Source organism: Pleurodeles waltl, chromosome 11 (assembly GCF_031143425.1).
Source record: "Pleurodeles waltl isolate 20211129_DDA chromosome 11, aPleWal1.hap1.20221129, whole genome shotgun sequence".
NCBI classification, from domain to species: domain Eukaryota; kingdom Metazoa; phylum Chordata; class Amphibia; order Caudata; family Salamandridae; genus Pleurodeles; species Pleurodeles waltl.
In genome coordinates, this window is record NC_090450.1 from 573,454,540 (window position 1) to 573,526,301 (window position 71,762).

At 49.1% G+C, this 71,762-nt stretch overlaps 1 protein-coding gene across 2 annotated transcripts; it reads left to right on the forward strand.

The window, feature by feature from the left end:
• Positions 1–12,940: 12,940 nt before the first annotated feature.
• C11H8orf58 (chromosome 11 C8orf58 homolog) lies at positions 12,941–29,275 on the forward strand. 2 transcript variants are annotated; one of them, XM_069214046.1, is made up of 7 exons: positions 12,941–13,493; positions 19,457–20,205; positions 25,434–25,598; positions 26,198–26,357; positions 27,018–27,130; positions 28,004–28,119; positions 28,485–29,275. In XM_069214046.1, the coding sequence occupies exons 1-7, from the start codon at positions 13,445–13,447 to the stop codon at positions 28,588–28,590; spliced, it is 1,458 nt and encodes a 485-aa protein (XP_069070147.1). In that variant the 5' UTR covers positions 12,941–13,444; the 3' UTR covers positions 28,591–29,275. The 2 variants fall into 2 exon arrangements, with proteins under 2 accessions (XP_069070147.1, XP_069070148.1); XM_069214047.1 differs by having other exon boundaries at positions 12,953–13,493; positions 28,488–29,275.
• The last annotated feature ends 42,487 nt before the right edge of the window (positions 29,276–71,762 follow it).

Here is a 71,762-nt window from a genome sequence, read left to right on the forward strand (position 1 = left end):
TTCCATGATCCCAGTAGTCTGTAGCACAGACCCTGGTACTGCCAAACTGCCCTTCCTGGGGTTTCACTGCAGCTGCTGCTGCTGCCAACCCCTCAGACAGGCATCTGCCCTCCTGGGGTCCAGCCAGGCCTGGCCCAGGATGGCAGAACAAAGAACTTCCTCTGAGAGAGGGTGTGACACCCTCTCCCTTTGGAAAATGGTGTGAAGGCAGGGGAGGAGTAGCCTCCCCCAGCCTCTGGAAATGCTTTCTTGGGCACAGATGTGCCCAATTCTGCATAAGCCAGCCTACACCGGTTCAGGGGACCCCTTAGCCCTGCTCTGGCGCGAAACTGGACAAAGGAAAGGGGAGTGACCACTCCCCTGACCTGCACCTCCCCTGGGAGGTGTCCAGAGCTCCTCCAGTGTGCTCCAAACCTCTGCCATCTTGGAAACAGAGGTGCTGCTGGCACACTGGACTGCTCTGAGTGGCCAGTGCCACCAGGTGACGTCAGAGACTCCTTCTGATAGGCTCCTTCAGGTGTTAGTAGCCTATCCTCTCTCCTAGGTAGCCAAACCCTCTTTTCTGGCTATTTAGGGTCTCTGTCTCTGGGGAAACTTTAGATAACGAATGCAAGAGCTCATCCGAGTTCCTCTGCATCTCTCTCTTCACCTTCTGCCAAGGAATCGACTGCTGACCGCGCTGGAAGCCTGCAAACCTGCAACATAGTAGCAAAGACGACTACTGCAACTCTGTAACGCTGATCCTGCCGCCTTCTCGACTGTTTTCCTGGTGGTGCATGCTGTGGGGGTAGTCTGCCTCCTCTCTGCACTAGAAGCTCCGAAGAAATCTCCCGTGGGTCGACGGAATCTTCCCCCTGCAACCGCAGGCACCAAAAAGCTGCATTACCGGTCCCTTGGGTCTCCTCTCAGCACGACGAGCGAGGTCCCTCGAATCCAGCAACTCTGTCCAAGTGACTCCCACAGTCCAGTGACTCTTCAGTCGAAGTTTGGTGGAGGTAAGTCCTTGCCTCACATCGCTAGACTGCATTGCTGGGAACCGCGACTTTTGCAGCTACTCCGGCCCCTGTGCACTTTCGGCGGAAATCCTTTGTGCACAGCCAAGCCTGGGTCCACGACACTCTAACCTGCATTGCACAACTTTCTAAGTTGGTCTCCGGCGACGTGGGACTCCTTTGTGTAACTTCGGGTGAGCACCGTTTCACGCATCCTCGTAGTGCCTGTTTCTGGCACTTCTCTGGGTGCTACCTGCTGCTAAGAGGGCTCCTTGTCTTGCTCGACGTCCCCTCTACCACCTGGTCCACTTTGAGACCTCCTGTTCCCTCCTGGGCCACAGCAGCATCCAAAAACGCTAACCGCACGATTTGCAGCTAGCAAGGCTTGTTGGCGTTCTTTTGGCGGAAAAACACTTCTGCTCGACTCTACAAGGCGAGAGGGATCCGTCCTCCAAAGGGGAAGTCTCTAGCCCTTTGCGTTCCTGCAGAAACCGCAGCTTCTTCTGTCAAGTAGAAGCTTCTTTGCACCCGCAGCTGGCATTTCCTGGGCATCTGCCCATCTCCGACTTGCTTGTGACTTTTGGATTTGGTCCCCTTGTTCCACAGGTACCCCAGATTGGAAATCCAGCGTTGTTGCATTGTTGGTTTGTGTCTTTCCTGCATTATTCCTCTAACACGACTTCTTTGTCCTTAGGGGAACTTTAGTGCACTTTGCACTCACTTTTCAGGGTCTTGGGGAGGGTTATTTTTCTAACTCTCACTATTTTCTAATAGTCCCAGCGACCCTCTATAAGGTCACATAGGTTTGGGGTCCATTTGTGGTTCGCATTCCACTTTTGGAGTATATGGTTTGTGTTGCCCCTATCCCTATGTTCCCCATTGCATCCTATTGTAACTATACATTGTTTGCACCGTTTTCTAAGACTATACTGCATATTTTTGCTATTGTGTATATATATCTTGTGTATATTTCCTATCCTCTCACTGAGGGTACACTCTAAGATACTTTGGCATATTGTCATAAAAATAAAGTACCTTTATTTTTAGTATAACTGTGTATTGTGTTTTCTTATGATATTGTGCATATGACACTAAGTGGTACTGTAGTAGCTTCACACGTCTCCTAGTTCAGCCTAAGCTGCTCTGCTAAGCTACCATTATCTATCAGCCTAAGCTGCTAGACACCCTATACACTAATAAGGGATAACTGGGCCTGGTGCAAGGTGCAAGTACCCCTTGGTACTCACTACAAGCCAGTCCAGCCTACTACATTGGTTGTGCAGTGGTGGGATAAGTGCTTTGAGACTACTTACCACTCTTGTCATTGTACTTTTCATAAGAGAAAAATATACAATACAAGTTCAGTGTATATACACATAGCCAAAAAGTTTTGCATTTCCTCTTTTCACTCTTTTCTAAGTGCTGAAAAGTACTTCTAACTTTCTAAAAAGTTCTAAAAAGTTTTTAAAGTTTTTTTCTCTGTCTTTCTAAAAGCTCTGACAAACTTTTTTCTCTTTTTCTATCACTTTAACTCTCTCTAAAAATGTCTGGCACAGGCCAAAATGTTGATCTGTCCAAACTTGCATATGATCACCTTAGCTGGAAAGGAGCAAGGAGCCTCTGCATAGAGAGGTTTGAGTGTAGGGAAGAATCCTTCCTTGGAATTGTTACTTAACATGCTTAGAGAACAAGATAAGGCAAGAAGTGCCCCATCTGTTGAAAAAGTAGCTAATGGTTCCCAATCTGATCCAGGGACTCCCCCAGGAAAAGATTCAGGAAAGAAACTTCCTAGCCTGCCCATTACTAGACAGTCTAGCATAGTTGGTAATGATGGAGAGCCACACCATACAAATAGTGTTGTCTCACATCATAGCAAAAGCATTTATTCACACCACAGTGGTACTGATGTTTCTGTTAGCCAAGCTGTTAGGGTGCCCTCTGTAAGGGACAGGTCTCCTTCTGTCCATTCTCACCATACTTCTGTTTCAAGGCATGTCCCTCCCACCCACCCTGATGACAGATTGTTAGAAAGGGAGCTCAATAGATTGAGAGTGGAACAAACCAGACTGAAGCTCAAGAAGCAACAGCTGGATTTGGATAGACAGACCTTAGAAGTAGAGAAGGAGTGACAGAAACTGGGTTTAGAAACCCATGGTGGCAGCAGCAGTATTCCCCATAGTCATCCTGCGAAAGAGCATGATTCCAGGAATCTGCACAAGATAGTTCCCCCTTATAAAGAGGGGGGTGACATTAACAAGTGGTTTGCTGCACTTGAGAGGGCCTGTGTTGTACAGGATGTCCCTCAAAGGCAGTGGGCTGCTATCCTATGGCTATCATTTAGTGGAAAAGGTAGGGATAGGCTCCTTACTGTGAAAGAAAATGAAGCTAATAATTTTACAGTTCTTAAGAATGCACTCCTGGATGGTTATGGCTTAACCACTGAACAATACAGGATAAAGTTCAGAGAGACCAAAAAGGAGTCTTCACAAGACTGGGTTGATTTCATTGACCATTCAGTGAAGGCCTTGGAGGGGTGGTTACATGGCAGTAAAGTTACTCATTATGACAGCCTGTATAACTTGATCCTGAGAGAGCATATTCTTAATAATTGTGTGTCTGATTTGTTGCACCAGTACTTGGTGGACTCTGATCTGACCTCTCCCCAAGAATTGGGAAAGAAGGCAGACAAATGGGTCAGAACAAGGGTGAACAGAAAAGTTCATACAGGGGGTGACAAAGAGAACACTAAGAAGAAAGATGGTGAAAAGTCTCAAGATAAGCATGGGGATAAGGATAAAACCAAAGATCCCACTTCAAATCTTAAACACTCTTCAGGGGGTGGGGATAAAACAAATTATTCCTCTTCTTCTCAGCCTACACAATTTAAAAAGCCTTGGTGCTTTGTGTGTAAAAATAGAGGCCATAGGCCAGGGGATAAGTCCTATCCAGGTAAACCCCCTGAGCCTACCACCACTAATACATCAAGCTCTAGTGCCCCTACCAGTAGTGGTACTAGTGGTGGGACTGCTGGCAACAGTCAAGCAAAGGGTGTAGTTGGGTTCACTTATGGGTCCATCATAGAAACTGGGGTAGTCAGTCCCAAGACAGTTTCTGTCACACCTAGTGGCATTGGCCTTGCCACACTGGCTGCTTGTCCCCTTACAATGGATAAGTACAGGCAGACAGTTTCAATAAATGGTGTTGAGGCCTTGGCCTACAGGGACACAGGTGCCAGTATCACTTTGGTGACTGAAAACCTAGTGCACCCTGATCAACACATCATTGGACAACAGTATACGATTATTGATGTCCATAACTCCACTAAGTTTCTTCCCTTAGCTATAATTCAGTTTAGTTGGGGTGGAGTTACTGGCCCTAAGCAGGTGGTGGTATCACCTAGCTTACCTGTAGACTGTCTCTTAGGTAATGACCTAGAGGCCTCAGGTTGGGCTGATGTAGAGTTTTATGCCCATGCAGCCATGCTGGGCATCCCTGAGGAATTGTTCCCTCTCATTTCTACTGAAATGAAAAAGCAAAGGAGAGAAGGCCTGAAAACTCAGGATCCCTCTCCATCAACAGGTAAAAAGGGTATCACAGTATCCCCTAACCACCCTACCATTCAGGATACCATTCCTGTGGTGGGAGAAACCTCTCCTGGGGTGGCACCTGTTCCAAGGGAATCATCAGTTGGCAAAACTGTACTCCCTGAGGTAGAAGTACCTCTCTGTGGGATAACTAACATTGGTGAGAAAAAGAGCACCATTTTAGTTAACATGGAGCATCCCTCCAACCCTCCCAGAGAAACTTTAGTGCAGAAACCCTGCACTGCCTCACAACACTTAGGACAGCATCCCTGCCCTAGTGTGGAGCTCATAGGACAGCATCCCTGCCCTGCTCCAACTCAAGAGAAACAGCATCCCTGTTCTCTCTTCCAGCCATATGGACAAAGTTTTTGCCCAGCTATGGATTTTCTGAGACAGCATCCCTGTCTGGCATTTCCATCACTACAAATAGGTTCAGTGGACAATTCCCACTGCTCTAAACTAAAACTTACTGATAGAAACTCTGAAAATACATCTTCACATAGTTGCTTAGCTAAAAAACTTCAAACAGGGTGGTTTACATCCCCACAGGGAAGTAACCATATAGTGGATGATAAAGGGAGTAACCAGTCTATTGCAGAGCTACTCTCTACTTATCACCACTTAGACAATAAAGTCTCAACTGGCCAAGGTTAGCCTTATTGTCCTTCGTTTGGGGGGGGGGGTTGTGTGAGAAAGTAGCCTCTTTCTAGCCTTGTTACCCCCACTTTGGGCCTGTTTGTGAGTGTATGTCAGGGTGTTTTCACTGTCTCACTGGTATCCTGTTTGTCAGGGCCCAGTGCTCATAGTGAAAACCCTATGTTTTCAGTATGTTTGTTATGTGTCACTGGAACCCTGCTAGTCAGGACCCCAGTGCTCATAAGTTTGTGACCTAAAGGTATGTGTTCCCTGTGTGATGCCTAACTGTCTCACTGAGGCTCTGCTAACCAGAACCTCAGTGGTTATGCTCTCTCATTTCTTTCAAATTGTCACTAACAGGCTAGTGACCAATTTTACCAATTTACATTGGCTTACTGGAACACCCTTATAATTCCCTAGTATATGGTACTGAGGTACCCAGGGTATTGGGGTTCCAGGAGATCCCTATGGGCTGCAGCATTTCTTTTGCCACCCATAGGGAGCTCTGACAATTCTTACACAGGCCTGCCACTGCAGCCTGAGTGAAATAACGTCCACGTTATTTCACAGCCATTTTACACTGCACTTAAGTAACTTATAAGTCACCTATATGTCTAACCTTTACCTGGTAAAGGTTAGGTGCAAAGTTACTTAGTGTGAGGGCACCCTGGCACTAGCCAAGGTGCCCCCACATTGTTCAGGGCCAATTTCCCTGACTTTGTGAGTGCGGGGACACCATTACACGCGTGCACTACATATAGGTCACTACCTATATGTAGCTTCACAATGGTAACTCCGAATATGGCCATGTAACATGTCTAAGATCATGGAATTGCCCCCTCTATGCCATCCTGGCATTGTTGGCACAATTCCATGATCCCTGTAGTCTGTAGCACAGACCCTGGTACTGCCAAACTGCCCTTCCTGGGGTTTCACTGCAGCTGCTGCTGCTGCCAACCCCTCAGACAGGCATCTGCCCTCCTGGGGTCCAGCCAGGCCTGGCCCAGGATGGCAGAACAAAGAACTTCCTCTGAGAGAGGGTGTGACACCCTCTCCCTTTGGAAAATGGGGTGAAGGCAGGGGAGGAGTAGCCTCCCCCAGCCTCTGGAAATGCTTTCTTGGGCACAGATGTGCCCAATTCTGCATAAGCCAGTCTACACCGGTTCAGGGGACCCCTTAGCCCTGCTCTGGCGCGAAACTGGACAAAGGAAAGGGGAGTGACCACTCCCCTGACCTGCACCTCCCCTGGGAGGTGTCCAGAGCTCCTCCAGTGTGCTCCAAACCTCTGCCATCTTGGAAACAGAGGTGCTGCTGGCACACTGGACTGCTCTGAGTGGCCAGTGCCACCAGGTGACGTCAGAGACTCCTTCTGATAGGCTCCTTCAGGTGTTAGTAGCCTATCCTCTCTCCTAGGTAGCCAAACCCTCTTTTCTGGCTATTTAGGGTCTCTGTCTCTGGGGAAACTTTAGATAACGAATGCAAGAGCTCATCCGAGTTCCTCTGCATCTCTCTCTTCACCTTCTGCCAAGGAATCGACTGCTGACCGCACTGGAAGCCTGCAAACCTGCAACATAGTAGCAAAGACGACTACTGCAACTCTGTAACGCTGATCCTGCCACCTTCTCGACTGTTTTCCTGGTGGTGCATGCTGTGGGGGTAGTCTGCCTCCTCTCTGCATTAGAAGCTCCGAAGAAATCTCCTGTGGGTCGACGGAATCTTCCCCCTGCAACCGCAGGCACCAAAAAGCTGCATTACCGGTCCCTTGGGTCTCCTCTAAGCATGACGAGCGAGGTCCCTCGAATCCAGCAACTCTGTCCAAGTGACTCCCACAGTCCAGTGACTCTTCAGTCGAAGTTTGGTGGAGGTAAGTCCTTGCCTCACCTCGCTAGACTGCATTGCTGGGAACCGCGACTTTTGCAGCTACTCCGGCCCCTGTGCACTTCCGGCGGAAATCCTTTGTGCACAGCCAAGCCTGGGTCCACGGCACTCTAACCTGCATTGCACGACTTTCTAAGTTGGTCTCCGGTGACGTGGGACTCCTTTGTGTAACTTCGGGTGAGCACCGTTTCACGCATCCTCGTAGTGCCTGTTTCTGGCACTTGTCCGGGTGCTACCTGCTGCTAAGAGGGCTCCTTGTCTTGCTCGACGTCCCCTCTACCTCCTGGTCCAATTTGCGACCTCCTGGTCCCTCCTGGGCCACAGCAGCATCCAAAAATGCTAACTGCACGATTTGCAGCTAGCAAGGCTTGTTGGCGTTCTTTCGGCGGGAAAACACTTCTGCACGACTCTACAAGGCTAGAGGGATCCGTCCTCCAAAGGGGAAGTCTCTAGCCCTTTGCGTTCCTGCAGAAACCGCAGCTTCTTCTGTCCAGTAGAAGCTTCTTTGCACCCGCAGCTGGCATTTCCTGGGCATCTGCCCATCTCCGACTTGCTTGTGACTTTTGGACTTGGTCCCCTTGTTCCACAGGTACCCCAGATTGGAAATCCAGCGTTGTTGCATTGTTGGTTTGTGTCTTTCCTGCATTATTCCTCTAACACGACTTCTTTGTCCTTAGGGGAACTTTAGTGCACTTTGCACTCACTTTTCAGGGTCTTGGGGAGGGTTATTTTTCTAACTCTCACTATTTTCTAATAGTCCCAGCGACCCTCTACAAGGTCACATAGGTTTGGGGTCCATTCGTGGTTCGCATTCCACTTTTGGAGTATATGGTTTGTGTTGCCCCTATCCCTATGTTTCCCCATTGCATCCTATTGTAACTATACATTGTTTGCACTGTTTTCTAAGACTATACTGCATATTTTTGCTATTGTGTATATATATCTTGTGTATATTTCCTATCCTCTCACTGAGGGTACACTCTAAGATACTTTGGCATATTGTCATAAAAATAAAGTACCTTTATTTTTAGTATAACTGTGTATTGTGTTTTCTTATGATATTGTGCATATGACACTAAGTGGTACTGTAGTAGCTTCACACGTCTCCTAGTTCAGCCTAAGCTGCTCTGCTAAGCTACCATTATCTATCAGCCTAAGCTGCTAGACACCCTATACACTAATAAGGGATAACTGGGCCTGGTGCAAGGTGCAAGTACCCCTTGGTACTCACTACAAGCCAGTCCAGCCTCCTACACCGCCACATGTGGTTTGGGTCTTAGGACATTAGTTTGTTCGGCGGGCGGCCTACAGGTTGCATCAGTTCCGTAAGCCTAACCCTGCAGCAAGCCAAGACGTGGCCTTTTGATGGTGTGGGGTTGGCGGAATGGGAATCACACAGCTTCAACAACTCGTTGCATTGGCTAGAAGATACAAGGGGCTTCAGTTCCCGGATCTCATTTATATTCACCTTGGAGGCAATGACTTGGTGCGCATGGGCCGGAAGGCACTCAGGGAAACAATCTTTTTGGAAATCACCAAGTTGTCTAAACAATTCACGAATGCGCCCATCGCCTGGTCCCATATGGTGCCTTGCCGCAAATGGGGCCCAGGCATTAAATCAAGGACAATCAACGTGTCAGTTGGGAGGCTCAACGCAGAGATGGCCAAGCTATGCCCGGGTCCCGGATGATTATGGAACATTCCACATAAACTTTTGAAGGGCCCTGATATGTTCGACAGGGATATGGTGCACTTGTCAGGTGCAGGTACAGACCAATTTATGTCTGATATGTGGTTCTTCTCTCCCAGTTTGTTTGAGGGTGGGGAGGGCGAAGAACCTTTGGGGCCCTGGTCGCCCTTGTGGCGGGAGAAGAAGTACTAAAGTAACCTGAAGCAACAGAGGGGTCCCCAAGACTGAGGCCCCGGGATATCACCAGAGATAGGATCCTGAAGTCCTGGACCAACCTGCGTATGTACACACCAGATTAGGGGGTAGGGAGCCCAGATCGCTGGTGTGGCCACGGGGCTCCTGCTCCTGGCCACCCCGTTACAACCCTTGGCAGATTGGTGGTTGGAGAGGGGGCGGAACCCTGAGCGTGTGGGCAAGGAATGGTGAAGTCAGGGGAGCCGTCCCCCTATGGATACAGGTGAGGTACAGTTCACCTGTGTGGTCCAAGGGAGGTTCAGAACAGGAAGGGATCCTGTCACAATGGTTTATGGTTACAGATTGAAATGTACGAATACAGTTATGTTATTGTAAATATGTTTTGAAGTTTCTTGAAGTGATTTATGGCTAAACGTGTGTTATGGAATTAACAAGTAAAAGTTAAATAAAACTTCTTCCAACAAAATAAATTTGTCGGTCTTAGTATGGCCGGTGTTGGGGTGAGGGCCTGCTGGTGGTCTCCGAGTTCTATGGTAAATGTCAACCAGGTTTCCCAGGTCTATGCGTGGCTAGCAGCTCTAGTACAGGATTTTTCCCTTGCATTCTAGGATTTGTAGTCTTGGTTTCATAATGGGATGAAAATGCTACAAGTCCCAGAAAAAGCCTAGTGCTGAGCAGCTAGTCACACATGGACCTCAGAAACTTGCCAGGGCTGTTCCGTATGCACTTACCAGGTTATCATGGAACCCATGGTCAAGTCCTGTGTTTTATCCTGGAACTTGTAAGAGTTGTAGATGGTTTCCCTTAATTGAATCATTTGAACTAAATCTTCACATGACAACGATTTGTAAATGGGAAAATGTTGAATGCAATGTGGTCCCATATCATGCATGCTCACTTATTAATCCACCAACATTTTACACGCTGGGATTTGTGGGTCCGTACGTACAATGTTAAAAGCGAAACTACAAGTTCCAGAATGCAAATTGCTCTTGGCTAAAAGTCCAGGACTGGCTTGAATTGTGCTTCACGAATGACAGGAACCCACTTGGCAGATGTGCCTTGGATTTTCCTCTCGACAGATGCAGAATTTGTGTAAACTTCCGTCAGCTACTAGTCTTGCTGGTACATTTCTTATAGTACAAAGTTTGCTTTTCGTCGAAACTGTGACAGGAAGCCGGTCTCTATTTCCAAGAGGCCCTGTTAGCAGTTTGAGAGATCTGGTCTTGCCATGATTTCAGGATCAATCAGTACGATCCCCTTTCAATCGCCAGTCGGTTGGCGGTGAACTTTTCTAAATCTTACCTGTAGTTGTCTGTGTAATGTTTGTTGCGCACTTTTTTTATTCGATTGGCTAATGTGTGTTATCGGAAAGCGACTCTCTTGGAAGTGTTTAGCCTTCACTGCACTCTGTACCTTAGTTCTTAGGCGGGTGATTTGCGCGCCCAGCTTGTCTTTTTTTCATTTGCGCGCCCAGCTTGTCTTTTTTTCTGGCCCTTCTGCGTCTTTTGGGTGTTTCGATTTTTATATATATATTTTTTTTTATACAGTGCTTACTTATGTCTGTTCTAAGCGCTGTAAATAATAGGGCTATAAATTAACTTACTGAGTTATCATAGGGCTATATTAATTTACTGAGTTATGGAGTAATTAATTTTCTGTACTTCTGTTTTTTTCCCCAGGAGTCAACTTTATGAGGGGAGCGGGAGTGATGTGGAAAAAGCACGAGTAGAAATTTTGACAGGCATACCCTTGGGCCAGAGAGGTGATCTTATACATTTATAAGAGGGTTGTCACACAGACACGTTTCAACCAGTTCCCCTGCCAACTACCTCAATTACCTTTTTTTGTTCCAAATATCTTATTAATTGTCAAAGAAAAAACACATTTACAGTGAATATCAAGGGATCCAAACAAATATGAGCATGTGACATACGTTAAAGGGCAACAGAAGGCTTACAGCCACATATGTGTGCAAGAAATCCGACCAAAGGTATGGGTGCGCCTCAGGTCCAAAAGGAAACATAAAATTAACTGCGTGATCACGACTTCAAAGACTGTTTATCAGTTTTACAATCGTCGAGGAAGAGCTCCATACAGCTATATTGATATTATATATCAGTCATATAATCGCAAAAGGAATTGCCTTTTAAAGAGGGCACGTGCACACAGTGTCTAAAGTCAGTGAGATACCTGCTGTAGGTCGGAGGTCACTATGCCCTCAACGTTCCAACACGTGATGCAGGCCATCTGCTGTATCTATACTGAGCCCTTAAGTCCCTTCTGTGTTGCGGTGACTGCGTCTCTACTCTGCACCTGCAGCACCCTGCCCCCACCCTGGGGTGCTCCTGTGCCGGGACTGACCTTATGCAACCCACAGCTGCCCTCCCTTGCACTTCAGATGCTGATAAATCTCCTGGAACCGGAAACGCTCCTTTCAGGCAATTAGCTGACCCCCGCAGAGAGAGTTGAGGGATTAGAGGCGAGCTCAATGCTCCAGCAGCCCCCCTGGGGGCTGTGCACCCTCAGACCGGCACATCCACCATGGGGTGCGCCGCACGTGCATACCCTGAGTAGCACACGTAGCTCGTTTGGCATATGCGGCGGCGGGAGGGATACGGAGTAGAATGTAATGTACATGCTCAACCACGTAAAATGGCTCAGTGTGGTAAAGCACGTGTTGCAACCATCTGTATGTACCATGGAGGTCACGAATTGCATTACCGTTAGTTCACTAGGATAACGTCCGTGCTGCATCCTTCTATGTGTAGCAAGCAGTAGAGTGGATGCTGTCCCAGCCAGTGGTTTAAATAATTGTGTGGGTTTAAACGTGTTGCTGAGAAGTCTGGGTAACCAGGAGGCCACAAATCCCGATCTCACTAACCCGTTTAACAGATTACTCCACCTGTTGAAGAAATCGGTCTTTAAACGTCCGACTTTAATCCCACTAAAAGGACAATTAATTACTGCACCTGCTTTGGGGAGGCGTAGGTAACGTCCAAGCCAGGAGTAAAAAATACGATGCATGTGTGTTACTGAACATATTCTCTAGATCACCGGGCTGTCTCCTGGCAGGGCTGACTTGGCCTTTCATTTTGTAATGATTGATCCATTAAATAACTTGGAGCTATTACCGCCATATAGTAGAAATTATTTGTATTTGCATGGCAAACATAATGTTTTCGAAATTTGTCCATGTAGTGTTTGACTTCGAGGATGGAGAGTTGGCCTTAATCAACATGCGAGTTACATTGATTCGATATTAACTCTGTTTATGTCAAGACACCTTTAATTTACAGTGTCCACTATACAAATGTGCAGTGCATTATTCAGTTAAGTGCATGCATGAGACGAGATGTTCTAGAGGCTGTTTCTGGGACAGAAGTGCTTTCTTGGCTGAGATGAATCGTCAACGAGCTAGTTCTAGGGCCCAACTCGTTAATACCACCTTTTGTGAGAAGGATACTTTTTATTTTCAAGATTTTCTGCTCGAGTCAGTTTACTTATGCCTGCATCGCCTTCCGGCGCAAGAATGGCTGGTGTAAATGAAATGTTTATTGTAGGCAATGAATTTACCGGAATTCTTTATTCTTGCGATGGTGGGGATGGGATAGCGCATTTTAAGATAATGATTTGTTAGGAAGGCTGCTTCTAGGGCAGAACCAGGGAAAAGGTAAGCCACATCAGGCTAGGTCGGTGCTTGTCGGACTGGGGTAGAGTCAAGCGGCAGGCCTGTCCGTGAATAGAATCTTCAGTTATTTAACTTTTTCTTTGCTCATGGACAGACCTCCTTTGCTCGTCATTATTCTCATACTTGAGCACGTGGGCTTGCAGAGGGACCCCTCACCCCCTTCCCAGGCTAATTCTCAGTCTCAGAAGCCCTGCCCTGGAGGAAGAGGCGGAGGGCGGTGGGAGGACCCAGGCCTCGCGACAATGCCGCACTCAGGGGGGCGCTCCCGCCCTGAAGGCCCATTATCAGATTGCGGCGGAGCTGCTTTGCTGCCCTCCTCACACGTCCACACCCCCGCCCCCGGCTGATGGACCACTTGGGACCCGCCCAATACTTAAACCCAGCTGCTGCATGCGGCCGGCGTTGAAGACTTTCTCGGACTTCCAGAGAGGATTGTCCGGAGCGCCCACGAGCTCAGAGCCCAGAACCCGGCTACCCAACAGGCCCCACCGACCCCCGATCCCACCGAGGCAGGGGTCCGCTGCCTTCCTCACTAGGACCCCCACAGTAGCCCCGCCACCCCTCCTTATAGAGACTACTGCAGACCCGGAACTCCAGGCCGTGCTGCTTCCCAAGCTAGAGGATCTCATCCAGCGTCACATCCGCCCAAGCCACTCTTAGCTTGCCTCACTGCTCGCTGCCCACCCATCGGGGGCCACTGCGGTCAGATTGGCCTCTGGCAGCCAGCCGCACACCTGTGTGCGGAGTCTGGTTCCCCCCCAGATATTGAGTCGTGAAGATGATGAAGAAGCAGAGGAAGTTCAACCTTCAGAAACTGTGGATCAAAGGTATGTCTAACCCCCTCCCACCTTCCTTACTCCCCAAATGGACAGGCTGTGCCCGGGGTCACGGCTGTTCTGAAAGACTTACAGCGGGCTTCTCCAACTAGTAGCTCGTGAGCGACTAGTAGATCTACATCGAGCTGTTGTTCCCCCCTTCCCCGCGTGCCGCCCAGCATACGGAATTAGAAGCTTTTGCTTAGCTGGATTAGTATCTAACATTGAAGAATATATATTTGAGACAGGTGTGTGTGTATATTTTCAGAACTCATTAGCTGATGTTTGAAGAAAAACCGTTGAATTTCCAAAATATATTTAGGTTGCTATTTGAGCGATACATCATGCTATGTTGGGGAGACTTAGTATTAATATTACCTCGTGTTAGGGGCTGCTGCAGAGACTACCACTTTGAGAAAGACTTTTCTGAAAGTGGTGCAGCTAGCAACTTCAGTGCTTTGAGACCCTCACGGGTAATCTGCGCGCTTTATAAATCCTGATTAATTTTAAAATTACTGCTGGCATCCGTTCCTGGTGAATGTAGTACTTACTACTGGTAATATTTAATATAAGGCCACTCAGGTAACATTGTCTTTCGTGGTCGCCATCATAATTCTAAGAATAGCAGCTCGGGATGCTTTTTGTTGAATGCAAGTGCCTCTTATTACACAAAAGGCAGGAGACTCCCAGCTTCAAGGCACTCGTGAGCTATATGGTTATTGTCCACGTTGAATACCTCGCCTGGAGTACCGTGTCCAGTCTAGGGGAGGGGGGCACGAGTGGGGCGCAGTGTGCAGCTGTCAGTGCTGGGTCTGGATAAAGGAAGGGGGAGCCTATTCTCATTGGAGGGGCGGGGCACAGCCGTGTTGTGTCCCAGTAGCAGTACTGTGGAAAACATTTACTTCAGACCGACCAGGAATGGCCGGTGGACGCTACCTCCCCAGTCCACTCTGCGCTTCTGAAATCCACCTTAACCACAACTTACCCTTCCTGGGGGGCGTTTCACTGCTCCGCTTCTCTAGAGGTCTGCTTCATTTCACGAGTGACTGAGAATACTAACGGGGGCGCCTCCCTTCACCCCCCTCCACCATGAACCTGACTAGTACCTCCGTTCTCTTTGCTCTCGGCCCCTCCGCCGCCCGGGGTGGGGCCCACCTGTGACTCCAAAGGTTCTGGTCACTCCGCCGCTGGGCCACAATGTCCCCTGCTTCGACACCCCAGTGGTTTCCACACTCCTTGACACTCTTTGATGCTTGGCCCTCTGTGGCTCCACAACCCCACCCAGGCTGTATGGTAACTCTGGCCTCCCCAGAATTCAGTGTATAACCGGTGGGGGCACTGCCTGCGGCAAGGGAGACGACTGTTTTTTTTTTTTTATTGGTGGGGGGGGGGGGGGGGGTGCTTTGCTACTGACACGCTGCCGGGTGCCATTAAAGACTTGTAATTTAACAGTCGAGGCGCCTACCTGGTATCTAAATTTACCCCTGGGCCCTCCCTGCTACTACTGACCTGCACCGCAGGCGCTCTGAAATGCATGATGGTAAGAAAGCCCCCCTCGAGATGGAGGGGCACGAGAGCGAGACTCCCCCTAAGAAGTAGAAGTTAGTATTCCCCCCCCCCCCCCCCTTGGTAGAACGTACAATGGCGTCAGCATGTGCAACAACTCTACCTGTGCTTGCAGTAATGCTGTAACAATATTGTCGTTTGCCCTAATTCATGCAAGGAAAGGGTCTCCACGTTCTTTGGTTTGTTGGTAATAAAAGTGTTATATCAGGGGTGCTATGGGCTCCAGTGCCACTGTACCTGCTGCACTATCAATCGCTTCACCTCTGTCTAGTACAAATCTGTGTAACTGGAGAATTGCTATTTCCTGCAGGGGCTACGGAGAGTTTACCGCCAGCCTGGCACTGGGTTGCCTTTCAGTGATCACCCTGTGTTCATGTTTCTACAGCGCCACGGCTTCACTTGTAGAGATGGCGCTAGATTTACCGCCTGCATATGGTTTCTCTGCAGTGATGACCCCGGTTTTATTGCAAACATTTACTTTTTCTTTGTACAAATGGTCCTCGTTTAATTCCCTTGAATTGACTGACCTGGTGTCATTGTTTGCACTGGTTTTGCCTTCCCGTGATGCCACTGACATCAATGCGTGCACCGATGTGTTGCCCCAGGAGTAATGACACCACACCTGGGTTCATGGCCTGCACTCCTTTCCCTTCCAGGGGCGAGTGTGGCTTTAGTGGATGCATTTGTTTGCTGCCCTTACGTTAATGACCCGGGCTCTATTGCTTACGCTGGCTTGCCTTGTATTAGTTCAACCCTTGCTCAGATTTCCCTTGCATTGGAGGGGTGTGGGTTTAATTGCCTGCATTGGCTTGTCGCCCTCACTTGTTTATCTGGCACTTTTACCCTCACTGGTTTGTTGCCCTTACATTAATAATTATGGTTTCCCTTACACTAATTGCATTACCTGCAAGAATTTCCACTTGCAGCGATGACCCCGGTTTCATAGCTTGCAAATGTGGTGTGGGCAATTTCTTTGTCCGCACTGGTTTCCCTTGTAGCCATTGCCCTGGTTCCATTGCCTACTGTGATTTCCCTTGCAGGAAACGACCCTGGTTTCGTTGTTTGCATTTGTTTCACTTGCCCAACTGTGGAATGTGGCCGGGCCCGGATGCCAGGCTCTCAGCTGGCTCTGGACATTAACGCGCAGATTCCGGGAATACCTGCTGCATCCGCCCTCCTCGAGGAGCGGGCTGGAGGGGCGAGCCTTGTTCGTCTGATTTAGTGTTATTTGTAGGGGGCAGGCCTCGGGGTCCCGGGACGGTGTGGGCGTGGAGTGACGAGCAGGGCCGGTCTAGGGCAGAAGATAGGCCCGTGCGCCGAAATAAAAGTAGCCTCGTTAGTGAATCAAATGCATAAAATACCGCCCTTGTTTGCAGATAGTAGCAGTTTTGAACTTGTAAAGAAAAGCTGTATAAGGTGTGTTTTTTGTTTTTTTTTGCAAGGCACTATAGGAGCTTGCTGCGCGCAATTATCAGTGAAAACCAGACCCAAACCGGGCAAAAAATGGACCCTCACGTTCACCTGTCAGGTAACCCATCGGGCACTACCTCGCTGCCCTATAAGCCAGCCTGGTCAGGACGACTCTCTATCTCGGAGTTTCTGTAGTAAACATGCATAATTTGGGTGCAGAGGGCCTCGTGGCGCCACTAGACCTGCTGCACTATTGATAGGTGTCCCCGACAGGTTGTGTGCAGTAAATAGCTGCAGGATAAGGGGGTTCTGTGGCGTGGGTGGGGCCCAGCGTCTGTAGGAGTGAGGGTTAAGCGCTGATGTCTGGTGCACAATGAGGGGTTGGTGGTGGGGGGGGCGTGGGTTGGGGGTCGGTGGCAATTAACACTTGTGTGGTGCATTAAACCCGCAGGTTTTCTGCAGAGCAGTGAATGGTCTGTAGAGTACTCCCTGACCCATGCCGCATTGTCCGCAGAGGAGCCGATGTGCACCTTCCCCGGAGGGGGCAGGTAGCGTCTCTCGCCCAAGCCCTCGGGAATGACTTGTGTATTAGCATATTAGTGGCGTCGTCGTGGTGCTGTTAGTGGGCGCCAAACCTGGCGTGACGGACTACCGGCTGTTCCGCTTGTCTCCTCACCCCTGAATTGCCTTACATTTAAGTCGTTCAGTTTCCGTAATTTGGATTACACGCAGGAATGCAGACGGAAAAAACAGACCCGTTCTGAACTGTATGTTTGTACAAAAATGATAGGCTGTCTATTGTGTAGCTTGTTATTTTCAGTTAATACTTCTATTATAAAAGTCTATTTTTTCACATTGAAATGTACGCGTACATTAATCTTTTGATTTTGTGTGGAATTATACAGGGGGCAACACCCCACGCCCCTACTGGCCACAAAATAATTATGGGCAGATCTCAGTATTATGAGACAAATATTCTAGATAAAAATAATCTTACAGTGGATTTAATAAAGACAATTTGTCGTATCCCCGTCCTGCATAACTTTACCTTTAATTGATACAAAGTACACATGCTCTTTAAAATAAACCCTTCTGCAAAATGTTAAACCAGTGGTCATTCACAGGCTCCCTGAAGGTAATGCAGTTGCCCCCCCCCCCATATGGCACTGAGATTGCTGTAATTTAACCGCGCCTTGCTGAAACGGGTGGGTGCTATAGAGGTATTTCCCGAAACAGGTGCAATCACACGCACTATTACTCAAATGAGTGTAGTTACACCACATAACCATGAAACTAAGCTCATTACAGCAAATGACTCTAATAACACAGTAAAACTAGCCTACGCCATGAAATGCCCAAGTTAAATCAGACTTCTCCGGACTGGCTGCAGTTGTATTTGAAGGTGCCTCTCCCAGACTCGGGGTACGGGATTTATGTATGACCCTCATTGAATTTACATAACTGCCGATTGTCTCCAGCCCATGGCACACTTTATTTCCACCCTTTTTATCATTATTTTTTATATTAATGGTTTAATTGCCTGCACTGGTATCTTTAAGCAGATAATTTCACGGTTAAAAGGGAAATTTAGTCCCAGGATGCAACTTTTTAAAAAACTGTATGTAAAGGCCAGGAGCTACTGATGGTTCGCATCACAAGCCCTAGAACTCACCATGTTCTTGGCAACAAAAAAAAAAAAGTGGGGGTTGGGTTAAGGCGTCAATGCATTGGGAGTCACGCGACAGCTCTAGGGCGACATTGTTTCAAGTGCGTGGCTTTGTCTGTGCAGATCTCTGACTGTAAAATACCAAACTATTTCAATCAAAAATGAATACAACTTTTAGGATGCACCGAGTTCCTAAACCAACTCGGGGTTTGAGACTTGTTGCCCCCTCCTCCTGACGTGGAGCGATTGAGGCACTCTACTCACATCAGACTGGTGCCATTGAAAGTGGGTAAAAATGCACATGTTCCCATTTACCAGGTATTAGAATGCAGGGCGCTGCAGGGCAGAACAGTCCGGTCTGGCGGAAGGGGTCACACGTGGCCTGCGTCACGTGGCTCTGGGATCCTGCCGCCTCGGACCTGTATTTATTATTTCTGCACTGAGGTGTGAGCCGCTTTTCCAAACCTTTTTTTTTTTTTTGCGGGGGAGGGGCGTTTGCAGATGGTATCCGGGCATGAGGGATATTGCTGGGCAGGCAGGTCCTTCGACCGGCTTTTCACGTGTGCGTGGGCGCCGCGGTTGACCGCCCCATCCGGTACTTACGGTCTTAGGGCTTCGGGCTCTGCAGGATGCGTTTACACGCCGTAGGCGGATACAGCCGGCGTCCCTTAAGCAGCGCCAAGTGAATTGCTGTGTTTTTTTTTTTTTTTAAAGAAGCCGCGTTAGAGTGATGTTACAGATGACTCTGTAACCATGGGCACTGTTATCTGGACCTAGCATTCCCTATGGCAACCAAATGCATTCTGGGAGTTGTAGGATTTCGACTCAATCACTTGTATTGAAAGGCCTGAAAAAAACAATTTCTAAAATGGAAGTCAAGGACTGGAACACGATGCCCGCGATTACATTGTCGTGTGGTGACTTTGCCTTACAGTAAAGGCATGGCAGTATCCAGGGCACAGGGGAGCAAACTCCTTGTGAGAATCAGTGCAGGGCTAGAGAATGAGACCAATCCCGGTCCACGAAGGAGTAGTTGCATTTGCTCGGGCTAGGTGGTTGTGAAGCTTGCACAACAGGTACGTGACAACGCCCCTTATTTCTTAACACAGTAATCTGACTCTGACCTGCTTAGGAGGGGGCGGAGTCGGACATACCTAATAGAAGCAGGGCAGGTCACAGCTACCTGTCAGAGGCCCGCTTCCAGCAGGCAGAGCATAGCAGCCGGCCTCGGTGTTTTAAACACCGTCTGACCACCAATCTGCACCCTTAATTTGTTACTACTTCTTTCTCACCAGGCACCCGCCTTGTTTTTTCCTTCTTTCTTCACCAACAGGTGGAACAGGGAGTTGTTCGTCCGATGGCTGCCTGGTGCTGACCTCGACTAGCACCTACCGTCGACTTGCTGATAACGAAGAGCGGGTGATGGCTGCCTCCGCGTCCAGGATGGATGGTGACCTGGACGTGTGGGAACCTGAGGAGGAGTCCCTGGGGGAGTCTATTGGACAACAACTGGGAGCTGATGGCTTTTTTCAGGCTTTTGACTTCTATGCCAAGGGCCATCGACTGGTCAAGTCAGAGTCGGAAGATTCTGGAGTGGAGATGGGCAGCGGGGAGGCCTCCCCTTCAACACCGTCAGAGTCAGACCAGAGTTTCTTGCTGGACGGACCTGAGTTGCCACAGAAATTGAACTGGCCAAGCCCGGGGAAGGACGTAGCTGAGACCAGGGTGGATGCACAGAGTGGGAAAGAGGAGGACTGGCGTGACGTGGTCCCGCAGAAGGTAAACACCAAACTGGAGCAGGCCATGCAGCGATCAAAGAAGGCTCGGACCTCCGCAGGGCGCCCTGTGTGCCGCATGGCATCTGCGGCTCTGGTCAGGCGGCACAGCGGCGGAAGCCTGCCCTCGCTGGGCATGGGCTCCTTCCAGGCAGGTGCGCTTCAGGACATGGGTGCCAGCATGGATACGCTGGAAGAAAACTGGAGGCACTGCCAAGAGCCCCGTAGGGCACCGGGGCGCCGGCGGGTGAAGCTGGCTCAGCCTCAGCTGCAGAATCTGGAGGAAGACTGCCAGCAGGAGATGGAGGTGGGTACTGCTTGGTACCAGAGGGGTTTTGGGGCCTTTCAAGTGCTGCATGGAGCTGCAAGCTCACGGGGCGCGGGCACTGCTTTAGGAACCGCATTGTGTGCAGTCTAGGGTTGCTAGAGAGCGCTCTTTCAGCAAGATATATTGTTCCAGGTACTGGATGTTGCTTTCTACAAATTTAACAGATGCTATAGGCCAGTTGGTTCCATTGAGGGGGATAACATTTACAGCTCCAAGAATTCCCTGAGTGGTTAACTGAAAACCTAGAACTGAAAATAGTCCGTGCTGCCATTATGGCTCCACCCGGCAAATCTAATGCTGTTGGAAGCTCACACAGGGGGATACTGGGGGTAAACCACACTGGCCATGCAGAGGGCGCTGCTGGGAGAAGCTCACGCGGAGGGCACCGCAGGAAGGAAGTTGGCATCAAGGGCACAAATAAAAAATAAAGTTAGCTCTGAGTGGGACTTCTGGAGGAAACTAGTTGATATTGGTAGGAGGAAGATCGCATCAAGGGGCCACTTTAGAATAAGCTAGCTCCAAGCAGACCGGGAGGAAGCTCTCACTCGATACTGCAGGCAGGCAGTGTGTATCAAGGGCACAGGTTAGAAGAAGCTAGCACGGAGGGGACTTCTGCAGGAAGTTTACACTTATGAGACTGCTGGGAGGAAGATCCCATCAAGGGGACAGGTTACAAGAAGATAGCGCTAAGCAGACCTGGAGGAAGCGCATACTGTGGATACCGCAGGAAGGAAGTTTGCACCAAGCACTGGTTAGAAGAAGCTAGCACAGGGGGACTTCTAGCTGAACCTCGCGCCTTGAGGGATAAAGTTTACACATGGGGTACAGTTTAGAGCAGGGATAATGAGAAAACATCCCGGGGCCCCTCGCAGCCCTCCTGACCTCTACATGCCGACCCTGGTCAACAGCAGCACCGGCTGTTCACTCCACTCAACACTCACATTGAAAAGATGTTGAATAAACAGGCAACGCTTTGACTTAAAGGTTAATTAAAGTTAAATAAAGGAAGTAACTGGGGTGTGCTTCACCCGTTTACTTTAGAAACACCTTCGTTTTTAAAAGCCTCTTGCAACAAAAAGGTAAAAGTATGATAGTCTCTTAAAAATCCAAGAAATAGAATTCATTTACATGTAGAATCTATTGACCTTAGTACACCAGATTATATCACTACATTGAGAAGTATTTTTTTTAAGGGATAGTTTCCAAACATAATTCTTGGAACCTTCATACCACCCCAAATGCCCCCCCCCCCAACAGACAACAAGGCCAATAGTGAACAAAGTAACAATCAGTTATGTGCCCGAGTTTCTATTGTACATGAAAAACATTATAGTTTATTAAATCAAACACAGGATGGTGTTTTTATTGTTTACTTTTACAGCACACACCTTTAAGTCCTGCCTTACAGGGTCCTTTTTACATGTGACAGTGAAGAAAAGGTGAGAACGTGCAATAAAACAGAGTGGGGAAGCCGGGATTAGTCCCAGGGTTTCTTTTTGTGCAGTTCAGTCACTACTTGTATATACCTTGCTTCCCCGACACCCACCTTACGGAATCCCCCTCCTGCCCTTTCCCCTTTCATGCCCACTACCCTGCTGGCATCAGTCACATCTTTAACCAAACGGTTTAGCTTCAGGGAAACTGAGTGAGTTTTAGATGAAGCTAATACTGAGGGGGCAGATCTGGAGGAAGCTCACACTGCTGATACTGCCGGGAGGAAGTCTGAACAAAGGGGGCAGGTGGTTAAAAACTGGAAGTGCTGGTATTTTTGGAGGAAGCTCACAAAGAGGGAACTGCAGGAATCAAGCTTACATCGGAGGCATGGGTGAGACACCTGGGCTGCGCTTTCTGCTGGAAGAAGCTCACACTAGCGCAGAATAAGCGCTGCTCTCAACCTCGCAGGGGCTGATGGGGCTCACGGAGCTAGAGTACTGATGCAGGTGTAATGCTGGCTGTCGCCACATTCCTGCAGGTGATGACCAGCCATGGAATGCAGTGACTCACTGCCTCGCTCGCTATTCCTGGCATGGTATGTGCCCTCTCACCTCATACCTGGAAATCCTCCAGCTTCTCGGGGATGGGCCAGGGAGATGGGTAGAACTGGAAGGGGAGAATTTCGAACCCGCTGCACAACTCCTTTGTGACCATGTCTGGTTATTGGTTGACTGTTGGTAGGAGAACAAACACCTAGTGGCCAGCGCCCAGCCCCCCGCCCCCCCAGTCCAGTGGTCACCCCTAATGTTCAGGGGCACCGGACAAGAGTACACATTTAGGGGCAGAGTTAAGTGCCCCTTTGCTATTGTATTGCCACATTAGCATCATATTCACAAAGTGGTGCAGTGCATACATTGCGCCTCTTTGTAACCCCTTGCACCACATTATGCCTGCACCTGGCATAATGTATGCAGGGGGGGGGGCGAACCCTCTTAGGACAGGCAACTACCCTACCTGGGAGTTTTCCATTCCACAGACCACACCTATGCGAAGCTCAGGTTTGGTGTCCACTGGCCCTACCGAACAGAGGCCACACACTTAGTTTGCTAAGACCACAAGTTACATCCATTTTCCATAGACCCCGAATACCTAGTCTGGTCGTGGTGTTTATGGTCTAGTATCGACCACTCGATGGTCCACCACAACCAGTGTTCTCTCGTGTTCCTTCGGTCCCATTCTTAGCCCCCATTTTAGAGGACTACGGTGATTTGTAGGGCGGTGTCATGTAACATTGCGGCTATTCAAAATCGGCACTAAAGGTGGAAAACGACCCGAGAGAAGCTCGGGACTTTAGGGAAGCCGAACATCATGGCTTTGATGCCATGCGGTGTGGGTTTTGAAGGGGGTCCTGTGCAAAGTCCATCCGAACATGGGCATGGCTGTCTTTGTTTTTGACACCCGGATGTTGATAGTGGCCCCGGCTAGTGTTTATGGTGTCTGGTCAGTGAAACGGAGGGTGCTTGTGGCCTGGGTTCTGTCAATGACAGTGCAGCTGTCGGGATGTGGAGTACATGTGGTGAGTGGTTGTGTGGTGGGTTGCAGGGGTGCAGTTACCAAGGCTGGGATGCATTTCTGATTATTTGGCTGCGTGAAAGAGCACTTCTTGCTGCCTTTGAGCAGGGCGACTAGAATTGTACGATTGTGCGACTGTGACGATTTTCGCATTTGCCACGTAATCCATCACCTGCCGCATAATCTGCAGATTTTAAACAAAAAAAACCGTTTCCAGCTCAAAAGTTAATAAAAATGCAGTGACGTGCTGACGTGCAGAGAAACGCCCTTTACAAAGCTAGACTTGTCAACGTTTTGTTGCTTATTGCTATACTTGGGTATTAAAATGGTACCAATGTAGCGCAACCAATACCCAGACAGTGTTACCAGTTTAAAGTGACAAAATAAGTAATACTACTACAACATGTGGTACATTATGCCACATAATTTGCATTTTCTTGTCGCATAATTTACTCAACCTTGCCGGATAAATTGGCCCACTCCTGCCGCATAATTAAAGTGGCTCTGTCGTTGAGTCACTTCAGGGCTCTGCACGTAGACAAAGCGTGTGTGAAACCCCAGTGCAGAGGAATTAATGTAGTTCAATATTAATTTGTAAGCCCTGATCTGTGTATGATTCTAATAAACTCTGGGTTGAAGAGATCAGTTCTCAGGAATTTCCTGAAGCGCCTTTGGTTCAGGTCTGCCCTAGGGTTCTGGTTCAGGACCTCACACAGCCTGGGCGCCCTCGATCTATCTCGGCGATTCAACCCTCGGGTTGATCCAGCGGTCTCATTTAGAAGAGCGGAAGTTTTTTTCCGCGGTAGCGGGGGGGTTGTCACCCTTGACCTCTGCGCTCTCCTGGGGCTGCAGAGGAGCTCAGTCGTTCGGAGCCCGCAGGTTCCTCACTCGCAGCATGGTGGGCCGAGGCCTTGCCAATGCTGGAAGCCAGTTAAATGGAGTGAGTGAGGCTGTGCTCACCCCCCCCCCCCCCCCCCCCCCCCCCCCGCCATGACCCCGGTCTCCCCTCTGAGTGCACGGGACGGGGTACAGAGTAGCGAAGGCAGGGTTCGGACTTTTAAATGAGAGAGCATGTGGGTGCAGGCGGCAGGGGGCGGTGGTCCAGGTGTCCAAGCAGCGGTGGTGCACTGGCCACATTGTATTGTAGTATCATTTGTGTCGTGCTTTCCGGCTACGTTGATGTGCTGAAGCGTTTTGTGGGTGGGTCACACTCTACTCCTTGGGGAAGTAGTGATGCTGGAAGTGTTTGGTGATTATTAACGTTTTTTCCTCTTCACCTCGCGCTCTGGATACAGCAATCGGGCTTCCATCCACTGGGGGTCCTGCGGGTGTGCGAAGGAGAGACAGTCGGAGTGTGGGCAGGGAGAGCACAAACCTGCTAGTGTGGTCTGCATTAGTCACCACCGTGTATGAGTGACAGTATTGGATGTCTGGGTATGATCATTGTTATAAATGAATCTGTGGAAGCCACACAGAGCAAGTTGGATGACCAGTTTATTTCAAGACCCCTCACAGAACAATGCCCTAACAGCCCCAACATTCCATGGCAAACTCCCAGCCAGCCCAATGCCAACATTCTAAGGTAGACAGGAACATACCATTCTACATCATAATTTATAAATAACCAATTTAACTAATCCTAATACCTATTTCAACATAAATGATAAAACCGTATTTACAGACATTGAGTAACATCATGTTGGTAGTTTCCCAGTGTGGTATTTCCCTTTTCTGTTTACTAATCTTGTGCTTATAACAATCATGGTATGGCGATGAGGCCCGAGCCTTTAAGGAATTAACTATTCATGAGTCTAAAGCACACCAGGTTTATGTGGCTGATCTCCCTCTGCACTGGGTGCCAGTCTTCTTGGCTGGTGGGTGGTTTAGTTGCTAGCGGCTTGATTTATAGTGGTTTCTGACAGTGTGCACTTGTCCTGCGGCAATTCCAGTTTAAGTTAATTGGTAGAGGTGAGTGGGCACAGGGTAAGGAGGATATAGGGTTGGGCAGCGTGAGTGCAGGTGGTATGGCAGGGAGTAACCTATGTCAGGGTTACATGTGGAGGTGGTGGAGGGGCAGTTTACATGTCTGGTGGATTTAAGAAGATGGCGGGGCAAAGGAAGACAGTGTGAAACCCTCCTGATCTGTACACTGCTACACACGTAGGGACCACACCTTTCTCATAAACTTCTTAATCCCATAGATGGAGAAGGATGACCCCTTGGTGCTGCCTGGGCAAGGTCTGCGTTACCTGGAGCACGTGTGCCAGGTCCTGGAGAAGATGGCCGAGCTGCAGCGGAACAACAGGAGCCTTCGGCGGCAGAAGCGGGCGATCCAGGCCCGACTCCGAGGCACAGCCAGTGAGCAGGTGAGGGACCGTCCATCGCCCTTAGTGACCATCCCCTAACGAAAGAGTAGGGACGTTTCCCACAGTCTACTCTTACCCCATTTCTTTCCCCCAGAAGCGAGCCTCATTGCACTGTAGGCGCCCCATGAAACGCTGACCTGTCTAAGGGCCTAGAACACCTGCCCCTGTAGCTTCAAGCGACTCTTACATATTTTGAAACCTTTCCCTGCGCGACAAGCCCGTCGCCAAGAAGCGAATCTCGCAATGTATTATTTGTATTTCATCTCTTTAATTTTTTTCCAATCAGACTCCCTCAGTTTCACCCCCCAAACCCCAACTGCACATTTTACTCTGCACCTAGTTTCCCCCACAAACTCCCCTGTTGAAAATATGTGCTTAAGGTTTTCTTTGTAATGGTGCTGTGGTATTTTGTTTTTAATTTCATTCTAACCGTATACCATTTTCTGTCACCCTATTGGGCATCCACACTAGCCGGGCACTGGTGCCAGGGCTCCTTAATGGCAACACATTCGCTTAAAGTGAACTTTTAGCCACCCCTATAACCCACCTCCAGAGGTGTCTTAGACTCACCAATAGCCTTATTCTTCTTCCTCCTGCAGGAGATATGTGGGGCAGTGCCCCCTCTTGGAGCCTCTCAACCAGACCTGCACCTAACCCATCAGACTGATGCCGCCACAGGTGGACCAAGAGTGTCCTTCAGAGAGAGGTCAATGTCAACCTCCGACGTGGGCAACTTGTGGGACTTCGCTCCAATACAAGGTAAACAGGGGGCTACCAGGAGAAGGGTGGCACAGCGGTCTTCCAGTATTAGGAGGGTGGGACTCTGATACATTATGTCTGGCAGCAGGGTACTCCAATCCAATGATTGAGTGACTGGTAGATGCCAGATTCACTGCCCAACCCCCCGCCCCCCCCCCATTCCACATCTGTTCAACATCCCAACCATTTGGGAAAGGTTTGGCTTCGTGTTTCCACGAGTGCCATAAATAGTTTGCTTTTTATCTTGTGCAGATCAATGGCATCTGTCAGAGTAGTCACTCAAAATGTCATCTGAAATCTCTTGGAAGGTGCTAGTCCTAGAATTGACAAAACTGTAGCCAGTGAGAATTCCTGGAACCATCCGGAGAAGGGCACGAAGAGCTACAAAATCATACAAACGGTGGAATAGAAATATGCAGTACATATGCTGTTAAGGTTACATGGCGGGACGGAGTGCACCAAGGGAGCATAAGCCAGCCATAATGAGTGAGTTAGGTCACAGGGGGGTCGATTGCACGTGAATGGGCGGAATTAAGTGATTTGGCCGGGTTGTGGAGCTACATTGCCTAAGAGCAGGTACGTTCAGGGCACTAGGTAAAGGAAGTAAAACTCTGGGAATGTCAAACTAGGTACTACTATGCGTATTATATTCTCTTTCAGGTACTCTAGCGCGGCCTCCAGCAACCATCTCCGCACCCTTCGTGAGCACCCCTGACCTGAAGGACACACCTGATGGATGGATCCCTTCAAATGTACCATACCTGAGGCAGAAGGTGAGCTGCGCTAGGAGCACGCAGATGGCTCATTGTGAAGGGACAATGGCAGCGCCTGATCCACAGCCACTGAATGCCACGGAAGTCTCATCTGCAATACAGTGATCGTCATTAGAGACTCCATGTTTAGGACCGTCTAGTCCTGCAAGCCTTTTGTTAGGTTTTTATTTCTAGAGACCTTATTTAAGTGATTTAACTGTTCTAGAGTTCTTTTCTGGACTGTTGTCCGGTTCTGGAGCATGATGCTTGGCAGTAATCCCGCTTCTTGGAGTCCGGTTAGAACACAGCTACCCTTGCACTCCATCGAGTCACGTGTCTCATGCCTGGCTCAGGCAGTCTCATGTGGAGTGTTGCATGCTGCTGGGGAGGTCATTAATGAGAGACGCATAGGTGAAGTCTATGCAGGCTGTGGCAGAAGAGGTTTGATGAGTGGGTGAGGGTCGGGAGTAACACAGCAGGCAGGGTGTGGAATATATCGAACTACCTGAGCGGTGGAGGAATTTAGGCCCATATTTATACTTTTTTAGCGCCGCATTTGCGTCATTTGTGACGCAAAAGCGGTGCAAACTTGCAAAATACAATTGTATTTTGCAAGTTTGCGCCGTTTTTGCGTCAAAAAAGGGGCGCAAACGCGGCGCCAAAAAGGTATAAATATGGGTCTTCCTTTGAAAGGCCTGAAGCAAGTGAGTGATCAGGCAGTTGGAGACACTGGTGTACAGAGCCGGAATCACTTTTTAAACGTCTTCAAAACGCAAATAGCAGTTTCATTCTGGAGGGCAAACTGGAGCCAGCAGGACTTCACAATCCTCAAACCAAATAGTTTTTGATCTAATTTTCTGATTGTTTTTTTTTTTTTTCTCTTTCTCTCTACAGAGTGAGCCCTCGCAGTGGGAGCGGGTAAAGGAGCTGATTTCCAAGATAGCCAGGAAGGCGGTGGACCCTCCAAACACGCTGAGAAAAGCCTCTTTCTACAGACATGCGCAGGCGAGGTATGTAAGAATGGGCGTCAGGCCAGGGGCAGGGACCCGGAGGGTGTATAGCGCCCCCAGCTTCTTCCAGTAGGTGTAAGCAGATACAAGAAGCACGGGGAGGGGGTGTGACAAGGGGGGCGATGGAAGCCCGAATTGTTAGTGCAAGAACATTGGCCGCAGCCATCCAAGGGGGTTTCCTCTAAGGTAAAGTGCGCTACACCTTCTGTAAATAAAACCTGCCTCGGTGGCAGGAGGTCAGAGTTCAGGTAACTTTGAAAGTTAGATCTTTAACTGCGTCTCTGGTGAATGTACTTAACCTTTTGGGCCTCATAGGGGTCACTAAACGGAGCTGTGTTTAAGTTTGACTTTTTATGTCCTTTCAGCAGAGGGAACACAGGGCTGGAGAACCCCCGTCCCGCACCTCGGAAAGCCTTCCTGCCCAACATCGTCGTGAAAAAGCAGAAGAAACACAGCCCCCCTGTGCAGTAACAGGATCCCCCCGACTAGAGCAAAGATGGAACTGACCTGTGAGGCAGTGTTTCTGCTTCCCGCCTATGAGGACAGATGTGTCGAGCCGGCTGCGATCTGTGTGGCACTTGGCTGTGCCTGGCCCACAGGAGGGGTCCCCCTGACACTTAAGCGCCACTCCCAAGGGAGAGCCGCCAGAATCAAATGCCCAAGGATGGCGCACGTCTAGCGTGAAGTTCAGAAGTGCGTCAAATGTTCGAGGGGAGCACCCTCCTCACCTGGAGGAGGTGGGGGAGCGTAAGGAAGGACGAGTTGAGGCTTTGTCTGGGTGGGCACGATGACTGACTTGTACAAGCCAAGGCAGCGTGGATTAATTCTGACTGTGCCACAGCCATTCTTCTAGAGCCGGATGTGTTAGCGCCCCAGCCTCTGAGGCTGTCCATGCAAGGTGACCCTGCCTTGTATGATTGGGGTGCTAAATGCCCAGATGCTTCAGCCAAACCGGAACTGAACACTTAAGAACTTTTTTGAAAACGCACTAGCCGTCCAAACTTTCTCGCTCTCACAGAGTGGTGTACTGTGAAATTAAGTTTCATTTTCAGACAGAAGCACCTCTTACCTCCAGATTATATGTGAAATAACTGTTTGTAAATTATACTTTTGTTAAAATATATTATACCGTTGATAAATATTCTATATGACCTGTGATTGGGGTGATGTATTCTGTTCCTTGTTTATTTAAATATGCCAGTGAGTGGGTAATGTCTAGCATTTGCAGAAAACGAGCTAACTACTGTCGGGTTAGTAGTCTGTCCCCCATGCTGCACTGCGGGACCCTTCACTGTACCCGCGACAGAGCAGAGGGTCCCTGCCGTGGCTCGGGCCAAGCTCCGGGGGACACAACGCCCTTTATTCCTCCGAGCAGTGGGCGTGCAGGCCAGCGCTTGTGTGGAGGACTTGTTTCTGGTCAGTGGCCACAGAATTGCAGACAAAGGGCTTTCAGCACTCCCAGGGAGGAGCATTCCAAAGAAGAATAAGAGAAGGGGGTGGTATGTTGACTTGGTGGGGTGGAGAAGCATTCCAAGCATACAAGAAGTCGGGTCACACGACTTCATGACTGAGTGGATTTTTTGAGATGCACTTATTCCAAAATTGTACCTGCTCCCTGCCTTCTATACTAAATCTAACCAGAATACTAATGTAACTCCACATCTACACGACATACTCCCCAATCTTTGTATTCATATAGTTTCCACTACAGCAACCCCATTGGAGCAGAGAATCACTACTGTGCTTCGCCACCGCTTATCTGAGATCACCGCTTATACTCCGAGACGTGGCAAAGGACTGTAGCCCTCTCCATGCATGGCATTTTGGGTATGCAAATAGTCTGAACATGAAATTAGTCAGTAGAGCTCACAAACCAATTTTATTAAAAATAAAAAGACCAGGATGTCAAATTGTATCAGCCACTGCAAATAATATAAAGTTTCAAAGTATAAGTTCCACTAAGAATTTTTTACACTTCTGCATGAACAGTCGGAGAAAAGAGGCAGCCAGCAGAGACTTCTTCCCAATCCAGAGCTCAGCAGGACCGCCCGCTCCAGCTTCCTTCAAAAGGACAGAAGAGCTGGATCTGTCCCTTCTGCATGCGGGCCCAGATCACTGTTCCTTTGAGAGTGGCTCAAGTGCGTCTCTACAGCATGCGAGGTCTCTCCCAGTTCCTGAGTCTACCATAGCCAGTAGAGGGTGCCCACCATCTTCCCAGGCACACGTTCACAATATGGGGCCGATACCAGCGTCCTCGTCTTCCTGTGGAGAGCTCTCCTTCCAGGTACCAGCTCACAGTGAGTGGAAGTTGGCTATGTCACTTACTTCCAACAAAGCGTTTGCACAAAGGCCAGTGTACCAACAGTTACAACTAATCCGTCTTGATTCAAAAGAAGGGTATTTTCTGGTGCATCTTCTGTGTTCCTTCATGCTACCAAGAGGTCAGCGCACACTGAACCTCTTTTAAATACGCACAGGCCTCGGCATGGCAACTGAAGGCCTTTCCCACTGTGGTTCTTCTGCATCACATAGGTCTAAAAGGCTCCACCCCCAAGGAGTTCAAACTTCAATTGTGTTTTCTCTTTTGAGATTCAAACATGTCTTGACTACAGGACAGTGGTGACCAGTCACATGAAACTCCAATTGCTCGGAACTCACTGGAATCGGTGCCAAGTTGTTACTGGGCAGGCTGACAGTCCACAAAGATGAATATGAAGCTACTGGTGTCCTCTCTAGCTTCAACCTAGGACCCCATCGAATATAGTGTAGGGGAATTCTCCTGCGGCCAGTCTCCACCCCGGACAAGGCCCAGTTTATGACGGGTCACTCAATTACAGCTCACTCACTGCAAAGTGAGTGGTCAGTTTGACTCTTTCAATCTGTTACAAGTCTTAAATTGTAAAATGGGATTCTCCCCCCCCCCCCCCCGCCCCCCCGAAAATGATTTGCCCCCAAAGTGGCTGCCTGACCTCTTCTGATCCAGATGCCTTCAAATCCATACCATAATCATGATTCTGCACATCTTGCCATCCAGTTTGATGGGTCCTTTGAAGATTTGCTGAAGGTAGGCCCAGCACCCCTACACAGTTCTTTGCCATCACATCTACCTGTCAAGCACATCCATCTCTAGTCTAATTGTTGCAAAGGGGAGAACCATCATCCTCTCCCCAGCTGTCTACAGCAGAGTGCTTTTACATGCTATCTATCACAAGCACTCCTTGAGAGTTTTAATCTCACTCCTTGTTTTAAGGGAAACACGTGCAATGAGAAACCAGTTGGTGAACTCTCCTTGTCAACATACCAGGAAAAAAAGGGGGAACCATAGCAAAAGGGATGTTTGTTTCCTTATATACAGGTTTTTCACAGTCCTACAGTGACCTATTTTTGCTAAGCAATAGTTACATAATCATTGCCACTTGTAATCCCATTGTGACCCAAAAGCCCTGCCACAGCTGCATAAAAATGTTTCTTTCACTTTAGCGCAGAGAAGATACTGTTGTAGAATTAACTCTCATACCGGTGTGCCCGCTGTAGTGGTATAGCCCGTGGGTGTGCCCGCTGTACCAGAGCCCGACTGGTCCGTTTGTAGCTCCTTTGTTCTCCTTGATTGCTTGGGGGGATCAGATGGTTTCCCATCTCAGCTCATGGAACAGGAGTATATTGGCGGCCCCACATAAGTGCAGGTCACTACTTTCAAGTCAGCCCAACAGCTCGCCAATTCTTCTGCTCCAACGTGCTACTTTCAGAGCAGGGACAACAAGTTGATTCATTTCAAGTGTCCTTATTTTGTGCCTCAGTTCCCTAAATTATTCCTAAACTAGTTCTATACATCCTCCAGGCGGGGTGAGTCCAACAGGAAATTTGGATAACTTGATTTGGTGTGGTGCTTTTAAAGGCAAACTAAGGACTCGATCATCAGATGATGAGTTGAAGAACTGAGGGAGAGAACATTTGCATAATTTGATGACAAAGGGACCGGCAAGGCAGTGAATGAGAGATCAAAACTGCGCCCCCTTGCTTGGGCCTGATCAGTGAAAAAGCAATTTTGGAATCCAGAAATGACTCAAACTTGACTGCACTGGAACTCAATGTCGAGAGGTTCAAGAGGACACCTAAGGGAGACGGATGTCCGGCACTGTCTGTCCACAGGCCTGCTAGTGAAAAGGTTTTGGCCTGGCGGTTTCCGAGACTGAGAGGTAACAAGACTAGCAAATGCATGCCCTCATGGGTTTGGAGAAGGATTGGCACCCTCATAGACGGGTGATGACAGACCCCAGAGGAGAAAAGGACAAACCGAAGGACTGCCCAGAAAAAATGTGGAATTACACTTGGAACGATTTCCCTGGGAGACAACTGTGGTACACTCTATGGGACCTGAACAAAGATGAGGGTAAGGAAATCCTTATGAGGGGGAGCCGGAAAGGAAATCCAGTGTGGCAGGCTGGTGTTCTTGCGTGCAGTTCTGCATTCTGAGTGATTCAAAATGGAGCCTTAACATAGCTGTATGCTGAGGGTATCTAGGACTGCATCAGCACTGGAGTTATTCAGCACTGTCCGAGATCACAATGTTGTGCATTTTTGCAATATGAGGTTCATGTTGTCATGCTTGGCTACTTCAGAGAGGTGTCACATTCAAGGGAACCAAACTGCTGCGGAGGCTCCCCTTTAAATGCCATTTATTAAAGCCCTAACATGGGTACACGTTGCAGACCCAGCTCAGGTCGGTACATTTGCAGCACAAGACCGGATAGTAGGGGATTTTTAGTGTTCTAAAATGCACACCCATGGATAAGCGTGGACACTCTAGAATCTGGATATCCTGTCTATTAGCCACCATAGGCCCACATTACAAACCAGTGGTAAATTCACTACTTTCAAAGTAAGGGCTGAATTGTGGGCAAATTCCCTTTGGTTTATATCAAGGGTGCAAGATCAGTCACAGCCTGTGTTCCATTTGATTGAGGGAGACCATACTCCCGTCTAGTTGAGGAATGCCAGTGTCCTAATGGATCTTATAACATTATAGCTTTGGGGCCAGTCTACCATTTTGCAGGATTAATGCCACAAATCTACCCCACAGTAGTAACTTTTAAGCACATGGTTCTATACAGGGCGTTACATCTTGCTTAGTTATTTTGGATATAATCTCTGATGGGTCTGGTTGACAGGACCGGCCTAGCCGAGGTACATGAGAGATTCACTGATGACTCCTGTTGTCTGCATTCCTTTCAGAGAACATAACACACTATCTGCAACGAGAACCTTTCTAATGTCACTTCATCTTGTTACGAAACCCTTTAAATGTATTTTACCATTGCATCGTCAGTGGCTTTAAACCTTCAGCTATTTAATGCTAACCCTAACTCTAACCACCAGCCGTAACCCTACAAGTTAAATGTCATGTTACCTGGGTATAATTTGCCAGTATGTACCAAGTTTAGATGTGTTGATGTAAATAACGGACTTTACAACAATTTGTGACAGCGTGATCAGGGTGCACTCTATCAAGGGACTCTTTTTGCCAGGAGTCGGGTAGGAGCAGGTCCGCAGTCGATAAAGGATGAGCATTACCCTAGCAATGATGGCTGCTTATCTAATTATTGTGCAAGCTACTGCCGTTTCTTAATGAGATCTTGTGCTGCACATAAAGGGTCCACTGTACTTTTAGGAGTCATGGAGGTTTCATACCAAGGGATTATTGTTATGGAAAAAAAAAACACAGCTTCAGTGTAGGTTTCGTTACAAAACAAAACCTTAAAACTGATGTGTCCTCCCTAGCCTGGACGCATGCACATGAACAAGCCACAAACAGAACTTGTAGTCAGTGTCTTTAATCCTCGGCGCACAACATTCAACTGACTTCTCATTATCCAATAACCATTAATGACCACACCTTAGCACCTCCCAGAATGATTGTGTAATCCCTTCATTGAGTCCACCCTGGGCTGTGGGGTCCTACTGCCCACAGTTCTAAGACAATACAGGGCAGATCTAACAACATTTTGTGCTGGGTTTGAGTCATGAAAGTGAAACGAACCAATACAAAATATTTTTTTCTACTTACTTTCCAGTGCAAAGCATGTTTTGCACTGGAAAATGACAAAAAAATAACGCAAAGTAGCATGAGATGCTCCTTTGCATAAAGGGGACATTACATGGGCATTCCCATGCAACTACCCACCCTTTTTGACAGAAAACCCCATCTACCAAAAATGTGAGACAGGGTTTTGCATCACAAATTTTAAAACCAGGAGTTAAAAAGAGAAATGTTGTCATTTCTCCTTTCTTTTCCTACTTTGCACTGTGCAGCACACATACATAGCAGGAAACGTTTTAGAAGTTGTCTAGGCCTAGTATTTTGTACTGGAAGGGGACCCTTCAAGTACAAAACCTATGCCAGCCCCTAGCACACACCCTTGCACTAAGGCGCAAAGGTGTGTGCGTGGCGCACAGTAGCGGAAATCAGTGCTAGGGAAAGGGGGGGGGGGAGAAAGCCATATCTCTGCAGATATGGGCACTCTTGCGCCTCCTTCTCGTGCAACTCAGCACAGATTCTTTTGGCTGCTGCGTTGCCGGGAAGGATGGCAAATCTGCCCCTGCATCTCCCTCTTGTTAAAGAAAAAGACATGGACAAATAGCAGTATTACATCTCTTCTATCAGTCGTCTAGGTGATCACACATTCTGGCTACTTTGTGTGATCTGAGGTAATTGAACTGTAGCCAGAGTGGATCCTGAGGGTACAGGATTTGCTGTCTGATCAGGATTTTCAAGTGGAACAGCCTCATCTGGACCTCCAGGGACCGATGATCGGCTGGACAGATGTTTGAAATACGATGAGTTCCTTGTGATGGTTTTGCTAGGATTCTACGTCATTATCATGTGTCCCTTGCGTTTCACAACTTTTAAAGTGGATCTGTCTTTTGTTTCCATTTCTTCTCGACGAGAACCCTGTCGCCCTCGTTGAACACGATCGCCGGAGTTCGACTACGTTGATCAGCATATGTCTTCAATCAAGGATTTATAAAGTGTGGCACATCACCCGTCAGTCTCCAAGCCATGAAAAATTTAGGAGAAAGAGCGATACAGCTTGAGTATAGCTGGGCCTGGGACCTGCTCAATGGGGTTGTGCTGCGGCCTCTATTAAGTAGGTCCTAGGAAGGAGGGGTAATTAGGAGGTGGTTTGGTGGGACTAGGCGGGAGGCAGGAAATAACGGGAAGCAAGGGGAAAAGCAAGGAGGTTTGAAAAAAAAAACAGTGGGGGGGCAAGGAAAAGGCACACTAAAAACTGGTGGAAAAGCAACAAGAAAGCATTGAAAAAGAGAGAAAAGCAAAGAGAAGGCACACAAAAAAACGGGGAAAGCAAAGAGAAGGCACTAAAAAAACAAGGGGAAAAAAAAGCAAGGAGAAGACAAGAGCGATGCAGCAGCACTGACAGCTGGGCTTCGGACAGACTCCAACTTCATTCGACTTTTCCAAGCAGTGTCAGTAGCACAAACCATGTCATCATTCGGGGTTTTTTTTTTTTTTTTTAGGGGTCCACTGCGGTAATTTGATTCTTGTGTGTCTCTCTCTCTCTGTAACATCAGGGTGGCAGGACTCTCACCAGTAGTAGAGTGAGGGGGTGACGGATAGGCACGGAGGGCTTGGCACAGTGCCTAACTAGCTCAATTCCCTCAATCAATGCATGTTGAGTCCCTCATTTCAGGGTCCCCACAAATCATTCCAGTACACAGTTAGCCTGAGGCCACAAGGGCATACCTTTGTGATGCATGACAAGGAGTTTAGTCAGAAACGCCTTACACTGTTTGCTGTTGAATCGCAGACCATTGTAACACTTGAGTGCCCTGTATCCCCCACACTGGAAATAGGTCGTCCAGTCACTCAATGACTGTTGTGAGTTGTTGATGACATGTCTTCTACCAGAGGGAAACGGGAATGCTCATCATTGAATACTATAAAAGACAGCATCTGGTTGCCAGGGGCCCAAAGAAGTCTATAACCACTCTTTCCTACGCATGCACAGGAAGATCAGATATGGATATTGGATCACCTTGGGAGACTCGCAATTGCATAAATTATATTCCTTTAATTTCCTCTCAACTTTCTCATCCAAGCAATGGAACCACACTTGGGGGCAGATTTAAGAGCCCTTAGCGCCTCATTAGCGTTTTTTTTTTTTACGCTATTGTGGCCTAAAGAGGAACAAAAATTACCGCTCCAAATTTACAAAGTGGCGCAATGCATGCATTGCTCTACTTTGTAATCCTTTGCTCTACATTATGCCTGTACCAGGCATAATGTATGAAAAGGGGGCGTTCCCCCATCAGATGGGGCTGAAAAAACGACACAAAGAAATCAAAGAGATTTCCTTGCGTCATTTTTCTGGCACTTTTAACTTCTGCTCAGAGCAGGCGTTAAAAGGAGGCACACCGTTGTTTACAGTGGGCCTCAATGGGCTTTGCAGAATTAGCGTCAACATTTTTTTATGCTAATCCTGCAAAACTCCAAAAATGTTGACGCTAGTTCCCCTAACTACCTCCATGGTGTGCCGTATAATAAATACGGTGCACACATGGTTGCATTAGGGGAGCACTAAGGGATGCAAGAAAATTGGCACCTCACTGGGTGCAGCCCAACTTTTCTTAAATCAGGGCCATGAACCCTCAAGGCTCTTTTGGTGGCTACAAAGCCACAATGCCCTTCTTGAGCGAGTTCAATGATTTGTTGTCTCAGAATCGCAGGTATGACAATCCAGGCTCCTCATAGCACAATGCCTTCTTTAGTGACAGACAGTTCATCTTGGACATTTCAATGGTTTTGAAATTCAACATCCTCACTTGGAGGTCGAACACTGCGTCTCCATGATTGTGCTGAAATTATTATTTTGAGGGCAATCATGTCCTTATCTGCAGTCGTAGCAGCAGGAATCTCTTTGATGGAAAGAGCCATTGGTGTGCTCGACTTTACAATGAAGTTGACATATTCCTCAACATTCTTCAACATTGATCTGTGCCTGGCTTGTGGACATCTATATAATCGTACTCTTGTAAACACAACCCCCACCTCTCAATGTGAGGGGACATCTTGGCTTTTGATTTCTGAAGATAGTGAGCAGCGCCTGGTGGTCTGCAACGTTCGTAAAATGCTTTCCATACAGAAACACTTGAAGCATTTGGGTGTCCATTATGCTGAGCAAGGATTGCTCACAATCCCACCGGGCTCCCATCAACAGTGATCTCAGTTTGCAGTATGGAATCAAAGTAAGCCACTTCAGTCACATTTTAGATAAAGTGCTTTATGTTTTTGAAACTGTGGTCACATTAAGAGGACCATCTAAACAGGACATTTCTCTTTGTCAGATCTCACAACGGGGCACTCACTGTAGCAAAGTCACAAATTTACCATGAACAGTAGCTGGCCGTGCCCAAAAAGGATCATACAATAGTGACATCTTGTGGGGCACTGTTAGCTGATAGTTTTTGCACTTTATCAGGATCTGCGCTTTATCAGGACCTGAAGTAATTCCCCTATTAGAAAATACATGCCCAATGAACTTGAGTTTAGTTTTGTGAAATTCAAATTTTTCAGCATTTAATTGTATTGTATTGTAATAGTAATTATATAGCGCGTACTACCCCTAACGAGGCATCAAAGCACTTTTTGGCGAGTAGCACGCTACTCCGGAACCCAAAAGGAATTAATGGTGGATTAGTATAGGGAAATATGAGTACAGTTTTAGTATTATTAAGAGTTAATTTGGGCCACGGATATGTGAGTTTGTTAGTTGGATTGACTGGAGTAATGGAGGTGTGGCGGAGGGAAGAATCCAGAAGTGTTAATTGGTAGTTTATGGTAATAGGATTTAGGCTTGGGATGAGTAAAAGGGGGGGGTGGAGGAGGGAAGAGTCTGTGGAAAGGGTTAGGGAAATCATAGTAGAAGGGCAAGATAAATGAGGGATAATTTAGTAGGGTTGTTTGGAAGATCATGGTAGTAAAGTGAGGTTTTGGGTGAGTTAGATGTGGAAGGAAGAGGAGGGAAAAGCTTAGGCAGGGTTATTTAGGAACTGAAAGTAGTAGAATGGATTTGGGATGAGTCAGAGTGGGAATGGAGTATAGATTGATAGAGACATGATATATGGTGATGGGTAGACAAAGTGTGATATACAATGAGAGCAGGAATTCATAAGTAATATAACAACGTATCTAGGAGTTATGCAATGACCTAAGAACATGTTAAGCATAGACACACACACACACACATATATATATATATATATATATATATATATATATCCAAAAACAAACAGTTGCAAGCAACTTCACCACCGCACTGCAGGAGGAAATTATTTATTTTTATTGTAGTCAGGATTGAATCACCATCCTTCACCACTGACGCGTTTCGACCTACTGGTCTTGATCACAGTAACTTAGTCCTATCTCCATGTCCCCTATTTATAGTGTCTCTCCTATGACCCCTATTGGTGCATTGTGGGACATGTAGTCTATTAAAAATAAATTAAATGTTGTGCATTAAAAACCAAGCTCCCCACCACCACAGAACGTACCCTACGTTACACAAATTGTCTAAATGAATATGTGCAAAGAATATCACTATTCACAACAATCATTATGTCCATTTCTATTTTGTTGGTACTATTAACCTTGCTTAATACAATTACCTCTGTGGTTGCTATATGTACCTGATAATAGATTGGTGCACTTATCTATTATTGTTTTCATACTTTCTCATATACATCCTAAATTTACCTCATTTTCTCCTTGATATTTATCTATAAATGTCCTCTATCAACACATCCACAGGTAATCTTATCTAATAACTGTTAGCAAGAGCGTTATATATCCTCAACCTACAGATGATAATGCAATTCTTCATCCCCATTCAGACCCCTCGGGCTTTTGGTTTTGAGCTGTATTATGAACCGTGACTCCAAACGTCTCAGTTGTAACTCTCTGTCTCCTCCCCTTTCATTGCTTTCTACACTCGCAATACCAAAAAATCTCATGTCTGTCCATTTAGCTACATCATGAGTCATAAGGTGTTTTGCAATAGCATAGGTTGTATCCTTATTTTGCACGGCTCTAATGTGTTCCAAAATGTGTTTTTTCAAAGGACAAATTGTACTGCCCGCATTTTGGAACACATTAGAGCCGTGCAAAATAAGTTCTGGCTGCCATTAGTACCTTTTCTAGACTTAGTGTCTCTCGCAACATGCGTCTTCTGAACAAGTCCAACAAGCAACCCTCAGTGCTTCTGAGGCGCATAAGTCTTTAAAAAAACTCATCCATTGTCTCACCAACTTTGTCTTGCTTGATTAAAAATGTACCTTTTTGTAGTTGACGTTCAGCATTGGATTGACCGTGGCTCCTAATGATGCTTATCTGGCAGTACGACATTTTCCCAATTTGTGAGATTTTCTTTATCACTTCTTTTACTCCATCACCAGCAACATTTTGAAGTATTTAATGATTTTCTCATTATTTACTTCCTCCTGTGCATCTATGAAGTCATCAAACCTCTCAATGCTCCATGTTCCTGTTGCAGCGAACTGAAAAAATTTACTGTTCCGAAGGTCGCTTCAGTGGTTTCTACAGCGACCAACAACCCATGTTTACTCTCAAGTCACCTCATCCGATTTTGAGGTTGTACAGCTGTTGAGTAAAGTTCACTACTCATACCTGGTTGCCGCTGCCTTCGTGCATCATATCTGTCATTGCTTTTGACATTGTACCTGGTCATCACTGCCTTCCAGCTTTACCTCTAGTTGTTGCTGTCTTATGTTGTAGCTGGTTGCACTGCTTTTAGCGTTCTCTTGATATGAAGGATAACTCAGTGCTGTGGCGCAACGCCTTGTTCTCTCTGCCTGCCCAGCAAGTCTTGGTGGGCTTTTCCAACGCCACTTCTCTGTTAGGCCTTCGACTTTTCCACAAGGCCTCGTACGGGCTGGGGTGGAGCTTGCACTTCACACACACCAACTGCAGGCTTCTTTGTAACGGCCTGGCACATGTGGCATGCACAAGCCGTTTGCTATCTTCTTCCACACTCTCAGGGAGAGCAGCCTTGCTTCTTTGGGGCACGTATCCGATCCTCATTGCCAGCTGTCGCCTCCAGCCCTCGAGAAAGCGTATGAACATGACAAACAAAGCTTGTAGTCAATGTCTTTATCCCTCAGGGTAAACATTCAACTGACTTATCATTATCCCATAACTGTTAATGGCCACAACTTAACACCTCCCAGAATGACTGTAATCCCTTCCTTGAGTCCGCCTGGGGCCATGGGGTCCTAATGCTTAGAGTCCTAAGACACTACAAAAACCACTGAAATTCACCAGTTATGGTTAGGTAAACTAGCCAGACTCGTACCAATGTCATGCGCTGCTTATGATCCCACACATGACATTACTCATGACGTGTTAAATTACATTATCAATGACCTCATCCAATACTCTGCCATTGGCCGGGCCCGGTGAGAGTAGCTTGAAGGCCAGCCCCTGCGCCCAACCCTCAGAGACACAAACCTACACTGTGCACAGTTAACATGTCTTAATGGATTCTGGAATTTTACCAGGTCCGTATCAAGACAAAAAAAAAACTCCCTTTGTTCACTGTTTGTTCATCTAGGGCATTGTGACCAACAAGTGATTTAATCGAGCAACTTGGACACTTATCATTTTCAGTGGAAGCATTTTAACAGACTAGCAGAGACACCACAGCCTTGTAGGTTCCTAGCTTTAGTTCAAACCAGACTGGAACAATGTTCAAATGTTTCCTCACAGTGGAATTCCATGTGTCTTTATGGGGCAAGTATTTCCTTTCACCACAACAAATCACTTTTAACTTCTATGTTTTGACCAGACCTGGACAGGTGGAAGCATAAATGGCTTGCCTGTAATGATTTTGAAGCTGTAATTCCCTTTCCCAGTGCCAGGGGCAGTCTGACATCTACTGGGATAATCTGTGCAACATACCCAGTTATGGTCCATGGTTAAAGAAACTATAAGGGTTCAGGGCAGACTACATCTCAGTGGTAGAGCTGTGACTAAATGCCACTCAAGGCAAGGGCTAAAGTTAAGTGGCAGCTGCCTTGGGTGCCAGGTAGGGATGACAAAGTGGCACAGTGTAGGGTGGATGTGTGACGGAATACTGAAAGCCATTAGCACAAGTGGATTTAGAACACAAGCGTTGTAATGAAAATGCATTTCCAACTAAAGGGTTTTACAACAAATACTTTTTACAATGAAAATGCCTTTAGTACGAAAGCCTTTAGCACGAAATGTAGTTAACAAGTATAAACCATATATCAACAATTTAAATTCCTATTTATAGAAATATATATATATATATATATATACACACACACACACATTTTAGCTTATAACCCCTTAACCCTAAAAAAAAAAACCTCTCACTCCAAAGTTCTTACCACCCACAAACACCCATGACCACCCTAAACTCCTCCTTATCACCCAAAAACCCATACCAACCCCAAACCCTAAAAATTCCCTTACCACCAACAAACCTATACCCATCCAAAAACCTCAAAATGTCTTTACTGTCAAAAAACCTATACCCCCCCTAAACCCTATAAATTCCCTTACCACCCAAAAACCCATAACCACCCTAAAACCTAAAAATCCCCGTATCACCCAAAAACCTATACCCAGTCTAACCCCTAAAAATCCCCTTACCACCCTAAAATGTCTACCCACCCTAAACCCTAGAAAATCCTTTACCACCCAAAAACCCATACCCACCCTAAAACCAAAATTTCCCTTATTACCCAAAACATACCCATCCAATACCCTAAAAATTCCTTTACCACCCAAAAACCCATACCCACCCTAAAACCAAAATTTCCCTTATTACCCAAAACATACCCATCCAATACCCTAAAAATTCCTTTACCACCCAAAAACCCATACCGCCCAAACCCTAAAATTTCCCTTACCACCCAAAAACCCATAGCCATCCTAAATCCTAAAAGTTCCCTTATCACCCAAAAACCTATACCCAGCCTAAATATCCCCTTACCACCCAAAAACCTATACCCACCCTAAACCCTAAAAATTCCCTTACCACCCAAAAACCCATAACCACCCTAAAACCTAAAAATCCCTGTATCACCCAAAAACCTATACCCAGTCTAAACCCTAAAAATCCCCTTACCACCCAAAAATGTCTACCCACCCTAAAACCAAAATTTCCCTTATTACCCAAAAAACATACCCATCCAATACACAAAAAATTCCTTTACCACCCAAAAACCCATACCGCCCAAACCCTAAAATTCCCTTACCACCCAAAAACCCATAGCCATCCTAAATGTTCCCTTATCACACAAAAACTTATACCCAGCCTAAATATCCCCTTACCACCCAAAAACCTATACCCAAACCTAACCCTCAAATATCCCCATACCACCCAAAAACCTATACCCACCCTAAACCCTAAATATCCCCATACCACCGAAAAAACTATACCCACCCTAAACCCTAACTATCTGCTTACAACCCAAAAACCTATACCTCCCCTAAACCCTAAAAATTCCCCTACCATCCAGAAACATATGCCCCCCCTTAAACCCTAAAAAATCACTTACCAACCAAAAAACCCATACCCACCCTAAAACCTAAACATAATATAAACATATAGATGGATATATTTAAAAAAAATATATATATACACATATATATACACACACACATACATATACACACATATACATACATCCTACTGGCGGACGAGAATCTTGTTATGCAGGGGAAGTTTTGGCGTGATCTGTCAAGCAGGGGCCGAGAAATAGGGGTAGTCAAAGAAGTTGTGTTTCCCAGGTTAATTCCTAGGGAATGCTGCTGAACGGAATTATACCAAATTTGGCCGAAAGGTAGCTTTTCGTCCAGAAAGAAGCCTTTTTCTAGTTTGGTGTAAATCCGTTAAGTAGTTTTTGGGATAGTAAAAGAAAAAGAAATATAGATATCTAGAGGCACTAAGGATTCATGAATAATTCACAAATAGAAGTGTTGTAATTGTCTGGCCACAACCTGAGCAGAAAGTTGTGGCTTGCCATTTTAATGTCCAGGGACAAGGTCCCTGGGGCTGAAAAGTAAAATGAAAAGTAGCATAATGGGTCAGGGTGGAGGTACCCTGACCCCAGGAGCGTGATATAGGGGTGTTTGAAAGTCAAATTATGGGTTTAAGATTTTTTTTTTTTTTTCACCATGCGTGATATTTGAGAATCATTCATGAATGTTTCAAGAATAACTTGCGAATATCGCACATGGTGAATTTTTTTTTTTTTTAAACCAACCATTCACAGACTTATTCATACACTAATTCATTCACTCATACATGGACCCAGAGACTCATGCGCCCACTCACACACCCACTCAGACACTCATGCATCCACTCAGACTCACACACCCACTTTCAGACCCACTCAGACAATTACACACCCACTCACAGATCCCCTGACAGAGACATGCCCTGTAACCAACCCCTGCTGCTCATGGCCTTTGGCCATGCGCAGTGTGGGGTTGGGTGGTTATAAGGGCTTGGGTGCAGGCCCTGCGACCAACACCCACCGTGCAAGGCCTTTGGCAGTGTACATGGATAGTTGGAATAACTTATAGTAATAAAAAATTACTTACGTTAAAAAAAAAACATAGAAATTCACTGAAAAAAAAAACAAACAAAGGTTACAGGGACATTATAGTTAGGTTCTGAACGTACTCGTACAAAATCATAGAACTTGCACCCTAAGGTAGCTATAACTCGCGGCTGCATTCTATTTCCTAACTATAACGTCCCTGTAACCTTTGTTTGTTCAGTGAATTTCCTTTCTCATTACGATACATTAATCCAACCACCACATTTGGCCAGAGGGTGTGGCCTGCAGCCAGGCCCTACATCCAACCTCTAACAACCCAACCCTACGCTCTGGACAGGCTTTGGCTGTGCGCAGTGGGGCCTGGTCTGCAGCCAACCCCCCTAACCACCTAACCCCAAGCTGCGCACGGCGTTTGGCTGTGTGCAACAGGAGTAGGCAGCGGCCTGTCTCTCTGGGTGTGAGAAAAGGTGTGACGGGTTGTATCAGGGTGTGAGTGTGTGTGCCTGGGTGAGCGAGGGGGCGCGTCAGTGTCTTAGTGGGTCTGTGATTCGGTGAGTCAGTGTCTGTGAGGGGGTGCATGAGAGTTTCAGTGGGTCTGTGTGGGTCCGTGAGGGTCTGAATGCTGCTGTGAGTGGGTGCACAAGGGTCTGAGTAGATCTGTGAGTGGGTGAAAGATTGAGAGAGAAAGAGAGGGAGAGAGATAGAGAGTTTTTTAGGCTTTGTTGGATTAAATACTTAGAATAAGATATTTCTGGACAAACTGAAAAGAAAAATGTATTTGTCAATTAAAAAGAGTGAGCATGAACCTTAAACTTTTGAAGTTTAAAAAAAAATTAATGGAAAACGACCACAGGCACACCTAGAGAAGAGTAAATATATGCCTTGGAGGCGGACCCCATGTGCCCCACTCCTTATATTTGCAATGCCCCCCGGCACCTGGCCTACCCGGGGCTTTAAAAAAAAAAACGAAAAAAAAAAAAACCACAGAGGAGACCACGCTTTAAATTTTTATTTTTACGAAGATGGCTGCCATCACTTCCTGGTTGACGTGTTGTCAGCCAATCAGAGCTCTGCATTTCCCTGCACGAGCTTGTTATTATTCACAGAGTCGCCGCGGCCAGAGATATACAAATTTGGATTTCCTTAAATTTCTCAAAAGCTACTGAACGGATTTACACTAAATAAACACAAGCACAATCTGTATACCGAAAGCTAGCATTCTGCCAAATTTGGTGTAATTACGTCCAGTGGTTAGGGCTGTGGTAGGGTTCAAAGGTCCTATGGAAATTAACATCAGAAATGCTACTTTTTTGACCATCCCCCCACCCCTTTTTCTTGGCGTCCGCTTGATGGCTCGCACCCAAATCTTTCTGCGTGCAACAAGAATCACTGGGGCACTTTTTGGGGGAAAGTTTGTGAAGATTCGTCAAACTGTGCCAAAGATATAGGCAAGCCCTATAATGCTTTTTCTTTAGAAACATGGTCCTAACTATAACTACCTAGTTGTGACTGCCACTAGGTAATATACACACACATATAAATATATTTAAAGGCTGTTCCCTCTTTTTAGGGAGCGTGGCTACGGGCGTCAAGATGGCGGTCGCACTCGGAGAGTGCTCTGGACCCCTCAGTCATCCGCCTAGAAAGCCAAACCGTACCGTACTTGGAGACGCGGATACAACAACCCCAGGGAGACCTGCTGACCCTGGAGCCGAAGGGCCAGAGAAAATCTGACTCTGGAATCGGCCCGGAGGCTGTCTGAGGCCGGGGCCGCGAGACGGGTGGGGTCTGCGCTCCTCGGCGCGGCCCTGCGAAGAGGCGAGACTGACCAGCGAGCGATCCAACAAAACTCTAGGAAGGAAGAGCGATGGGGATGCGAGAGCCCGCTCCCCAGATGAAGCTGGGGTGAGCGGTCTGGGCGCAGAGCGACAGCGAGTGCCTGCCGCAGGGGAGTGACCTCGTCCCGGTGAAGCCGGAGACGTGAGGGGACCGCTCCGGATGGCCCTGACAGGTCGCGCCCTGTTCGGAGTTGGGCCCGGGAGGCCCTGAGTCGGAGCGTTGTGAGCCATGGGGCCTAGGGGGTGAGCCCTGCGCCTGGACCCGCTCCCCCACTGCTGACTTGGACCGGTGCGCGACCGGGAGGCCGAAGAAGAGCCGGGACCTGGGTTGAAAGGGACCCCGCGGCCGGGCCTGAAGGCCCCTGAAACAACATGCCCTGCGCCAGACTGCCAGCGACGGCGGGAGCGGCGACCGGAGGGGGGCTGATCCTGTGGTTCCCCGACCCCGGGGCCTGAGCTTGAGGTCCGCGACGAGCGGGGCTGACAAACAAGACCCCGCAAGACATCTGAGACAGTCGGGGCAGTGGATCCTCATAAAAAAGCCTCAGATTGGGAGGCCGAGCTTGTGTGGTGAGTGGGCCGGCCCCTAGTGACATTGAAACAGGGCCAGGGAAGGAGACGTCTGGGACCGGGACGCCAATCCTGACCCAGTGAGCCGCCAGAAGAGGCACCTATACGCCCACTATTGTGATTTCCTGCCCCATGGAGGGACGAGTCTGAGAGGGTCGCTGCGCGGTGGCCGTGACTTCGACGGAAGGACCAGGGAAGCCCTGCTACATTCTTCCCACGGGAGCCTTAAAAGAGCCCCGGCACCGAAGGGCGTTAAACCCAACCATCAGACAGTCTCCCAGGAATTGGAGCGGCGGCTGCCGCTGACCCTACTGTGGGGACCCGCGGGGCCACGCTCGCCAACGGCGCACCGGAGTACAGAGTGTCTAGACCGGGAATACCAGACTGAGACGAAAGTCTGCCCCCTTTCCTTGGTCCTCCACCACGGGGCGACGCGACATCAGAACCCCAGCGTGTCAGAGGATGATGCCCTCAAGATCCGAGGGAGCAGAGGTGTGCCAGGAGGTCCAGAAGCACAATGGGAAAAGATAGAGCAGCCAAGCAACCCCATGCCTCACAACAGAAAATTGAGCAATACACCATCCCTGCGACTTCCCACGGGAATGCCACCGCGCCGCCAGAAGCCTCCGCTCCAGACGGAGTAAACGCAATTCTCCTGGCTATCCAATCCTCGCAGCTGGCAGTGGAATCCAAAATAGGTGCGTGTGGACATGGGCCTCATTAGACAAGACCTCAGAAACGGAGTGGGCCGCATAACGGAGGTTGAAACCCGAGTCTCACAAACAGAGGACGACCTTGCTGAACTTAAAATTAAAGTGGCCTAGTTGCAAACCCGAACTGGCGAGCTCCTCCGACGGGCTGAAGACGCCGAAAATTGCTCCAGGCGAAATAATCTGCGCTTTGTGGGCCTCCCGGAGGGAGTGGAAGAGAACAGAGAGTCTGAATTCCTTGGGGACTCGATTAAGTCCTGGATGCCCGACCAGACTTTGTCGCCTTGGTTCTCGATCGAATGAGCGCACAGAGCGCTGGCCCCCTGACCTCCCCCCGGGGGCCTGAGAAGACCGATGATCCCTCGCTTTATCAACTTCAAGTATCGAGACAGAGTCCTTAGTGAGGCCAGAAGCACGGCTGACCTCCGCTGGGACAATCACAAAATCCTGGTGATCCCTGACCATACCCGAGAGGTGCAGACCAGACATCGGTCTTACGAGCGAGTCAAACAGAAGCTTAGGGCCATGCAGCTCTCCTACATGCTACTGTTCCCTGTGCGCCTAAAGGTCATCATGGCTGGAAAGACATACTTCTTCGATACCCCGGAGGAGACATGGACCTGGCTGACTGAGGAGGCCCTGAGGCCCCACAGGGGACCCAGAGAACCGGCGGACATGTCGGCATAGGACCGTTCCCTCCCCCGGAGGGAGCCGAAGACGGGCTGGGCCATGGAGCCGAACCAGGGACCGGCTCAGGGGGGCACCGGGAGCCGCTCCAGGTGATGGTGATCCAGCGCAGGGAGCTAAAGAGGACAGACTGAGCCAGTCCCTGACACTGGGCTGACAAGAGCCATCCGATCTGCCTCAAAATGCAGAATCTCTGGTGGCCTGGGCCCGAACTTGACATGGTGAGTGCGAACTGAACACTTGTTGAGAGACAAGGTCCCAATATTTACTAGGTATACTACAGTTAACTTTCCAAACATATATTGCAGAAGATCCATTCATCAGGAGGGGTCCATCACTCCACTCCAAAGCCAGCTTTATTTATTTATTAGTTAAATTGGTTAAAATGGGCACTAGGGCGACAGATGCTTCTTGGGTGGAAGTATGGGGTGGGGGGGCTTGGGGGGTACTACGTTCACACTTCAGTTACAAGTTAATGTCCACATAGGTTTCCTTTGCCACAATGGTTTTTCTTCCTTTTTGCTGCATGCCTTGAGGCGCTTAACTAGGCACATTCGGAGCGAGGCCTGGCTCCTGCACATGATCACTATTCCCTTGCGCTGCTCCCACTGATTAAAATTCTATCCTGGAACGTGAATGGCCTCCTGGACAAAATTAAAAGATCAGCAATATTTACCACCTTGCGCAGATACGCACCCTCTGCAGTCCTGTTGCAGGAGACGCATCTCCTTGGGACTAGGTGCCACATGCTAGCATGGGGAGGCTACGAGAGAGTCTACCACTCGGGCTTCTCCAGAGGAGTAGCTATTTTACTTCACTGCTCACTACCCATGACAATTACGGCCACACACGCTGACCCACAAGGCAGATTTATGGTGGTATCTGGGCTACTGCACGGGCGACCCCTTAACCTTGTGAGCATATACGCCCCCCCCCCAACAGGCCTTACTGACCTCTCTTGGGCGAACCATAGCTGATCTCCCCCAAGGCATCACATTGATGGTAGGCGATTTGAATGCAGTACTAGACCCCGAGTTAGACATATCAGGCAATAGTACGGTCATTAGGGACTGGGCCGATCGCCTCGCCCTGTGCGAAGTATGGAGGACCTGGCACCCTAGAAACAGATAGTTTACACACACACGCTAGGATTGATCTCATATTTGCTCCAGCACTGGACATAACTAGCATCACTGAAGTCGAGATCTTTCCCCACAGGGTTTCAGACCATGCGCCTGTGCAGATACGCCTGGGCGGAACCGACCCAACTAGTAGACCAACTTGGAGACTAAAAGCCTGGTACTTGCAGGACGAGGGATAAAGAGAAGCAGTGAGAGACCGATTTACACAATACTTTGAAGAAAATCTGGGATCAGTGCAGTCACCGGGCACGATCTGGGCTGCATGTAAGGTGACAGTTAGAGGTCACGCCAAGCATCTCATCCGAGTGCGAGAACGCGCCCGCATCTCGCAAATAGCTGAACTAGAATCACAAGCAATGCTCCTAGAACGCCGACACCCTGCCTCCCCCTCGACCTAAGACCTGCGTCAGCTCCTGAAAGTGCGCGAGATCAAAACCCTCACCCTAGAATCCGCCAAGCATATGTGGATGGCATCTACCGCTCGGGTATACGGATGGGGAGATAAAAATGGGAAACTCTTGCACTGGCTGGCTACGTGGCCAATGGCCAACTGAATCATATCTGAAATCTCAGACGAGTCCAGAGCCCTCGCTAGAACCCCTAAAGAAATCGCGAAGCTTCGCGACTTACTATGCGCGCCTGTACAAAGAACGCCCTCGGTCTCAGGTGGAGAGAGATTCTCCCCTCCTTGGCGAAATCACTCTCCCCAGAGTATCTCCCACAATGAGAGACATCCTCGATGAACCGTTAACCCTAGGAGAGGTAACAGCTGCAATAGCCACAATGGCCCCGGGCAAGACCCCTGGCCCGGACGGCTTTCCAACGGAGCTATACAAAGGATGTAGCGATATAATAGGGCAACACCTCCTCAACATGTATGAGGAAGCCGAGAGTACTGGACGCTTCCCCCCAGGCATTGATCAAGCCACAATTGTGGTGATTCCTAAAACCCAGCCTCCATCACGAAATTGCACAGAATACCGACCCATTTCCCTTTTGAACATCAAAGTTAAAATACTCTCCTCAATCCTGGCAACCAGACTAAAACCTACCCTCCCATCACTAATTCACCCCAACCAATGTGGCTTTGTGCCCCCCCCGGAGCACCAGGCACTGCGTTAGACGCCTGCACTTGGCCCTGGCACACCGTGGCGCCCTAACTGACTCACCCAAGGCACTACTCCTCCTTGTCTTTGAAAAGGCATTCAACACTGTGGACTGGTCATATCTACACCAGGTCCTACAGAGCAACGGAATAGGTCCCAGATTTCGAAGGTTAGTGGGACTTCTATACTCCCAGCCAACGGCCAGAGTGCAGGTAAACAGAGTGGTGTCAGACCCATTCGACACGGCACGCGCCAGGGTTGCTCTCTATCCCCACTCCTCTTTGCGCTTGTAATAGAACCAATAGCAAAACTGCTCAGAGAAGCCCCTCTGATCGAAGGATGGTCCTGGCCCTCTGGCTCAGAAGACCGCATGGCGCTATATGCCGACGACGTTCTCTTATATATTGCTAACCCGGCGGCAAGCGGCCCGCGTATTCTGCAGATCATGGACCTATTCTCAGAGGCCTCTGGCCTCACATTAAACCACTGCAAATCTCTACTGATCCCGCTACACCCCGCAAGAGACTGTGTTGACTGGCAGCAGACCATCCCTATCCGTCGAAACAGTTTTAAGTACCTGGGAGTTTCCATCGCCCTCATACTGGAGCTGGCATGGGAACTTAATGTCATGCCACTCATAGCCAAAGCCAACCTCCAACGTTGGCAAACCTTGTGTAGGAAGTTGGCTCTGTATGTGCTATTTCAAAGTAAGGAATAGCATGCACAGAGTCCAAGGGTTCCCCTTAGAGGTAAAATAGTGGTAAAAATAGATAATACTAATGCTCTATTTTGTGGTAGTGTGGTCGAGCAGTAGGCTTATCCAAGGAGTAGTGTTAAGCACTTGTTGTACATACACATAGACAATAAATGAGATACACACACTCAGAGACAAATCCAGCCAATAGGTTTTTGTATAGAAAAATATCTTTTCTTAGTTTATTTTAAGAACCACAGGTCCAAATTCTACATGTAATATCTCATTCGAAAGGTATTGCAGGTAAGTACTTTAGGAACTTTAAATCATAAAAATTGCATGTATACTTTTCAAGTTATTGACAAATAGCTGTTTTAAAAGTGGACACTTCGTGCAATTTTCACAGTTCCTGGGGGAGGTAAGTATTTGTTAGGTTAACCAGGTAAGAAGGACACTTACAGGGCTTAGTTCTTGGTCCAAAGTAGCCCACCGTTGGGGGTTCAGAGCAACCCCAAAGTTACCACACCAGCAGCTCAGGGCCGGTCAGGTGCAGAGTTCAAAGTGGTGCCCAAAACACATAGGCTTCAATGGAGAAGGGGGTGCCCCGGTTCCAGTCTGCCAGCAGGTAAGTACCCGCGTCTTCGGAGGGCAGACCAGGGGGGTTTTGTAGGGCACCGGGGGGGGACACAAGCCCACACAGGAATTTCACCCTCAGCGGCGCGGGGGCAGCCGGGTGCAGTGTTAGAACAAGCGTCGGGTTTGTAGTGTTAGTCTATGGGAGATCTCGGGATCTCTTCAGCGCTGCAGGCAGGCAAGGGGGGGATTCCTCGGGGAAACCTCCACTTGGGCAAGGGAGAGGGACTCCTGGGGGTCACTCCTCCAGTGAAAGTCCGGTCCTTCAGGTCCTGGGGGCTGCGGGTGCAGGGTCTCTCCCAGGCGTCGGGACTTTGGATTCAAAGAGTCGCGGTCAGGGGAAGCCTCGGGATTCCCTCTGCAGGCGGCGCTGTGGGGGCTCAGGGGGGACAGGTTTTGGTACTCACAGTATCAGAGTAGTCCGGGGGTCCCTCCTGAGGTGTTGGGTCTCCACCAGCCGAGTCGGGGTCGCCGGGTGCAGTGTTGCAAGTCTCACGCTTCTTGCCGGGAGCTTGCAGGGTTCTTTCAAGGCTGCTGGAAACAAAGTTGCAGCCTTTCTTGGAGCAGGTCCGCTGTCCTCGGGAGTTTCTTGTCTTTTCGAAGCAGGGGCAGTCCTCAGAGGATGTCGAGGTCGCTGGTCCCTTTGGAAGGCGTCGCTGGAGCAGGATCTTTGGAAGGCAGGAGACAGGCCGGTGAGTTTCTGGAGCCAAGGCAGTTGCCGTCTTCTGGTCTTCCTCTGCAGGGGTTTTCAGCTAGGCAGTCCTTCTTCTTGTAGTTGCAGGAATCTGATTTTCTAGGGTTCAGGGTAGCCCTTAAATACTAAATTTAAGGGCGTGTTTAGGTCTGGGGGGTTAGTAGCCAATGGCTACTAGCCCTGAGGGTGGGTACACCCTCTTTGTGCCTCCTCCCAAGGGGAGGGGTCACAATCCTAACCCTATTGGGGGAATCCTCCATCTGCAAGATGGAGGATTTCTAAAAGTTAGAGTCACTTCAGCTCAGGACACCTTAGGGGCTGTCCTGACTGGCCAGTGACTCCTCCTTGTTGCTTTCTTTGTTCCCTCCAGCCTTGCCGCCAAAAGTGGGGGCCGTGGCCGGAGGGGGCGGGCAACTCCACTAAGCTGGAGTGCCCTGCTGGGCTGTGACAAAGGGGTGAGCCTTTGAGGCTCACCGCCAGGTGTCACAGCTCCTGCCTGGGGGAGGTGTTAGCATCTCCACCCAGTGCAGGCTTTGTTACTGGCCTCAGAGTGACAAAGGCACTCTCCCCATGGGGCCAGCAACATGTCTCTGGTGTGGCAGGCTGCTGGAGCTAGTCAGCCTACACAGACAGTCGGTTAAGTTTCAGGGGGCACCTCTAAGGTGCCCTCTGGGGTGTATTTTGCAATAAAATGTACACTGGCATCAGTGTGCATTTATTGTGCTGAGAAGTTTGATACCAAACTTCCCAGTTTTCAGTGTAGCCATTATGGTGCTGTGGAGTTCGTGTTTGACAGACTCCCAGACCATATACTCTTATGGCTACCCTGCACTTACAATGTCTAAGGTTTTGTTTAGACACTGTAGGGGTACCATGCTCATGCACTGGTACCCTCACCTATGGTATAGTGCACCCTGCCTTAGGGCTGTAAGGCCTGCTAGAGGGGTGTCTTACCTATACTGCATAGGCAGTGAGAGGCTGGCATGGCACCCTGAGGGGAGTGCCATGTCGACTTACTCGTTTTGTCCTCACTAGCACACACAAGCTGGCAAGCAGTGTGTCTGTGCTGAGTGAGAGGTCTCCAGGGTGGCATAAGACATGCTGCAGCCCTTAGAGACCTTCCTTGGCATCAGGGCCCTTGGTACTAGAAGTACCAGTTACAAGGGACTTATCTGGATGCCAGGGTCTGCCAATTGTGGATACAAAAGTACAGGTTAGGGAAAGAACACTGGTGCTGGGGCCTGGTTAGCAGGCCTCAGCACACTTTCAATTGTAAACATAGCATCAGCAAAGGCAAAAAGTCAGGGGGCAACCATGCCAAGGAGGCATTTCCTTACACAACCCCCCCCCAAACGAAAGAGGATGAGACTAACCTTTCCCAAGAGAGTCTTCATTTTCTAAGTGGAAGAACCTGGAAAGGCCATCTGCATTGGCATGGGCAGTCCCAGGTCTGTGTTCCACTATAAAGTCCATTCCCTGTAGGGAGATGGACCACCTCAACAGTTTAGGATTTTCACCTTTCATTTGCATCAGCCATTTGAGAGGTCTGTGGTCAGTTTGAACTAGGAAGTGAGTCCCAAAGAGGTATGGTCTCAGCTTCTTCAGGGACCAAACCACAGCAAAGGCCTCCCTCTCAATGGCACTCCAACGCTGCTCCCTGGGGAGTAACCTCCTGCTAATGAAAGCAACAGGCTGGTCAAGGCCATCATCATTTGTTTGGGACAAAACTGCCCCTATCCCATGTTCAGAGGCATCAGTCTGCACAATGAACTGCTTAGAATAATCTGGAGCTTTTAGAACTGGTGCTGAGCACATTGCTTGTTTCAGGGTGTCAAAGGCCTGTTGGCATTCCACAGTCCAGTTCACTTTCTTGGGCATTTTCTTGGAGGTGAGTTCAGTGAGGGCTGTCACAATGGATCCATATCCCTTCACAAACCTCCTGTAATACCCAGTCAAGCCAAGGAATGCCCTGACTTGAGTCTGGGTTTTTGGAGCTACCCAGTCCAGAATAGTCTGGATCTTGGGTTGGAGTGGCTGAACTTGGCCTCCACCTACAAGGTGGCCCAAGTAAACCACAGTTCCCTGCCCTATCTGGCATTTGGATGCCTTGATAGAGAGGCCTGCAGATTGCAGAGCCTTCAAAACCTTCTTCAGGTGGACCAGGTGATCCTGCCAGGTGGAGCTAAAGACAGCAATATCATCAAGATAAGCTGTGCTAAAAGACTCCAAGCCAGCAAGGACTTGATTCACCAACCTTTGGAAGGTGGCAGGGGCATTCTTTAAACCAAAGGGCATAACAGTAAACTGATAATGCCCATCAGGTGTGGAGAATGCTGTTTTCTCTTTTGCTCCAGGTGCCATTTTTATTTGCCAGTACCCTGCTGTCAAGTCAAAGGTACTTAAGAATTTGGCAGCACCTAATTTATCTATGAGCTCATCAGCTCTAGGAATTGGATGAGCATCTGTCTTGGTGACAGAATTGAGCCCTCTGTAGTCCACACAAAACCTCATCTCTTTCTTTCCATCTTTGGTGTGAGGTTTGGGGACTAAGACCACTGGGCTAGCCCAGGGGCTGTCAGAGCGCTCAATTACTCCCAATTCCAGCATCTTGTGGACTTCCACCTTGATGCTTTCCTTAACATGGTCAGACTGTCTAAAGATTTTGTTTTTGACAGGCATGCTGTCTCCTGTGTCCACATCATGGGTACACAGGTGTGTCTGACCAGGGGTTAAGGAGAAGAGTTCAGGAAACTGTTGTAGGACTCTCCTACAATCAGCTTGTTGTTGGCCAGAGAGGGTGTCTGAGTAGATCACTCCATCTACTGTGCCATCTTTTGGGTCTGATGACAGAATATCAGGGAGAGGTTCACTCTCTGCCTCCTGATCCTCATCTGTTACCATCAACAGATTCACATCAGCCCTGTCATGGAAGAGCTTAAGGCGGTTCACATGGATCACCCTCTTGGGGCTCCTGCTTGTGCCCAGGTCCACCAGGTAGGTGACCTGACTCTTCCTTTCTAGCACTGGGTAAGGGCCACTCCATTTGTCCTGGAGTGCCCTGGGAGCCACAGGCTCCAGAACCCAGACTTTCTGCCCTGGTTGGAACTCAACCAGTGCAGCCTTTTGGTCATACCAAAACTTCTGGAGCTGTTGGCTGGCCTCAAGGTTTTTGGTTGCCTTTTCCATGTACTCTGCCATTCTAGAGCGAAGGCCAAGTACATAGTCCACTATGTCTTGTTTAGGCTCATGGAGAGGTCTCTCCCAGCCTTCTTTAACAAGAGCAAGTGGTCCCCTTACAGGGTGGCCAAACAGAAGTTCAAAGGGTGAGAATCCTACTCCCTTCTGTGGCACCTCTCTGTAAGCGAAAAGCAGACATGGCAAGAGGACATCCCATCTCCTTTTGAGTTTTTCTGGGAGCCCCATGATCATGCCTTTTAATGTCTTGTTGAATCTCTCAACCAAGCCATTAGTTTGTGGATGGTAAGGTGTAGTGAATTTATAAGTCACTCCACACTCATTCCACATGTGTTTTAGGTATGCTGACATGAAGTTGGTACCTCTGTCAGACACCACCTCCTTAGGGAAACCCACTCTGGTAAAGATACCAATGAGGGCCTTGGCTACTGCAGGGGCAGTAGTCGACCTAAGGGGAATAGCTTCAGGATACCTGGTAGCATGATCCACTACTACCAGGATATACATATTTCCTGAGGCTGTGGGAGGTTCCAGTGGACCAACTATGTCCACACCCACTCTTTCAAAGGGAACCCCCACCACTGGAAGTGGAATGAGGGGGGCCTTTGGATGCCCACCTGTCTTACCACTGGCTTGACAGGTGGGGCAGGAGAGGCAAAACTCCTTAACCATGTTGGACATATTGGGCCAGTAGAAGTGGTTGACTAGCCTCTCCCACGTCTTGGTTTGTCCCAAATGTCCAGCAAGGGGAATGTCATGGGCCAATGTTAGGATGAACTCTCTGAACAGCTGAGGCACTACCACTCTCCTAGTGGCACCAGGTTTGGGGTCTCTGGCCTCAGTGTACAGGAGTCCATCTTCCCAATAGACCCTATGTGTTCCATTTTTCTTGCCCTTGGACTCTTCAGCAGCTTGCTGCCTAAGGCCTTCAAGAGAGGGACAGGTTTCTTGTCCCTTACACAGCTCCTCCCTTGAGGGTCCCCCTGGGCCTAAGAGCTCAACCTGATAAGGTTCAAGCTCCAAAGGCTCAGTTCCCTCAGAGGGCAGAACTTCTTCCTGAGAAGAGAGGTTCCCTTTCTTTTGCTGTGTTGCAGTTGGTTTCCCAACTGACTTTCCTTTCCTCTTGGTAGGCTGGGCCATTCTTCCAGACTCCAGCTCTACTTGTTCACCCTGTGCCTTGCACTGTGCTCTTGTTTTCACACACACCAGTTCAGGGATACCCAGCATTGCTGCATGGGTTTTGAGTTCTACCTCAGCCCATGCTGAGGACTCCAGGTCATTTCCAAGCAGACAGTCCACTGGGATATTTGAGGAGACCCCCACCTGTTTCAGGCCATTGACCCCTCCCCATTCTAAAGTAACCATTGCCATGGGATGTACTTTTCTCTGATTGTCAGCGTTGGTGACTGTGTAAGTTTTTCCAGTCAGGTATTGGCCAGGGGAAACCAGTTTCTCTGTCACCATGGTGACACTGGCACCTGTATCCCTCAGGCCCTCTATTCTAGTCCCATTAATTAAGAGTTGCTGTCTGTATTTTTGCATGTTAGGCGGCCAGACAGCTAGTGTGGCTAAATCCACCCCACCCTCAGAAACTAGAGTAGCTTCAGTGTGGACCCTGATTTGCTCTGGGCACACTGTTGATCCCACTTGGAGACTAGCCATACCAGTGTTACCTGGATGGGAGTTTGGAGTGGAACCTTTCTTGGGACAGGCCTTGTCTCCAGTTTGGTGTCCATGCTGTTTACAGCTATGACACCAGGCCTTTTTGGGATCAAAGTTTTTACCCTTGTACCCATTGTTTTGTGAAGAGGCTCTGGGCCCACCCTCCTGTGCAGGTTTTTGGGGGCCTGTAGAAGACTCTTTACTATTTTTAGTTTTGGTTGTCTCATCACCCTTCCCCTGGGGAGTCTTTGTGACCCCTTTCTTTTGGTCACCCCCTGTTGAAGTCTTGGACACCCTTGTCTTGACCCAATGGTCCGCCTTCTTTCCCAATTCTTGGGGAGAAATTGGTCCTAGGTCTACCAGATGCTGATGCAGTTTATCATTGAAACAATTACTTAACAGGTGTTCTTTCACAAATAAATTGTACAGCCCATCATAATTACTTACACCACTGCCTTGAATCCAACCATCTAGTGTTTTCACTGAGTAGTCTACAAAGTCAACCCAGGTCTGGCTCGAGGATTTTTGAGCCCCCCTGAATCTAATCCTATACTCCTCAGTGGAGAATCCAAAGCCCTCAATCAGGGTACCCTTCATGAGGTCATAAGATTCTGCATCTTGTCCAGAGAGTGTGAGGAGTCTATCCCTACACTTACCTGTGAACATTTCCCAAAGGAGAGCACCCCAGTGAGATCTGTTCACTTTTCTGGTTACACAAGCCCTCTCAAAAGCTGTGAACCATTTGGTGATGTCATCACCATCTTCATATTTAGTTACAATCCCTTTAGGGATTTTCAACATGTCAGGAGAATCTCTGACCCTATTTATGTTGCTGCCACCATTGATGGGTCCTAGGCCCATCTCTTGTCTTTCCCTCTCTATGGCTAGGATCTGTCTTTCCAAAGCCAATCTTTTGGCCATCCTGGCTAACTGGATGTCCTCTTCACTGGGGCTATCCTCAGTGATTTCAGAGGTGTTGGTCTCTCCTGTGAGGGAACCAGCATCTCTGACTATTATTTTTGGAGTCAGGGTTTGAGGGACCCTGTTCTCCCTAGATAGGATTGGTAGGGGGGAATTTTCCTCCAAGTCACTATCCTCTTCCTCTGAGTTGCCACCCTCAGAGGGGTTGGCCTTTTCAAACTCTGCCAAAAGCTCCTGGAGCTGTATTTTGGTAGGTTTGGGGCCCATTGTTATTTTCTTTATTTTACAGAGTGACCTTAGCTCCCTCATCTTAAGATGGAGGTAAGGTGTGGTGTCGAGTTCCACCACAGTCACATCTGTGCTAGACATTTTGCTTCTAAAAGTTGGAATACTTTTTAAGAATCTACAACTGGTTCTAGAATCTAATTCAAACTTTTACAAACTTTTAAACTCTAAAAGAAATGCTAAACAGGATCTAACACAAGGCCCTAGCAGGTCTTTTAAGAATTTAGAAAACTTTTCAAATTGCAAAAATCAATTTCTAATGACAATTTTGGAATTTGTCGTGTGATCAGGTATTGGCTGAGTAGTCCAGCAAATGCAAAGTCTTGTACCCCACCGCTGATCCACCAATGTAGGAAGTTGGCTCTGTATGTGCTATTTCAAAGTAAGGAATAGCATGCACAGAGTCCAAGGGTTCCCCTTAGAGGTAAAATAGTGGTAAAAATAGATAATACTAATGCTCTATTTTGTGGTAGTGTGGTCGAGCAGTAGGCTTATCCAAGGAGTAGTGTTAAGCACTTGTTGTACATACACATAGACAATAAATGAGGTACACACACTCAGAGACAAATCCAGCCAATAGGTTTTTGTATAGAAAAATATCTTTTCTTAGTTTATTTTAGGAACCACAGGTTCAAATTCTACATGTAATATCTCATTCGAAAGGTATTGCAGGTAAGTACTTTAGGAACTTTAAATCATAAAAATTGCATGTATACTTTTCAAGTTATTGACAAATAGCTGTTTTAAAAGTGGACACAGTGCAATTTTCACAGTTCCTAGGGGAGGTAAGTATTTGTTAGGTTAACCAGGTAAGTAGGACACTTACAGGGCTTAGTTCTTGGTCCAAAGTAGCCCACCGTTGGGGGTTCAGAGCAACCCCAAAGTTACCACACCAGCAGCTCAGGGCCGGTCAGGTGCAGAGTTCAAAGTGGTGCCCAAAACACATAGGCTTCAATGGAGAAGGGGGTGCCCCGGTTCCAGTCTGCCAGCAGGTAAGTACCCGCGTCTTCGGAGGGCAGACCAGGGGGGTTTTGTAGGGCACCGGGGGGGACACAAGCCCACACAGGAATTTCACCCTCAGCGGCGCGGGGGCAGCCGGGTGCAGTGTTAGAACAAGCGTCGGGTTTGTAGTGTTAGTCTATGGGAGATCTCGGGATCTCTTCAGCGCTGCAGGCAGGCAAGGGGGGGATTCCTCGGGGAAACCTCCACTTGGGCAAGGGAGAGGGACTCCTGGGGGTCACTCCTCCAGTGAAAGTCCGGTCCTTCAGGTCCTGGGGGCTGCGGGTGCAGGGTCTCTCCCAGGCGTCGGGACTTTGGATTCAAAGAGTCGCGGTCAGGGGAAGCCTCGGGATTCCCTCTGCAGGCGGCGCTGTGGGGGCTCAGGGGGGACAGGTTTTGGTACTCAAAGTATCAGAGTAGTCCGGGGGTCCCTCCTGAGGTGTTGGGTCTCCACCAGCCGAGTCGGGGTCGCCGGGTGCAGTGTTGCAAGTCTCACGCTTCTTGCGGGGAGCTTGCAGGGTTCTTTCAAGGCTGCTGGAAACAAAGTTGCAGCCTTTCTTGGAGCAGGTCCGCTGTCCTCGGGAGTTTCTTGTCTTTTCTAAGCAGGGGCAGTCCTCAGAGGATGTCGAGGTCGCTGGTCCCTTTGGAAGGCGTCGCTGGAGCAGGATCTTTGGAAGGCAGGAGACAGGCCGGTGAGTTTCTGGAGCCAAGGCAGTTGTCGTCTTCTGGTCTTCCTCTGCAGGGGTTTTCAGCTAGGCAGTCCTTCTTCTTGTAGTTGCAGGAATCTGATTTTCTAGGGTTCAGGGTAGCCCTTAAATACTAAATTTAAGGGCGTGTTTAGGTCTGGGGGGTTAGTAGCCAATGGCTACTAGCCCTGAGGGTGGGTACACCCTCTTTGTGCCTCCTCCCAAGGGGAGGGGTCACAATCCTAACCCTATTGGGGGAATCCTCCATCTGCAAGATGGAGGATTTCTAAAAGTTAGAGTCACTTCAGCTCAGGACACCTTAGGGGCTGTCCTGACTGGCCAGTGACTCCTCCTTGTTGCTTTCTTTGTTCCCTCCAGCCTTGCCGCCAAAAGTGGGGGCCGTGGCCGGAGGGGGCGGGCAACTCCACTAAGCTGGAGTGCCCTGCTGGGCTGTGACAAAGGGGTGAGCCTTTGAGGCTCACCGCCAGGTGTCACAGCTCCTGCCTGGGGGAGGTGTTAGCATCTCCACCCAGTGCAGGCTTTGTTACTGGCCTCAGAGTGACAAAGGCACTCTCCCCATGGGGCCAGCAACATGTCTCTGGTGTGGCAGGCTGCTGGAGCTAGTCAGCCTACACAGACAGTCGGTTAAGTTTCAGGGGGCACCTCTAAGGTGCCCTCTGGGGTGTATTTTGCAATAAAATGTACACTGGCATCAGTGTGCATTTATTGTGCTGAGAAGTTTGATACCAAACTTCCCAGTTTTCAGTGTAGCCATTATGGTGCTGTGGAGTTCGTGTTTGACAGACTCCCAGACCATATACTCTTATGGCTACCCTGCACTTACAATGTCTAAGGTTTTGTTTAGACACTGTAGGGGTACCATGCTCATGCACTGGTACCCTCACCTATGGTATAGTGCACCCTGCCTTAGGGCTGTAAGGCCTGCTAGAGGGGTGTCTTACCTATACTGCATAGGCAGTGAGAGGCTGGCATGGCACCCTGAGGGGAGTGCCATGTCGACTTACTCGTTTTGTCCTCACTAGCACACACAAGCTGGCAAGCAGTGTGTCTGTGCTGAGTGAGAGGTCTCCAGGGTGGCATAAGACATGCTGCAGCCCTTAGAGACCTTCCTTGGCATCAGGGCCCTTGGTACTAGAAGTACCAGTTACAAGGGACTTATCTGGATGCCAGGGTCTGCCAATTGTGGATACAAAAGTACAGGTTAGGGAAAGAACACTGGTGCTGGGGCCTGGTTAGCAGGCCTCAGCACACTTTCAATTGTAAACATAGCATCAGCAAAGGCAAAAAGTCAGGGGGCAACCATGCCAAGGAGGCATTTCCTTACACCTTGCCTCTCAATTTCCTCAAAATGATGGTCCTCCCTAGACTCCTCTACCTGCTACAGAATTTCCCCAACCCAATTCCCAAGAGATGGTTTAAAAACCTTGACTCAACGATCTGCCAATTCCTATGGAGAGGCACCCGTCCCCAACTGGCACTCACCACGTGCCAGCAAAGCGCCCATGATGGAGGGCTAGCGATATCAAACCTATACTACTACCACCTCGCAACGCAACTGATTGTTGTCAATCACTGGGTCGGAGGCGGTTGGTCAGATCCTGCATACCGACTTGAACTCCACACACTGAATTACTCAGGAGTATTCGATGCCCTCTACGGATGCCCAATCCCCTGTTCCACTCCAGAGGTAACTAGGGTGACACTGCTGGGATGGAGAGATGCCCAGAGAATCACAGGATGGTGGAAGCGAATTACCCAACAAACTCCACTGTGGCATGGTGACATTCTCGCCGAAGTCGTGGGATTACAGGGGTTCAAGAAATGGGACGACATTGGGATCCCTACGCTGGGGGATGTCTGGGAGGGATCCCACATGAGGTCCTTTGAAGATCTCCCAAGACTCTTCGCTGAGTAAAGTGCAATTTTATAAGTACCTCCAGATCCGCCATGCCTTGGTGGCACACATATGAACTGACGAGCACGTCCCAGAACACTCCCCAATGGAGGCGAAAGTACTAATGGGTAGCCTCAGCAAAGGAGGAGTCTTGCAGATATACCGCTCGTTGATAGCTAACACATCCAGTCCTCTAGATAAGCTTCGCTGCAGGTGGGACGGATGGGAGGGAAAAAAATCAAAGATGGAGAATGGGAAGAGGCCCTAATGGCACCAGGAGCCCTGACTATATCCACCAAACTCCGTCTTGTGCAGTCTTTCTTTCTACACACTGCATACATGACACCTAAGAGACTGCACGGGCGGGCCTCCGCTCCACTGCTGCCTGCCCGAGGTGTTCCCAACCGGAGGCACACTTCTACCACATGACATGGTCCTGCCCAGCCATAGAGGCATACTGGAGAGCAATTACATTACAGATCTCCAGAGCCCTGCAGACTGACTTAACACTGAACCCACTTCCGTTCCTATTGGGGGTAATGGGGGACACAGACCTTAGAAGAGCTGAACAAACCTTTTTGGGAATAGCATGCCTGGTAGCTAAAAGAGACATAATGACTAAATGGATGACAGAAGGGGTGCCATCCTTAAACAAGTGGAGACAGGGAATGGACTGGTGCGCACAACAGGAGAGGTTGGTATATGAGGCCAGAGGTAGCCCGGGCAAATACAATAAAATTTGGGGAGGATGGGAGGCCTTGGCGGGCGACTAGAGCAAAGTAGAGCTTAACACGCATTGGAAACACTCACCCCACAGATGGGCCTATGCCCAAACCAACTTCTTATCCTCATCTTTACACTTGCCTGGGATCCCGAGGCAACCGCATCCCTGTTACTGAGAGATATAGACACCAGGAGCCAGGCCTTCTAAATGGCCTAGTCGATCAACACCAGAATAACCCAAGCACCTATAACACAAGCCACTCACTCATCGATAAGGAACATTTATTTTACTTTATTTTAGTTGACTCTATCCTATTTTATTTTAGCCTACCTTTCCCCATAGTATTATATTGTACAGTATTGTATGTTGCTTGGTTGTACATGATATAACGTTTTATTTCCTTCAAACAATAAAAATGTCTTTATAAAAAAAATAAAGACTGTTCCCTGTGTAGGTTTACATCACTCTTCACTAGAGTGATTGAGATGCAGATATGGGTTTGTACCTATAGAAACCCCTTCCTAAATGTACTCCCTCTTCTGTTAAAAAAAAGAAAGCCCTAGTAATAGTCAATCTCAGTGTGGCTGGCAGCTGTTTCCAGACAAAGTACAGTCTGTAGAGTCAAACATACAAATGCGGGCTTGGGGGGAGGGGGGAGTAAGGGCTTGCCCTATCTCCCCCTGGGCTGATCGGGCGTCAGTGGTACAACACACGACACGGGATATTCTATTGGTGGGTAGGTACTTTGGGAGAAGATTTAGAGGCTGGATTATAAATTGTAGGCTGGGTGTGGGCGGCCTCTTTGGCCGCTGTCACATCCAAGGCTAAGGGTGTGGTTTGTGAGATTTATAGTGTGGTAGGCCAAGCGATAATGTTTGTAGTTTCAGTTTCGATTTGAGGTGTAGTTTCGTTAAGATGGAAAAAGCAAATCGAGTGGTGCAAACTTTTAAAATATTACACGATGAAGGGCGGAAGGTCTTGCTGTATGAAGGGGGTTTTGGAGCAGGCATGGGTGGGCATAAAAAGGCCAAAAAAAAAAGACAGCTGCTGGGGGGGGGGGGGGGGGGGGGAGCAGTAGCGGTAATTGCTTGCGCATCTTTGAGGCCAAGTATAAGGAATTTAAACAAAAAAGTGTTGGAGGGAAAAAAGCCGGTGCTTCACCGGGGACTGATTTATGTCCGGAAGCGGTTTGTGGGGTGACTGCAGTCTTACCTGAGCTGAGCGCACAGGCGACCAGAGATGGTCTGAAATTAGCATGCTGTTCAGGCGCTTAGATCCAGGATCGTGTTGGCTGTCGGGGGAGAGGTGTACGAGGCATAATTGTGGTGACCCAGGAACACCGCTTGGGGGCTGAGGAGAAGCGAGCTCATGCGCATGACATTGTGGGAATTGCTTTGGGGAACGCTATACAAGCCCAACTCCCCAGAGAAAAGAATTGAAGCAATTGGACAGGCAGTGGGCATTATTAGAGGGACACTAGGGCTATATTGAATATGCCTGTTTTGATACAGGATGATAAATTTTAGCAGTTGGTGCCTCGGATTGTTAGTCCCACGTTGCATAAAGTGCAGATGTGGTAAATGTCAAATCAGGTGTTGCTTCAGTCAGGTCAGCCAGTAACTGATGGGGTTGATGATGGTTTTGTTTTAAGAAGTAGGTTTTGTAGTGATTTGGAGGAGAGTAGGTCAGTAGGTTTTGTTCAAGACAATGCTGTTTTATTGCAGCCCAAGGCGGATAGTATTCAGGTTGGGTGTGACAGCTCTTCTGCTCTAAGCAGGGTGGAGGATTTGGCTTTTGAATCAAAGTTTGCACATGCAGCAGAAAATGTGATGTTACCGGTGAGGGTCGAAGCACCCTCAATGCATTGTCACAAAGTGATGGTGAGATCCAAAGCGGCTTGCTTCACTTAGAGAGAGCAGGTCGACCCATCAGAAGAAGATTCACAACTGAGGAATTGTTTTGATGAGCCATCGACCAGCCGGAACGCTGGCAGTTTTCTGCTATTTCCTTGGTTGGAGGAGGAGTATTTTGATTATGATGAAGGGGGAGTTGAGAAGGAAGGGGAAATTATAGAGCATGTGGATACTCAAGATTGCAAGGTTAGGAGTGGGTCCATGATTAACCGGAGACAGAGTTTTGGTGTTTTACAGAAAGAGCCTGTGAAAACGGTCCAGCCGATCATAGGGGAGGAAGAGAGGAGAAGAAACAGGAAGGCATACAAGTTCCTTGAGGTGAGAAGAAGGGCATTTTGGGTGATGGGTATGCTATTTGAAGCGTTTCTGTAGCTGTTGGCAATAGTCCAATTAATAAGTCATCATTAGAGAACACATTCTGAGTAGGTAAGAACAGGTGTATTCAGGCTGACATTTTAGCTGATAAACATGCTTTGGAAACAGTTAATAAACCAGATGAGGCGTCTTCGGATAAGCAAGTGGGTAAGATGGTTTCTGAGGAGACTGGGGGCTCGATGCCAGAAAAGACAGGCAAGGGAGAGATCATGGTTTCAGGGGGTAGTATTAAGAACAAAAAGTTGCCATACATGGGAATGTCAATGCCTTTTGGGGCACATCTTACTCAAAATATGAAATAAATATTTTGTAAAGGTGAGTTTGTAGATGTTTTCAAGTTGCTTCATAGGGAGGTTCAGGCAAAGGAAGGTTCAAGGAAGGAGAATGGGAATTGGCTTGCAGGCCGAAGGTGCCAACTACTATTGAAAACTGGACCTCAGCATTTCTAATTTATGTTGGGGTTTATTGTGAAAGGCACCCTGAATGGTTAGTGACTCTTTTTAAATATATGGATGTTGTCTACAGAGCTCAGATGGATTATGGGGGTTTTGGCTGGTTTGGATACGATGAAGAGTTTAAGGCTAGGATGGCTATTTGCCCAGACAAGGAGTGGGGTGAAATTGATAACGCGTTGTGGATGCACTGGCTACGGACAGGAAAGAATGCTCTGGTGGTGCACATGGCTATTGGTTTGCCATTATAATATAGGCCCATTCAGGGGCAACCCACCCAAGCCGGGGTGGGTAGCTTTCCAAAAGGACAACTGCCACAAAATGGAGCATGCTGGTCCTTTAACAGCAGATAATGCACAAGACCGCCAGGTAAATTCTGACACTGTTGCTCCAGCTGTGGTGGTAGACACACAGTTTTTCAGTGCTTTGGGGTATGCAGTGGGGATGGCAAGGTAATCCAGGTAGCGGTAACAACAGAGGTAGGGGTCATGCACAACCATTGCTGGATGAAGGGACCTATGCCTATTAAATTGGATATTCTGAATTATTGGTTGAGGTTTTATCCTAGAGAGGAAGATGCTAACACTTTGTTGCAGAAGGTTTCGCTGAAGGTTTTTCTTTGTGCTACCAAGGTCCCAGGGTGAGGAGGTGGGCAAGGAATTTGAGATCAGCAATGGAACAACCTCATGTGGTGCGGGCTAAGCTGAAAAAAAGAATTGGAATGGGGTAGAATTGTGGGACCTTTTGATTATTGGTTGTTGCCTAATCTGACAATTTCCCCTTTGAGTGTGGTGCCAAAGAAGCAGGAAGGGGAATTTCGGCTTATCCGTCATTTTTCTTGGCCTTTGGTTTCATTTATCAATGATTTTATTGCCCAGGAAGAGTCCATGGTGCATTATGTGTCGGTGGATGAACCCATTGCTTGTGGTGCAGGTGCGGAGATGGTGAAATCCAACATTCAGTCTGCTTTTCATTTGCTCCCTGTTCTTCCAGAGGATTTTTCATTGTTAAGTTTATAGTTTGATGATGCAATCAATGTAGATAGGATGTTACCTATGGTCTGCTCTGTTTCTTGTTCTTTTTCAAAACATTTAGGTGGTCATTACAACCCTGGCAGACGGTGTTAAAGCGGCGGTAAGACCGCCAACAGGCCGGCAGTAAACAAATTGCAATTACGACTGTGGCGGAAACCGCCAACAAAGACAGCCACTTTAACACTCAGACCTCCACGGCGGTACAAACAAACAGCGTGGCGGTCACCGGCAACAGACAGGCGGGAGACAATGTACCGCCCACACTATTATGACAGGCCAATCCGCCACCTTTTCCGGGGCGGATTCACCGCGGATAAAAACACAGCGGAAACAGGAATTTCGAAGGGAAAACGCTCACCTCTACACACTCCACGAGGAACGAGGACACCATGGAACCGGAACTCCAAATTCTCCCTGCGATAGTCTTCCTGCTCCTCTACCAGGAGCACGTACGCCGGCGGCGAAGACCACGGTGAGTACTGCACCTACGACACAGGGGAGGGGGAAGGCAAAAAACAGGGACACACACGCAACACCCCCACCCTCACCCACCACAACACACACACTAATGCATATCAATACATCACAGTTACACCCCCCAAACACCCCCGGAAGAATGCAAAGACCAAAGAAAATTAGTGTAACTATCGGAATATATTAGAAACAAGTAGGCAGAAAAATATATATATATATATATATATATACATATACATACATATACATATATACATATACATATATACATATATATACACACACACACCATGTACAAAAGAAATACCAGGCATAGTAGTCCAGGTACTGCACAAAGAAAGTTCGTGAAACACTGGGACCACACAGTATGGGCGAGGCCCACACAAGATCCCCGACCATGACGGAGAGAACACTGCAGGGGCATCAGATACCAAGAAAACAGGCACCTCAGGGGGAGGGAAAGTGGGGGCACCTCAGCCGCTTGAGTGCACGACACCAAATCCACGAGGGGGCCACATGCCCACTGTTCAATCCTGGGGAGTGCAAAGCCACAGTCTCTCAAGTGGATGACAGTCTCCACTGGTTCTGGAGGGGGACTGGTGTCCAGAGTGCTTCATCCTGTGAAGGACAGAGGTAGTGGATGACAGTCTCCACTGGTTCTGGAGGGGGACTGGTGCCCAGAGTGCATCACTCACCCCGTGACGGACCCAGTTGCGTCAGTGCCCCTGCCGCTCATGGGCTAGCGGTGCTTGAAATGGCGGTGCCCTGTTCAGCGGGGCTTGAGATGGCGGTGCCCTGTTCAGCGGGGCTTGAGATGGCGGTGCCCTGTTCAGCGGGGCTTGTGCTGGTGGTCCTTCATGGCCCAGCGGGGCTGGGGCTGGCGGTCCTTCATGGCCCAGCGGGGCTGGCGCTGGCGGTCCTTCATGGCCCAGCGGGGCTGGCGCTGGCGGTCCTTCATGGCCCAGCGGGGCTGGCGCTGGCGGTCCTTCATGGCCCAGCGGGGCTGGCGCTGGCGGTCCTTCATGGCCCAGCGGGGCTGGTGCTGGCGGTCCTTCATGGCCCAGCGGGGCTGGTGCTGGCGGTCCTTCATGGCCCAGCGGGGCTGCTGCTGGCAGTCCTTCATGGCCCAGCGGGGCTGCTGCTGGCGGTCCTTCATGGCCCAGCGGGGCTGCTGCTGGCGGTCCTTCATGGCCCAGCGGGGCTGCTGCTGGCGGTCCTTCATGGCCCAGAGGGGCTGGGGCTGGTGCTGGCGGTAACCTCCTGGGCAGCTGCGTCAGTGCCCCTGCCGCTCATGGGCTAGCGGGGCTTGAGATGGCGGTGCCCTGTTCAGCGGGGCTTGTGCTGGCGGTCCTTCATGGCCCAGCGGGGCTGCTGCTGGCGGTCCTTCATGGCCCAGCGGGGCTGCTGCTGGCGGTGGCCTCCTGGGCAGCTGGGCTGGGCTGGGGCTCGCGGTGGCCTCCTGGGCAGCTGGGCTGGGGCTCGCGGTGGCCTCCTGGGCAGCTGGGCTGGGGCTCGCGGTGGCCTCCTGGGCAGATGGACTGGGGCTCGCGGTGGCCTCCTGGGCAGATGGACTGGGGCTCGCGGTGGCCTCCTGGGCAGATGGACTGGGGCTCGCGGTGGCCTCCTGGGCAGATGGGCTGGGGCTGGTGGTGGCCTCCTTGGCAGCGGGGATGATGGAGGTCTTCTCCGCCGTGCTGCTCTTCCCAGACTTGCTGGGTTTCTTGTGGCCCATCCCCACCTTGGAAGGTGTCACAGCTGACTCCACACTCCCAACGAGACCCCTGGGAGCGGCTTTGGTGGCTGGAGTCTTCCCCCTCTCCCGCCGGGCACTGGCCAACTTCTGATGCTTCACAGGTGGGGGACTGTCTGTGCTGTGGCTCCGTGCCACACTGGCTGTCCTGGTGGCCGGTGCACTCCACATACCGGTGACTACAGGCACCACTGGTCCCGGAGATGTTGTGGCTGAGGTGCAACTTCGGGACCTATGAAATGGACGGGGTGGGGGAGGTGTGGGAAAAAGGTCAAGGGTGGACAGGAAAGGTTTTTGGGACACAGTGGGACGGGTAGCTGGAGGGGGTTTGGGAGTGGAGGAAGAGGTGGTGGTAGTAGGAGGTGTACGTTTGGTGACTGAGTGAAGGTGCATGCGCTGGAGGCTGTCGTGAGGTGGATGGCTGTTGGGTGGGTGTGTGCCTGCGTTTGTGTATCTTGGGAGGGGGCGTCACAGACACACTGGGAGAGGACACAGGGGACGTGTGAATGGTAGTGGGGGTGGTGACTGCACGTGAGCCGGATGTGCTGGTGAGGGACGTAGTGGCTGTAGAGGTAGTGCATGCAGGTGTGAGTGTAGACGAGACTGGGAGGGAGGAGGGAGACGACGAGGAGGGGGACACAGTGGAGGCAGTGGATGTTGGTGTGTCTGCATGTGTGTGTTGCTTGCGTGAGTGCCTGTGGGATGTGTGGTGCTTATGTTTGCCTGAGCTTCCCTTGTGTGTTGAGGTGTGTGCAGGCTGGTCTGATGGTGTGCTTGGGATAGGCTGGGGTACAGGGGATTGAGTCTGGGTGGAGGAAGTTGGAGGGGGCAGGCTAGACACAGGGACAATGGCTGCAATCAGTGCTGAGGCCAGAGATTGCAGGGTTCGATGAAGGGCAGCCTGACCGGAATGAATGCCCTCCAGAAATGCATTACCGTGTTGCAACTCCCTTTCTATACCCTGGATGGCATTCACAATGGTAAACTGCCCAACAGTGAGTGACCTGAGGAGGTCAATGGCCTCCTCACTGAGGGCAGCAGGGGTGACAGGGGCAGGGCCTGAGGTGCCTGGGGCGAAGGTGATGGCCACCCTCCTGGGTGAGCGGGCACGGGGCGAATGCTGAGGGGCTGCTGGGAGGGCAGTGCTGGTAGGGGAGGTGGCTGCTGTACCTGTAGAAGTGGGGGGCACAGATGTTGCCGCCACCACAAGGGAGCTCACATCAGAGGACGAGTCCGTGTCGCTGGTGTCAGCTCCTGTCCCCGCCGTGGAGCTCCCCTCGCCCTCCGTCACACTGGTGAATTCTGAGTCCGTAGTCTCGCCCTCCAGGGCCATGTGGGATGCAGCTCCCTCGTGCTCCGGTGCCACTGCTCCTCCGTCTGATGATGCTAATGCACACAAGAACAGGGAGACCACAAAAAGGAGGGGGACGACAGAAGAAAGACATGTTGAGTGCATGGATTACCGCTACCGTTGGTGGACACGACAGACACAGAAGCCCCCTGCATCACGCCGCGCTCTTGGGCTCCACTGTTCAATTCCTGGGAAATGGCCTACAAGGCTATGGACGACATCTGCACACATAGATGACACAGGGGCATGAATAGCTGTACTTGGCACTCTACAGAGGTGGGCTGGGGTGCCACATGGCCTGCCTTACGGAGGGGCCTTGCCTACGGAACTCGCCCTAGCCTAGGGAAACCCACAGCCCTCCTCCCCCACCCAGACAACTCCACTGCGCGCAAAGTCAGCAGAATGCGAGTGTACTCACCCCCTTGTGTCTGCTGTGATGCCCTCAAGCGCCCATCCAACTCCGGGTAGGCCACCGCCAGGATCCTGAACATCAGGGGGGTCATGGTGCGACGGGCACCCCTCCCACGTTGAGAGGCCATCCCCAGCAGAGCCTCTGCTGTCTTCTTGCTCCAGTGGCGAATGTCCTCCCATCTTTTCCGGCAGTGGGTGCTCAGTCTGTGGTAGACCCTCAGGGTCCGAACGTCCTTGGCGATGGCACGCCAAATATCTTTCTTCTGGTGGGCGCTGACCTACATGAAATGTACAGGGGAAGAAGAGAAGTCATTACCAACTGCACCGTCAAAGTGATTGGCCCCCATCCCTACCCTTGCCATGTGGCACATGCATTCACCATCTTTCATGTACGCAGCACTCTGCCCCTTCCTTCTTACAGCCAGCCCCCTCCACACAGGCATAGCCCATACAACATGCTCCCTGTGTACTTACCTGTTTGTCTGGAGGACCGTAGAGTAGGTTGTACTGGGGGAGGACCCCGTCCACGAGTTTCTCCAACTCCTCCGATGTGAAGGCAGGGGCCCTTTCCCCAGACGCACGAGCCATTGTCTCTTCCAGACCGAGGTCACAGCAGCACTTGCAGTGTAGGTCCTTTCCTGTCCAAGATCAGGTATCGAGTGATTGAACAGATAGAAAATGGCGGTCACATCCGCGGCAGTGTGTACCGTCACCGCCGGCGTACATCGTCATTGGCTCCTGGGACCCATAGGGTCCAATGTTAACCAATGCAGCATTGCGCCGCAGTCTTCGACCGCCTACCGCGACGGTGTACAACGCCAGCGCAGTTACCTCACATCCCATTGTCCCACTTTAGAGGTCAGGCAGCCGCCTTTTCAGGGGCCCACATGGCTTCATTTTCAACTGCATCACACATACCTAGGCCTAGACTCAACACACATACAGGCCACCTTTTGTGTATGGATGGTGTTCTGTGTAAACGGTGGGTACGTAGCTCTGAGTTGTTTGACTCTGTGCTCGCTGTTGTCCTTCATAGGCACCGTCCGCTGGGACATGTGAGGAGATGGCAGCATCCTCCGGTGTACCGACCGTTGGTGGACCTGTCGACAATGGAGAAGCGACATTTGATAATCACCTACAGGCTTGACCGTGCCACAATCCAGGAACTGTGTATCCAGTTGGAGCCAGACCTGATGTCAGCAATCCACCATCCCACAGGAATCCCCCCTCAAGTGCAGGTGCTGTCAGTGCTCCATTTCCTTGCAAGTGGCTCTTTTCAAACAACTGTGGCCTTGGCATCAGGGATGTCCCAGCCTATGTTTTCCAACGTATAGTCCAGAGTGTTGTCTGCCCTTCTGAAACACATGCGGAGCTACATCGTTTTCCCTCAGGTGGAGGATTTGCCTAAAGTGAAAGGTGATTTCTATGCCCAGGGACATATCCCCAACATCACAGGTGCCGTGGCCTTGGTCCCCCCCCACAAGAGTGAACAGGTGTACAGAAACCGGAAGAGTTATCATTCTACGAATGTACAGATGGTTTGTTTGGCAGACCAGTACATCTCCCATGTGAATGCCATGTTCCCTGTCTCAGTGCATGACGCCTACATCCTGCGGAATAGCAGCATCCCTTATGTGATGGGTCAACTCCAGAGGCACTGTGTGTGGCTATTAGGTGAGCACCTGGAAGCAAGTCATTGGGAATGGTTGTCTGGGTCTGGGGTTATCCCTACAGGTTAGTGTGTGTCTAACAGTTGTCCCTCGCCATTTGCAGGTGACTGGTTACCCCAACCTGT

Excerpts from the sequence above, each read along its gene's own strand:
- C11H8orf58 (XM_069214046.1), top strand. The coding sequence starts at position 13,445 with ATGATGAAGAAGCAGAGGAAGTTCAACCTTCAGAAACTGTGGATCAAA. Across the intron at positions 25,599-26,197 it reads GAGGCACAGCCAGTGAGCAG|GAGATATGTGGGGCAGTGCC; the intron begins GTGAGGGACCGT and ends TTCCTCCTGCAG. Across the intron at positions 26,358-27,017 it reads GGACTTCGCTCCAATACAAG|GTACTCTAGCGCGGCCTCCA; the intron begins GTAAACAGGGGG and ends ATTCTCTTTCAG.